The 71,897-nt window shown below is 44.9% G+C and overlaps 2 protein-coding genes across 2 annotated transcripts; both read left to right on the top strand.

The window, feature by feature from the left end:
* Positions 1-3,364: 3,364 nt before the first annotated feature.
* On the top strand, positions 3,365-9,692 carry LOC309410118 (uncharacterized protein C5orf47; the record flags this gene model as incomplete). The annotated part of the gene is made up of 6 exons (XM_082006457.1): positions 3,365-3,620; positions 5,266-5,354; positions 6,824-6,926; positions 8,217-8,276; positions 9,238-9,287; positions 9,666-9,692. 6 exons carry the CDS (start codon positions 3,365-3,367, stop codon positions 9,690-9,692), a joined length of 585 nt encoding a protein of 194 aa, XP_081862583.1.
* An 11,304-nt stretch (positions 9,693-20,996) lies between these two features.
* NSG2 (neuronal vesicle trafficking associated 2) lies at positions 20,997-57,439 on the top strand (the record flags this gene model as incomplete). Its single annotated transcript, XM_082006178.1, has 4 exons — positions 20,997-21,125; positions 35,001-35,120; positions 55,600-55,710; positions 57,248-57,439. The coding sequence occupies 4 exons, from the start codon at positions 20,997-20,999 to the stop codon at positions 57,437-57,439; spliced, it is 552 nt and encodes a 183-aa protein (XP_081862304.1).
* Positions 57,440-71,897: the final 14,458 nt, after the last annotated feature.

Raw genomic sequence — 71,897 nt, forward strand, 5'->3', positions numbered from 1 at the left:
TCAGTCTCATTGATTTGGGTTTTGATTATAAAGTCTATGGATCTCGGTGATTTGAAAATCTCTAAAGGGGAGGCTCAGGCTTTTATGGAACAAACTTAGTTTATAGGCTGCTAAATATTTTTATGTGCAACATGGAGAAATGGGAAAATATGCCTTTCCTTATGACTGGTGTGGATGAAGTGATTCCCACGTGTATGGTTTGTAAAGCAATCTGAGATATGCAGGTTCATTAATATGAAATGCAGGTGTGTTAAAATGGCAGCTGGCCATTTTATATCTCTCTGCTGCACTGTGTTGTTACTTACATAATTAATTGTGGGATGCATTGTAAATTATGAAACTTCACAAGTAAGCAAAAGCTGAAGGTATAGTACTTTGCTTCGATTTACCAGAAGTGGTGAGTTTCATTTTTATAATGATTCCTAGTTATACTAATAAATGGTCCCCAGCATATTCTCTATAGTAACCACATTCTAATAAAATACCTCACGCCAGCGACTCTTATTAAATATTCTGTGAAAATGAAGGAGATACAGTAATTGTTTGTGCTACTGCTGAGGGTATAATTAACAAGGTTTGACTGTAGCTGTTGTCAAAATTAGCATACTTTCCATGTAAAAATCCCTGTTAACAGTGTTAGGATTGTTATTTCAGATATATTCACAATTTGCAGTTGATCAAGATAATGTAATACTTAATAAGCAATCTGCCTTGTTTGAATGCTGTTGAATCATGTGAGTACTTTAACTCCATTGCAAAGAGTCCTCATAGAAAAAGAAACCTCCAACAGCAGCAGGAGTTTCCATTTTGCAGGGAATCACGAGGGAATTGGGGTATCACTAAATGTGCATGTAGCAATGTCGTGTCGGCTCCTTCCTTCTCTTTGGTATAAGCTGTAGGCTTGCTACCACCGAAACCCATATTATTTTAAAATGCTAGTCAAGGTGAATAGAAGATGATGCATGCTTGGCCAAAGTGAAACTGAAACAAAAGAATTCAGGAAACAATGGAAGTTCTGAGCTGGAGAAGCCGACATTTGAATACAAAACAAATGGCATGATGAGGTGCAGACTGAAAGCTAGAATCTGGTCTATTTTTAACTAGACAGTTGAAGATGTGCTGAAAAACTGAGATGTCTGAGATAGTGGCTAGCTGGTAGTCAATTCACACATGTGGAAGGAGGATGACGAACAGTGTGCAACTAAAGTAGATGAATTTTCCAGTTCTGCAGATCGCTCATAGATTTTAGGTGGCATTGATTTTTGTCAGTTGCAATAGATCCTAGAAGGGATCTGAGCTGAATTTGCATTTGAAATCAAAGTCCTGGCAATGTGCTGTTGGGAAAAGTGGTCAAAGTGTGCTACACAAGGCATTGTGTGTTTGTATTAGTAGGGTGGAAGCATATTCCATAAGTACAGATGCTGAGAAAACCACTGATTTGGCAGCCCTGGTGCCCTGACAGGGCCATAGGAAGGCAGCAGCCTGCCAGCTGGCAAAGGGAACTCCTGGTCAGGAAGACACAGCCCCAAGTGTTCACGCACAGTGCGAAGGCCGTTGTGTAACGAAAACGGGTGCTCTTCGGGGCTGTGTTCAGGGTTATTTTGTGGTGTGGACTGAGACCCATGTATTTCAGCAAAAGGAGCATTTTCTTCTTTACCAGGGCTTTGTGATTAATGGACGTCACAAAGCTTGTGCTCCAGGGTCAGTTTTTAATGAAGCTGTTCGGTTGCCTCTCTCTGGGCTCAATAACCCCAAATTGGACTCGCTGGATGCTACCTCACTAGACCAATTTGTTAGCGCAGGAGGAGGGAGTCCATGGTGTTTGGGGGGTTCTTTTTGAGATCACAGCTGATCTTAAGGCTGCTGACTTGGTGGTTGTCATACCTGTGACCTCCTCCTTGGCCCGTACACTTTGGAGCCTGCAGTAGATGCCCCTTTACCATTGGGAAATAACAATTTACTCTGTCAAACTGTCCGGCTGTGCCTCGGGAAGTTTTTTTCCTCTCTTCCAACTGCACATACAAAATGCCCCTTTTCTGAGAGCGTATAAAATAGCTGGAAATCCCGGGATACTCCGCGGAGGAGCGCTGCGGGGTTTTCCCCTGCCCCGGGCGGCCGGTCGGGCCGCGGCGGGAGCGGGGACAGCACCTTGTTCGGCGGGGAAGGCTGCCACCTCGTGGGGCCCGCCCGCACAGCACCCTGCCCTGCCCGGGGGACAAGGGGACCGCAGCCCCGGCGGCCTTGAGGACTTCCAGCCGCCTCCGAAGGGCTGAGGAAAGACTCCAGTTTGCTTCGTGGTCTTTTCAGAGCCATTCGCAAGGGCGACAAGTTGTCAGCGCCATTCATACTGCTCGTGTTACTAAAACAATAAAAAAAATAAAAGAGTCTTTCTGTAGGATTAATTCTTTCTAATTCGTGATGCTTTCCCTCCTCTAAGCAGCTAAGTGTGCTGAAAGTCTGGGAAATAATTCCGAGCAGTCTTGCAGCGCCAAAGCAAAAATCCATGGGACTTGTGCTCTTGAGTGGTTTGAGAGCTTGTCACCGGCCATATCTCATAAACCCACTGCTGCAGCGGGACACGTGTCTTTAGAGCGACTTCATGGGAAGGGCTCCCGACTGCGATGGGCGTCCTCTCGGTGTCACACGCCCTGCTGCTGCTTGAGGGACAACATGACAGCAGGTATTTAAACTAATGTTTCACAAATGTTGCTCACCAGGTGGCTGGAGCCACCCACGCATGCGCGAGCAGGTGAGTGGCTTGGAGTACGCCGGAGTGAACATTCACTGTATCAACCCAGGAACTGCGTCAAAGAGATGTCACTTGTTCCTTGTCTGTAAATTGCAGCAGAGACAGACAACACATGACTGCCTTCAGACTGGAGTCCCCTATATCACTTTATCAATAACTTGCATGATATGTATCAATATATGACGTCAGGCTGCATACTTTGTGCTAAACCCTAATGCTGGCCAAAGGCAGCCTTGTGGCGCAGGTCACTACCGTGTGTGTGTCTGTGTGTGGCAGAGAGAGAGAGGCTGGGGTGCTACAAGGCCTGCTCCCATTCTGCACTAAGCTCATTCTTCCTTCCTCCTCTGAAAACAGTTACTTCTCTCTTTTTTACCATCCAGCCGGGACGCTGACATGGGACGACGGCGATCAGACAGGACGAGGCAGGAGGGGTGCTCTGCAGGTCCCCCCGCGCCATGCCTGCCCAGAGGAAGGGGCCGCTGGCGCTGTGCACCGCTGAGCGCTGCGCCTGCCCCCCGAGCCCCCGTCTCTCCTCAGCGCCCTGCCTCAGCGGGGCCTCACCGCCCTCCTGCCCCACCGCAGACGGAGCCTGGCCGCAGCCAGGCGAGGCCGCGCATGCGACTCGTTTATGTCAACAGCTTCGGTTCCCACCGCTGCGGCTCCGTCATCCGCTACGGCAGGGGCTGCCGGCAGGCTGAGGCGGGCCGGGCTGGGCCCCCGCTTTCCCAGCCGAGCCCCACGGGGGAGGCTGGGGGGCTGAGGGCTGCCCCGGTGCCCCGGGAGAAGGCCGGCCCTGGGCTGCCCGCCGCTGGTGGCAAGGCGCAGGTGGTGGGGAGCTGTGGCGTGGCAAAGCCTGTCAGCCGCTGCTGCGGTATGTGTCGTGGAGCCCTGGGGACCTCTGTGTGCCTGGGCATGGGAGAGCACAGGGCTGAGCGCCCGCCATGTTCTCCTCTTCTGGCGGGAAACCGTGTCCCTGCGCTGCATTGTTGGGTCTTCCCCCTCAGTCAGACTGTGCACACTGAGGGGTGAATGCAGCACAAATTTTTTTTTTGTTAATGTGCCCAGTGCAGTTGGACTGGGAACGTAGGCAGGAGGTAGAACACGGTCTTAAATTTCCATGATTGAAAAATTTAGGGTTTTTTGCCCAAACTCTTACACTGTGAGCTACAGCGTCTCTGTCCTGAAAGGTGAGGTAGCTGCCTGCAGCGTAGCCTTCCCTGTCCCTTCCTGTGATAGCTGTAAGGCCAAAAACAAGCTGTGTCCAACAGGGCTGCCCTGTTACACGCTGAACTTCTGGGTCCTTTCTGCCTCTTCTCAGGAGATTCCTGCCTAACCAGAGAGCCACCATGCTGCTGGCTCCCTCGCTGCTGCAACAGCCTGAAGATGTTTCTTAATTTTCTTTCTTTGTGGCTGGGACCAAAGAAAATTGGGATGGGCATGGGTGTGGGTGCCTTGTTTTATAAAAGCAAACAAAAAAGATTAGGCAGTTTTCCACTGGTTGTCATCTGTTCTGAAACATAGCTCTGCTGCACAAGATGAAATGGAGTGAAAATGGAGAACATGACCTGGCTTCTGGAGGAGCAGCTGAGTGTGAGTTGGAAATGATGGGTGACAAAGACAGGGTGGTCCTGAATTTTACGAACTCGTTGCTCTTGAGATGTTTTCATTTTCTTGTGTTTTTCCTCTTTCTAAAAGCATTTTTCTGAAGACGTCAAAGTGAAATGTTACATTAGTCTGTAAAGTCTGTAATTAAAAGCACTGGTTCTGCTGGGTTATTATCTAAGTGATGCCAACCTGTGGCTCGGAAGCAGGCTGTGACTATCGGTAGCCCGAAGCCTTGCTCCTGCGATGTGGCTGCCCTGGGCATCTCGTGCTGGGGCTGTGGTGGCCTGGAGGATGCTGGTTTGCCTGAAGTCCTGCTGTGGCAGGGGATGAGCCTGCAGCTGTGACCACGTTCAGCATCCCCACATGGGTCACCCTTTCGCTCAGCTGCACGCCATGCCCTGCCTGTCCACCAGCTCCTTGAAAAGCCACCGTCCTCACCCTGCTGGGAACTCACCCAAGCCCTTCCTCTTGCGGCTATGTGTGTCTTGAGTCCACAAGATCAACCTTCCCTTCTTGCTTCTGTTTTTTAGTGCTAGCAGATGTGATTTGTCTGGTTTCTTGCCTCAGTCTACTCACCATTTCCTCTCTGAGCTCAGGCAGAATTCTAGTAGCTGCCATAGCGAGGGGAAAAAAGAGGGAATTAAAAATTAGTTGGATTGCCCAGAAGCCTGTTGTTTTTATTTTTGGTTACTGTACAGTTTTGAAATCTGTTTTGTGGAGTTTGAGAGACACCCATGTGCCCCATGGTTATAATGGAGAAAATACGCAAGGTGATAGCACAATCTGAGGACCGATATTGTGTAACCTGCTGGGACCAGAAATAAGTATCCCTCTGGAAGATGGGGAATCTACAGCTTCCTCAGGAATATATCGTAAACACTTAGAATCTGCTCTCTAAACTCTCTTCCTAGGTGACCTTCGAGAGGCTAAGGCTGACCCTTTTGACTTTCCCTTCCGTTCAAGAAATGTTGAGAAAGTAATTAAACGAAAGAAGCAAAAGGTATAAAATGTGGGAGCTGAATTAGCTGCCTTTGCATTTGAGAAAATCGCTTCCTGCCTGTTCTCCATATGCCTATGTGAGAGCATGAGGGTTATTAAAAGATCGAACTGGTAGTCTGTTACTGAAAACCTTACTCACAGAAAAGAAAAATGGTATTATTTTCCCTCCCTGGGGGTTTTAAAATTCTGGCTCCCATTCAACAAAGCACTTAAGTGTGTGCTTACCTTGAAAAATGAGAGTATGCTGTTGACTTAAAGCCTGTACTGAAATGCTTTGCTGGATTGGGGCCAGGGTGCTGCACACCTTGCTGGGTGAAACCTGGCAGGGAAAAGCTCTGCAGCTCCTCTTCCTCTTCTGTTTTAAGCAAAGCAATCTCACAGGTTACAAATAAGCTAGGGCAAGAATCAGAGGTATTAACACCATACTAGTAGCTATGCGAAATTACTTTCTGTTTCACGAATGTATTTCTGTTCCTGTTCGGTAGTTCAACAAATGGCTGAAATTCTAAAAGGCACATTTATTAAAACAGTAACTCATTATGAGATTTTGTAACGTGTGAAGTACAAGTAATCAGCTAAACTATAATATAGTAATGTCACAGATACTTGATTTAAAACCAGCAAAATACTACCGACTTCAGAACAGCTAATAACATACTATAATATCCCTCTTCTAGTACATTAAATAGTCTTCAAAAAGAATGAGGAGTATGTATTATGTTTTAGCAATAAATGTCCATGAGAAAGGAATTATCTTTAGATTTAAACTAGTTTCACGGATGGGGTCCAGAAAAAGTCACAACGTTAGCATGTTAACAGCCTTTTATATTTGTTAGGCTGCCTCTCTGTCTGAATGCCTTTATCAACAATGCCAATTTAATATTTTCAATGCACAAGTTTGAAATATGCTCACTACAGACAGAATTTTATGCCTGTAAAATAAAGGTCATCAACATCTATAAAACAGATTAATATGGATTTGATATGAAATAGGCAAGGCTGTTGCTAGTCTAGAATCTGAGCATGGGGTCTGAATTATGCTGCTGTTGAGGGATTATACAGGGAAGTTCTTGCTCCTGGAAAAATAAGCAATCTTGTACCATTCTCATTTTTTGCCCCATTTTGGATGACTTTGAAGAGACTTTAATGGTTCTACACAAGTTTTCATAAGCTCTTCTTATCTAGAAGGGCACTTCACAAGTCTTGGGTAAACAAGAGTTCTAGGCCAGAAATAGTGGAAAATGGTGGAGTAATTAATGTTTTTTGATTTTGAAATAGAAGTGATTGATTGATTCTTCCAGTATATCCCACATATATATCCCTCCTCCACATCTCCCCCTTCCCAATCCTCAACAAAAACCAGTTGGACTTCATAGTCATGCTGGAGAATTCAAAGTTCTGCTGTATACGAGATGTTTTAATACAACCTTTTTATATGCTTCACTGACAAAGTTCCATTTTATCTTTCAGTCCAAAGTCTGGCTTAAGGTCCAGAAAGTAATTTCAAAAATGCTTGAAGAAAATGAAAAGTTCAGAAGTCGACTCCTGACTTGCAGTCAGTTTAATGGAGAAGGTAAGTAATGAACTGGTAATGTTTTATTTTAATAGAGAAAACAAATTATTAATGCAAGTACTTTAACTTAAGATCCCTAGGTTTAAGGTCCATTCAGCTGTTTGTTTTGGGTAATATGTTTTACAACTCACAAATTTTGGAATTCATTGCATACTTGAAACACTTCTAGCCGTATTTGAAAAACCCTTGTGTTTCGTTGAGGGTCTTACATGTATTAATTTGGAGGAAGTGTGGCAGAATGTTTGCTGCAGTCTTACATTAAAGACATGAACATAAAGTATCTGCAAGATTTTCTGAACATGTGAAATATGTAATTAAACTGTTATTCACAGATCGGTCACAAGGCAGTGCTTGTATGAGTAATAACTTATTTTTTCACATAGGAAAATAGTGGTTGGTTTCATACAGACAATAAATAACTTAGATGCTCCCAAAGGTAGCTGTAACACAATTTGACATAACCATCAAACATGTCCTCACACTGTGCCCTGAATACAGTTACTTCATTACTGGAAAATGACTTGGGAATTAAAACCGGTGCTCTGCATTGAGACAACTTCAATTAGAGACATTGCAGTTGCTGCACAATTTAAGATAATACAGTGTATGCTTACAAATGTAATTGGAATTTCTGGCCTCACAGTCTGATGAGTTTTTAAGAAAAAGAATTTACTAATCCATGAAGAGTTACCAGGCGAGTTAAAAAATGGCATATTCACCTGCAGTGCCTCTGCTTAGCTTATGTTTGTGTTGATGGAAGTTTTCCACATGTAGGCATCTTAGGGTATATACCAAAATGTATGTATGGTCATTGTTGACAGTATCTTATTTGTGTAAAACATTCTATGTTGCATACTGATTAGATTTCCACATATGTGACAAGAAAATACTCCCTCAAAAATTTTCTTCATGAGAACAAAAGAAGAGCAATTCCGGTGCAAACCAGAAATCTGTCTACCCCAATGTATATATCCCCTGAGACCTACAGTGGATGTTATTGGAAGAGTAGAAGAAATTCCACAATATTCTGCAACAACCTATTCTGCAAATATTCTGCATTATGTGGAAAAGCACTTCTTCTGTTTGCTTTAAAGCCAACTCCTGATTAATTCTGGTATGATGAGATGCTGATTATTAATCATGTGCTATTCATATTCTTTATACCAATCATGATTCCATTGGCTTCTGTCATATTTCCGTTTAGTTCCCTCTCTCTCAAGCTGAGAAGTTCCAGTTTACTAAATCTCTCCTCATGCGGTTTCCTGGCTCTGATAATCCTTATTTTCTTAGCTTTGTCATCAATTAAGAACTCACCCGTTCCTGCTAGCCAGAAGCGCTTTGGCAGAGGCGGTATGGGTCTTCTGCAGGACTTTTTCCTCTCTAACACCTGTTGCAGAAGCCATTGTAACACTGTGCTGCTCCACCTAATCTAAAGGTTTTGATCTAGCAGCTTCCATGTACTTTCTCCTGCAGCTTAGACGATTTGCAGAAGTTTCTGTGCACAGGTATTAATGTATATGTAGGACTGAAGAAAAAAATAAGTCTCCCAGGATTTTCCAAGAAAAAGGAAAACAAGAGACAAGGAAAAATCTTTAATATGTGATTGCCTCCAAAATGTCAAGTTATTGTAAAAAAGCCAAGAATTATGCTGATACAAAAGATCTCCTAGATAGATTTACCATCTCGACATAATGGCTGCTTAGTCTGCTTTTCTGTTGGTTACGGATATGCAACGTGCTGCTTTTTCAAGCTTGTATTTATGGACAGGGCCGATTGCCTTTTCAGATACTCATTTCTTTTTGTCATCGGGAAGGAGATCATTATGTATAATGTCCAGTGACTTAAAAAAACCAACCCAATCAACCAACCAACCCCCCCCCCAACACTTACATTATCCTTAATTATAATTGTACCTCATTTTTCAGTAGCTTTAACTGAGAATCTACTATCAAGCTCTACTTAGGTGAAAACCATCTACTCTAATACCTTCCTTCTAATTAGCAGATTTTACACAACATCAAATCAAGGAGATAAGTTTCCTATTGATCTGAATTTTTCATTAAACAAGAAGCAAATGGAATAATTCTAGCAGACATTTAGATATGGATCAACAATCTGAATAAACCAGGTTTTTAATCTTTTTTTTTTTTACTAGATTAATAAAGCTAGAAAATTTCTCTCTCTTTCTGGAGAGAACAAAAATCTACTTGAATTCTAAAGCTACCTATTTAATCCTTGTAATGTTGCAGTTAAGATTAGATTCGGTGTGACTGCAAATGATGATGTACCTCCACATAATATTGTCCCACAGGCAATGATATGAACCAAACTTCACAGAATGAGGCATCCTACCTGGACAGGGTATGTATGTAGCCCCTTAATTGCCAAGCAAGCTTAAATGCTAAAACAAACAAAATAACAACATTAAAAAGATGCACTGATCTGTTTAATGTTATTAATAAGTACCAGTCATATATTTCAGTATTACTGACATTGGGCTCAAAAGTTTTTGAGAATCCGGTCATGCTGGGGAAGCAGAATAGCTCTGTCCTCAGCAGGAAGGGCTGTGTGTATTGACAAATCTGAGAGGTGAATTTTGCCTTTTTATTAAGTTAGATCCTTCTGTGACAGTTTAAAGTAAAATCTGAAGAATCTGATTAGACTCTTTATTTGTCACACTTTATATCTGACTTTTTTTGTATTAAAGGGAATGCACTACTTGTAATCTTTTTTCCCTAGGAGGAGTCCATCTTTGGCTGGGTATAGCGAGGAAATAAAGGAAGATTCAATCAAAAAGAAAGTACAAAAGTAGTGAAAGTTTTTATTTTGCTCCAGTTCTTAGTGAAATCAGTGGCAAGACTGCAAGTAATTTCAGTGAACACAGGCTCTCTGTTGTTTGGTGTATGTGCTTCTACTGTTTAAGAGGTTTGTTTTCACAGTGGCTTAAACAGCTCTGTTGCGAGATATTTATTTCAAGTCATTAAGTAAGTCTAGTGTTTCACTTAGCTATTAGTTTTTGAAAGCTTTTTAATGAGCATAATATTGTGACAGTTTGCTTGCAAAAGAATAGATACACATTTAGCGTTGACTCTGTATTTATATCTATTTTTTGTAGCTTGTCAGAATCATAAACAAACAAATTCAGTAAGGCAGAACTCCACACAAGATGTAAAGAAACACATTTTTTTCTTACTGATTTGAATAAATTTGACTTTATTATATTAAAATAATACACAATTACCCTTCTGTTCATTCATCCATTTATACATGAATCTCAGCAAGTATTTTGAACATGAAACCAGGTGAATGTTTTCTGTCTTGCTGTTCATTGTGAAGCACATAATGATATCATCATAATCAGAAGGTATTGTTTATCTAGCTGACTTCAATAACAAGATATAATTTTCTTCTGTTATGGAGTTTCATACTTCAACTCTTGATTGACTGTTAAACCCTTTTAAAGTAGCAAAATTGTGTAAATGGAACATGAAGACTGCATGAAAATAGTATGTGTATGGATTTCATCTCTGTAGATAAAACATTCACCTGTCACAATTAGACATCCTTGGTTTCAATAAAAGGATTGTTTTCTCATGGCATAATGTCTTAGTGTTTGCAGATATGATGACTGGAATGTCAGAGTGTTGAACTTTAATAACATGCTAGTGATTGTGTCATTAAGCAGCAAAGCATTTGGAAAGGTTTAATCTCTCTTTTCTTAATAGTAAAACTGCAAGTATATAACTGGAATGTGCCTTTTTGGTGACAGCTCTGGCATCAAGGTTCTTTTCTGATTTGTGGTTGAGTAATACTCCGATTTTACTTAAAATAGTTGACATTTCAGCTTGGAAAACTAAGTGAGAAAGAAAAGTATTCAATCAAGATGTGATAATTTTTCTGGCAGAGCAAAAATGTCATAGTTCTCTGGTATTTTCAAAATACATGTTTCAAGTCATACGTGTATTTATTTTTTTCACTAAGGGAGATGATCTCCTTGTTCCCACAGCTCTAGCAATGAAATGTTTGCATGGAGAGTATTTCGTTTATGATCCTGGATTGCAAATTGTAGAGTTGTTGCTCTAATGCTTCTTCTTGTAAACTACAGCTGCAGTTGGTACCTTTACTGGCACAGACTTAAGGGGCCCTGGAAACAAAGCCTTTCTTCCAGGTGCATAATTGCTACTTTTACAGGATAGATGAGATGCATTAACCTAAATCTCTGAATGAAGTTCAGCCAACTCATTAAGATTCTTTGGATAAATATAGACCTTTGTCTGTGGGACTATGCTAAATCATTTTAAAAGGATGAGATTTTAAAAGATGAATATGGCCCTAGATCATCCCTATCCATTTACCTCTTACAATCTGAAAAGTCTGTACAGGTTGGTTGTCGGTAGCTGCCAGGGCTGTCTGACAGAGTTTCACCCACATGCTGCAGCCATTTCATGTGTGTAAATGACCAGAAGGTGCAGGGGAAGATTCAGGACCTAGAAAACAGACTTGATCTATTATTGGTACACACGTGGGAATGGAGGGATGCCAACTTTCCCTTTGTGTGTTCAGGGACCAGTGAGGTGTGATAGTCTGGTCCCAGCATTGCTCAGCTTCAGTGACTTTGCTAGGCTTTATGGGGACACAGAGTAGCCTGGACTTAGGTGATGTGCTGCTCCATTTTCATCCAGGTGTGATTTGAGGGGAGGGCCTATGCAGCATTGGCCTTCCCGTATGCCTTTATCCTTGTTAACATCCTGATCATCAAAAGAAAGAAGTAACTACTGCCTTCCTCATTAATTCCAACAAGTCTGTCTTCTCGTTTTAGCTCTTGTCCAACATGCCCTCACCTCACTTCCAGCTCACTCTGGAATGCAGTTCGTGTCCCAGAGCAGAGGCCAGTGAGCAGCAGTGCTTCTCAGCCTGTGAGGTGTGTGGAACCCCAAGTAGCAGAAAAACCAGCAGCTCCTTCCCCAGAAACCCTGTGGTGCTGATGATATAATCAATTCGTTGCAATCTACTGATAGCAAAGAACTTTCAGTTGGCAGTAGTTTGAAAGGGATCTTGCATTTCAGATCACTTTGGGCCACAACAACTAATGCAGTGGGGTAAAAATATGCTGATTTAGGTTCAATTTCTAACTCTTTGGGTGGTGAAATCTAGCTTATTAATATAGTGACCAGATTTCAAAGGTACTGTTGTGAACAAGGGTAGTCAGAGCAGTTCAACTGCTGAAAAAAGGGTCTGAAGAAGAACTTAGCTCAAGATATACAGACCAGACCATATCACACATACGTCATGACCATCTGCTCAGACCCCTGTAGTAATGCATTCTTTTTTTCTTCATATGACCATTTAAGTATAAACTGCAAAAAAGACAGGAATTGTAGTGTTGCATTAAAATACGCTGATATGATGCAAGTAAGTAACATATTCCACAAGAAAAAAAAGTGTTGGTTTATACAGGAAAAACTTTATTTAAACCCTCTTTGTTAAAAGGAGTCAGAAATAAATAAGGGAACCTCAGGGCACTAGTTTATATACTTGAGATTCAGCAAACAAGTGATCCTCTTCTGAACTCCTTAATCATCACTGCAGAACCAAAAGCAACTGTCATGCCATCCTGCTGTGGTTCCTGGGAAGCAGTGTTGTTCTTTCACATTCTTCAAAATGCCTATCAGTTACCTGAAGTTTTTAATAACAAATCTCACTTGGAGTGTGAACAGAAGCAGATGTGCAAATATAGAGGTCACGCTTTGTCTTTGCTTTGCCTTATTCTCAGCACATAATTTACCTTTCTACACAGAACAAAAACTCTAGCTTATTCTTAAAGTTTGAAATTTTTTCATCTCAACGCTGTGAACAGTTGCCAGGAGATCTGAGGAGGTACCTTGCGGTACAGAGGTGGGAGGGAGCAGCCGGGGCACACAGAGTAGCTGAAGGCATTGCTGCTGACTTGTTGTCCGTAAATAATAGTGTCAGCCACTTGTCTCAAGATCTTAAAGTTGGTCTGAATAAGTGTGCTTTTGTGCCGTGTTTTCATAAATACAAATGATTCTACATGAAGGTAAGCAACGGAAAGTAAGGCCTTTGGTTTTTATATTGCTATTCCATGCTAGTTAGAGATTTATTGGTAAAACAAACTTTAGCTGGAAATAGCACATCTGCTGGGCCTGAAATGTTTTGATCGAAGTTATCCTGTTCAGTGAGTTCTTGCCAAACTGAGCTCCCCTGGCTCCTGGAGCACTTCTTGGCAGGTCAGCCCAGGCAATGCAGCCTTCTCTGTCTTGGAGTAGTCTGTCCCGTGGCACTGGGGACTGTCCAGGGCTTGGGGGCTTGAAGCTCCAGCCAGTGGTCTTGGGCTACCACTTCCAACCTGCTGTAAAGCTAAAAGCAGGAAAATCCTGGGAGCTTGAACTCCACTTTGATTTCCATGTCTGGAAGCACTAAGGGGCTTGGCTGAAGCGGGACTGCTGGAGCTCCTGCGCTCCCTGACATGGAGCTGTGACTTCGGGCAGGCTTCCCGGGGCAGTCCTCAGCATCAAGGCTGCACTGGAGCCAGAGGGTCTGGGGAGCTGCCACAGCTACTGTGTGGAGCTGGCGTTCGCAGATGCTGCTGCTGCTATTGCCAGAGACTATGTCACTGATCAGCCGCAGGCTTGGGAACTTGGGAACTGTGTTTTGGAAGTGTTTTGATGTTTCTGAAGTGACCTTTCTGTGAATTTCCAGTTTGTGGGCATTTTCAAAAGAGTTTGTTTCCTGCTTGATTTGGACCAAAGCCACAGATTCAGATAAAACCCCATTTCCTGCAAACTGGAGGCTTGGCTTGCCAGGCAGCTCTTCTGCTCGTGCCCCATCTGCTCTGGTGTCGTGATGAATCAGATTCCTCTGCCCTAACAGCAGAGATTCTGCAGTCCCATGGCCTGTGAGGTTATCGTAACTTGGCCATTACAACGTAATCAATCACCGAGGTTAATAATGTTTCGTTGCTGATCCCTTCCATGAAAAGATTTCAGCTCTTAAGCAAAACTTGAGAACAGGATGTGGAGCTTCTAACACGGTCAGGTTTCAGGAAAGTATAAGGTGACCTTTGTCTTCACTGAACGTTTACATCCAGTAAATGTCTTTGTTTTTAGGGCCCTCTCTGGTAGTCAACGTTCATGTTTTAACTTCAAAGCTTCTAATGCAATTTTGCATGGAATCTGGCTAAAGAATAGCCTTCAGCAGGCAGTCCAGTTCTGGGTTTTTTTGGGGGGGGAAGTGACTGAAAGCAAATTTAGGGCATATGTGACATTTTATGTGTGCAGTAGGTCCTTAACTATAAAACAAAACAAGATGCAACTTTGATTTATAGCTCTTGTAAATAATTCTCAGTGACATGGGCAGGTTTGTGTTATGTGTATTTTCATTGCATAAGCACTTATATAACTGTGATGATAGGAATTTGCATAAAAAACAAAGCAGCCATACTTTGAGTTTAACATTATCGACTTTCCAGAAAATTGAAATAACAGGAGAACCTAATGCTTAAGTGGAAGCTTACTTTACGAGGAAAAGAGCAAAATTTATTGAAGCATATTAAGGCCACAGTGAATTTTTAATAAATATTCACAGGAGGTTGCTCACTTGTTAGTGACAGCATCGCGGCCATCTGATCTGATGCAGAAAAATTAATGTTTGGAAGTTTCTGCCTGTCTTGTAGCGAGCGAAAATCAATGTATGTAGCTGCAGTTTTATTTTTTTAGAAGCAGAACAAATGGAGGCCCTTAAGGAAAAAGGAGTATGCCCTGATCCAGAGAGAGGCTGAATACCTCCTGGAAGATGTGAATACTTTCACCTCTCATTGACTGTGGCACCTCTTAGAATGGGCTATATTGCATCTTCTGAGCTGTGTGTATGGGGCATATTAATGAGAGGGTCTCTTCTTCTCCCTCTAAATTGTGAATCCATATGTGTGTCTCATCCGAGTGGTTCAGTTGAACCACGGATATTGCTGGGCTGCTTGTGACCATGTCTGATTTGTGTAGTCTCCCAGAGATCATGACAAGAATACATTCGTGCTGTGAAAGTGTGAAATTTATTGCACGCCTGGCATTCCTGCATAGCCAAGTAATGGAAGCAGATTACAAGAGCTGTGCAGGAAGGTTCACTAAGGTGCTGACAAATGCTCCCTTTCTTCCAGAGTCTTTGTAATCTCTTGTATTTTTAAATGAATTCTAAATTAACACATTTTTTTTCCTGTTCTGCTGTATGCTTATTTTCTTGTTCCTAATGTGTGTGGGACAGGAAGTCAGTGTTGCCAATGTAATTTTGTATAATGGATGAGCTCCTCCACAGCAATGACTACAAGTAGTTAACCCCAACTTAAAATGTACATGATCACTTTTTACATCCCTTGGTATTTGAAATTTCTTTAACTACATATAGAGTAAAAATTCTTGACTGTATTTCTTATTGGTGGAGTGATCTCCCAAGGAAAAGAACAGAAATGCCCTTCTTGCTTGACTCTACCGTCCTAGACCGAGCAAATCAACAGAGGGTGAGCAGTGAGGAGCAGTTTGGAGCATGAGCAGGGAACAAAGACTTGTCCTTTTATAACCTCTACAGGTCTGCCGTTCACTTAGGCAAGAATTTTAGTGGTAATAGTCCCGTATTTTGGCTTTAGGTTGAGGTTGTGGTGAGATTCCTTCCTGTGTTCATGTGCTCTGTCTAAATGTTACTTTCCATCCACATCATGGTGTTTTCTCCAGGAAAACACAAATCTGAATTCAGACTGTATATATTTGTTCAATCGCAGGACTCAAATCAGGGCTGAGTTTGGCTTAAACTGTCTCCTGAACGTCTGTACTCCTTACTGGTTTTCATTGTTGTATTAGACTAATTTTGAAAGGAATTAATTAACATGAATGTTTTGGTAGAAGAGTCTGAGGTGGCTGATGTTCCTGCTAGGATTGCCCTACCTTGCCTGGTCTGACTTCCTGAGACTTTGTCCTCACTTTGTGCCTTCAAGTTTTGTAGTTTCTCTTCTTAGTAATTTCTACTGCCTGTTGACATGTTTTCAAATACTTTCATTAAAAGCCTGATCCCAGTTTTTCAATATATGAAGACAGATAAAAATAACGTTCCTTATGATAATGAGCAAGAACACTATATGGGAAAATGCATGGTGTGCAGGAAATGTATTTTATGAAGAGAGACAATGAGCAAAAGGATTTCATAGATCAAGGAACAAGTAAGAAAGATAATATTCATTAACATTGAAGAGAAGTTGCTTTATATGTTCAGGCTTGACGTGGGTAGAGGTTGAAGTATTTTGTGACTGACATTTTGTTTACAAGTTGCAGAATTTACAATACAGTGAAAAGTTACACCCAAGCCCTATTACAAGTGTTGTGCCTCTTCATGACAGCCAATAATCTTCAGTGTAAGCTGATAATGAAAACAGTAATTCTGCTCTGATTTGTTTAATTGGAAATAGAAAATATATATCATGGGGGTCTTATTAAAAGAATAAAGAGAAGCATACATTTTTGTTGACAGAAGAAATATATTGTTTATACCTCGGGAGTCTCATGTTTCTCATGGTGCTGCTTTGTCTTATTGCCAGTCACTGATCCACTCTGTGTGGGTGGAGATGTCAGACTGTATTTACTCCATAAGAAAATCTTTATGTTACTCTTTGGTTTGCCCTGTTCAGTTGGGTTTGTTTTAATGTCATCCCTAAAGGATGTTCTCTTTCAGGATCTTGCTGGCAACTTTAGGCATCTTCCCCCCCCCTCCCAAACCATCCTGCTCCATAAATTTACTCCTGGTAGTTTGTCTGTTTGTGAAACAAGCATTTTGCAAAGGCTATTTTCAAAGTGAAATAGGTCATGCTGACCCTAACTAGTTACCGGGCGAGTTCATTCAGTCTCATAGAGGAAATGGAAGTTATTGGGTGAAATGCCAAGGAGGGCTTTGAGAGATTCAATACCTGTCTGCACATCTCTCTCCGCCTCACTGCCAAAATTCTCAGATGGTGTCACTGAAAGATGTTGCTTAAAATGTGCTTCTACCCTGAAAAAGTCATAAGGTAAAAGCAGCATCTGCTCACTTATCAGAGGTTCTTGCTGCTACTACTCACAACTAAAAGTCTTCTAGTGAAAAAGTGGGTCTAACTGCCAGTGCTGGAATGCTGGCAATGTTGAGCTGCATTCTCTGGGTTATATGGAATATTTCCAGCAGAGCTTAGTTGTCTTTAGTTATCAGTAGATTTGCAGCTACATGAAAGGTATTTTACAGTGGTAGTAATGCACAAGAAGGAATGGGATTCACCTCATTGCCCGTTTAGCTCTCTTACTCTGAGGAAGTACAACCAAGAAAAGTTAATATATTAAACTCTGCGAGCATATCAGTGTGTTCAAGTGAGTAGACGTGCTGAGCAAACAGATAACCTTATTTGCAACCTTATTTTTCATTGTGTAACCACACTTTCCATGGGTTTGCGCAATTGATTCTGGCGATTTAACATCAGTGTGCTTGTGAACTGTTGCTTAAGACATCTCTTAAGTCAGAGGATCTGCCTAGGTTTCATTAAAGTAGTATTTTGGCTAGCAGGATATTTGTTACTAATGTTGATGTGCATGAAAATGGTTTGGTTTTCAGCTCACAGAATGCATTTGCAAGCTATGAAAGACATCACTGCTTTTCTACAAAGAGCTCTCATGTCCCTTGGTAATTACCAGATGAAGGTGGAAAACCATAATGTCCTTTCTGTGAAATTACAATGCAATGTTTCCTTTGCATTTTTTAATAATATTTCCTAGTCCCTCAGTTGAAAATAGTCATTTTGCTGACAGCGGAGCTAGAGTAGTTCAAATGTATGCATTCAGTGGAAGATGACTGCAGAGTCTGTGAATCAATTTGGATGGTCAAATCACTTTGGATGATACGATCTGTAATATATTGAAAGTTGAGGAGAGAGTTGCTGCGATTGTACTTTCTTGCTTGGAGCATCTGCCATACGGGGAGAGGCTGAGAGAGGTGGGATTGTTCAGCCTGGTGAAGGCTCAGGGGGCTCAGAGCCGGCGTCTTCTCAGTTGTTCCCAGTGACAGGACAAGGGACAACGGACCCAAACTGAAACACAGGAAATTTCATTTAAACATAAGAAAAATTATTTTACCATGAGGGTAGCTGAACACTGAAACAGGTTTACCAAAGCATTTGTGGTGTCTCCATCCTTGGAGATATTCAAAACCCAATTGGACACAGCCCTGAGCAACCTGCTCTTGCTCTCCCTGCTTTAAGCAGGGGGGTTGGACTGGATGGTGTCCTGAAGTTCCTGCCAGCCTGAGTGATGCTGTATCACTCGTATGATATGAAATGCTCTTATAAGAGCCTGGTCCAGTGCCCCTCTATGACCAGAGGGCTTTGGCTCAGGATCTGAAGAGCAGGCAATGTCTGCGACAAGACTGGTCTTTTGTCATCATTTGCATAGTGTGTGCTTTTGGATATTCTTACAACCTCCACGTTTTGAAGGTCCTAATTATCATCCTGAGCCAAACTATCACAGTGACATTCATCTCTGTGCAGAGCATGAGCAAAGAACTTCGCAAGGTTTATAACTTGCTATATATTTGCACAGATCCTAGCCCAGATGGGCATTAATGGTTGATTTCTGGTATTCCTACAATATTAAATCATTATATTGTAGTAATTTCATGCATAACCTTTAGTGAGTGGTTTTATGTGCTTCTTCAGACCTATAGAGTGTATATTTTCCCTTATCTACAGGATGCAACGTGCTGGCTTTCTCTGTAGGTATCTATTCCTGGTCCACAGCCTGGAGTTGTAGTTGCTGTGAAAATCTTGTTGAGTCTTGAGCTGAACATGCCTCTAATGGATGGGATCTGAGGGGAATTCTCCTACTGAGCCTAAGAAATCTTTCCTGAATTTCCTGAATGTGAACTCCCAAAACCTTATGACATGATCAATATTTTGCAGATGAATCTGAGAATATCAAAAAATCTACCTGCTGACAAATTTTAACACTCTGAGAAAAATTTATTCAAAGTTAAGTTTTATATAAGGCAGAACCTTATTCTCAAAACCAGAAAAACTCTCTTGGATGAAATTTCCCATAAGAGTTTGGCCTTATGCAGAAATGTGATAGAGAAAATTCCAACCCAAGCATTAAAAGCTGGCAAAGTTACCAAAAACGGGCTTTTTAATGGACCGTGTAAGGTGATGTTAGTAGAAGGTAGTTTTAGTAGTTTTAGCTGCCCCAACTCTCCTGACGGCTTCTCAGTACTTCTTGCTCTAGCCATTGGACTGCCGTACTGGAACAAGCTCATACCAATGCTTAAGTGCTTTCCCTTGATCTGCCAAAGGCAGGCTTTAAATGAATTTTCACAAGTTGAGTTCTAAAAGGCTTTATTATGGAAACAGTTCACGCCTTTGAGGAGTATATTTAGGTCTTGTAAAAGATGCCAAGTTGCAAGCTCTGGAGGCAAGTTCTATATTTATAAACAAATCAGGCTAAAGTCATCCCAGAGTATCCCCTGTCTCCAAGCAAAGTGCGTCAGCCTCATCCTGGGGGCCGGTGATTTCAGCGGTGCTGGCAGGTGGGACCGTCTTTGCTGGCAGCCCGGCCTGGCCCTTCGCAGCGGTAGCGCCGGTGGTGGTGATGTGTTACGGTCTCGCTTCTGGAAATAGGATGAGAGTCCCGTGCAAAGCCGAGCAGGGCCAGTGGCTTGTCCCTGGCCTGCGGTTCCAGCATTTGGGCGGGCGCCAGGGAGCAGTGACCGCCCGTGCGCGAGGCCCTGCTGCTGGCACCGTGGGCCAAAGAGCGGGGAAAGAGGTGCCCGCTGGAGCCAGCAGCAGCACCAGTCCTGCCTCCTTGCAGCACCACTGCCGCTGGGCCCCGCCCCAGTCCCCAGCCCTCTCTGTGGCTGCATTTGCGCCTGTGCCAGCGTCACAGCTTGCGTGTGGCCCCCTCTGGCCTTCGTGCAGCTGCATTTCTGCATGCACGACACGCTCCTGCAGCGCCGCCGCCGCCGCGGCGCCCTCTCCAGCCCGCGCCCCCCGTGCGGCCGCACGCGCGCCCGTGCAGCGCCTTCCCGCGGCGCCTCCGCAGCCGCACCCACGCCCCGCCCACCCCCCTCCACGGCCGGCCCCAGGCGGGGCCTGCAGGGGGCGCCACCGCCCGCCGGGGCGCGCGGCCGTGCGCGGCGGGGACGCCAGGGGGTGCCCGAGGCCGCGCGGCGGCGCGCGGGGGCGCGGGGCGGGCGCGCGCGCGGCGGGCGGGCGGTGGAGGGGCGGGGGGGGGAGAGCTGCCGCCCGCGCCCGCCCTCAGTCGCGCTTGCGGAGCCGCAGCCGAGCGCAGGGCGCAGCGCTGTCCCTTCAGCACCGCTCCCGCGCGCGCCGTTACCGCGGCCGCAAATTAACGGGAACCTCCCCCCGCCCCGGCCGCCGCCTTCCCCCGCCCCCCCGCCGCAGCGCCCGGGCCGAGCCGCCGCCAGTGACCGCCTGCTTTGCAGTAAGTAGGGGCGCGGGGGCGGCGGGAGGGGCGCGGGGGGGTGCCCCCGGCATCCCCCTCCCCTGCTTCCCCTCTCCCTGCGGCGCGACCCCCAGCCCCGCCGCCTCCGGGGGAGCTGGGAGGAGGGGACCCCCGAGTCCCCCAGGGTGTGTGGGGTTTGCGAGGGCTTCTGTACCCTCACAGCGGCTGCAAAAAACCCCCGCAACACCGGGGGCGGGGGGCAGGCAAAGGCACCCCTGGGGCCAGCGGGAGACGCGCCCCATGCCTGTGAGCGCCTGGGGCCGTTGCGGTGGTCCCGCTGTTCGTGGAGCAGCTGTGTTGGGGTCACGGCGGGGATTCTTGAGGGGTGTTTGTGGGGTGTCTGCGTAAGGCGCGGCGAAATGCGTGCGCCAAGTCAAGTCGTGGCGAGGTGCGCGGCGTGCCTGGAAACCCGGGGGTAAAGCCCAGGTAGCCGATACGCTACGTCAAATGGAGCAGGGTACGGCAAAAATCCTCCCCTTCCCGCTACCCTTGTGACGTTGGTCATCTTGCTGGTTTTAGGTCTGGAAAGCAAGGTCCAAGAATGGTGAAGCTGGGGAGTAATTTGAACGACAAGAACAACAAACAACCATCCAACGAAGATGGGTTTCAGACAGTTCCTTTGATCACACCTTTGGAAGTAAATCACCTGCAGTTCCCAGCTCCGGAAAAGGTAAAACAAAATCAGACGGTGCTCCCGCATGATTGCGCACGCATACGCGCCCCTTGGTTTTCACTGCTCTGGTGACTTAGCTGGTCTCTGATGATACGAACAGTGGCGTGGCGTTTATTCAATGAATAAAGAGGGGTCACCTTTTGTAGTGTGTTTATCTGTTTTAACACGGCAAATAAGCACACCGACTCCTTCCCTCCTCAAAAAAGCCCCAAATACTCCTTCATAAATGCAATTGAAAAAGGCTTAGTGTGTCCTTCTTGCAAGTGCTGGAGAAATTGAGGAGCAGTTTACAATGTATTATTATCAGTAAGATTAATTGCCTGCCTTGAAAGTAATGTGGTAACTCTTCCAAAAGAAGCAGCTATTTTAATTATCTCTATTCATTTTTTTCTCCATGGCTTTGCAAAGCTTATTTGGGCATCGAGGATGCCGATTGCTCTGAAGAGAGAGGCTGAGATCCCCCATGCCTGGGAGGTGATGGAGCAATCCAGGGATTCGTGTCCCCGATTGGCTCCGGCCCGGGGACAGCTTTCTCCCCTGCCCACTCAACGCTCTCAGAACCGAATGCAGCACTAAAATGTCCAGAAATGTGCATCGGCGATTGGCTGCGGTTTGGTGGTTGGGGTTTTTCAGGTGCAGTGTGTGCTAGGAAACCTTTTTTCTAGATCGGTGCGGTGACGCTGCATACCAATCTAACCTGGTGAGGACATGATGAGACCGTAAAAATTTGAATGCCCCAACAGTCCTTACAAAAACAAAGCCTGTCTGCAGTGTAGTTCCCAGATACCACAGAGATGGAGCCAGCTCACCCAAAAGCACAGACAGAATGATTAGATCTCGCAGGGTAATGGAATAATAGTAAAATTAACACTGATGATTATTGAACATATATCCTGTTTTTACTGTAGTACAAAATGAATTTTCTCTGAATACATTAGGAGAACATGATGATAGATGTGATAAAACTGTCTAGATAGATAGGCAAACTGTGTTTATTTTGTGATAGAACTGAGTCAACCGCCTTGACATCCTGGGAACCAGAGCCGTGCCAGGCAAAGGAGCTAGTTTCATTCTCCATGTGCCTCATGGCAATCAAGAGCAACTTTGCTGCATTCAGGAGAGTTACACTTCCAAGAATTGTTGTGAATGAGAGACTAAACCGGCCCTTATCTATGACTCTGATAAATACGATTAAGGAAAATAATTCAGGCAAAGCCGTATGATTTATCATAAACATCTGAAAAGTTCAGAGGAAACTGTGGATGTGTAAAAGTAACTCATCTGATGCTAGTACGAATGGCTCAGTGGGATCACACAGTGTCACACGACGTAAAATGTAAATGACTCTTGTGTCAGTTGAGACATGGATAACCTAACAAAAAGTCCTTTCAAGCTAATAAAGTGGTAATGAGTGTTCTCACGACCACCACGTTCCAATTGCCTGTTGGTGAACAAACATTGGAGTGTATTGGTCTGGTGTGATTCCTTGCTGATTTTTCTGTTTAAACATGCCTACATCAATAATTCACATGTGGTTAGGTTACATTACCTTCATTAGCATACATTACTGTCAATGCATCTACTGACATCCATATTTTTCTTTGCTGGAAGAGTGGGACGTATCTCCAGGAGCGCTGAGCATGATTCAGAACTCATTAGAGTCAATGGTATTGATTTCTGCAGGCTGTGGTTCAGCTCCTATGTGCAGTGGGCCTGGAGTTAACGGCAACTGGAGATCCTTTCAGAAGAAGGAGAGGTTATTTATGCTAAAAGCAAAATAACTCACAATCTGTTTCCTTTGCTCTTTATAGAAGAGATTCTGTTTGGGTGAATTCACCCTAGGGCAGAGGGTCTGTTTAAAGATCTGCTAATAAGGAGTAGAGCCTCAGGTGAAAAGCTTGGGCAAAGGTTAAGTAATCAAGGGGGAAACTTCAGCTTTGTACTTAGGAGAGCAAAGCTGCTGCTGAATTCAGCCAGACTGTGAGCCTGAGGAAGAGTAGACGTGGATTTCAAGTCTTTCAGAGTGTATTCTTGTTTGGACTTGCCTTACAGTCAGGAGGCAGGATTAAAAAAAAACCAAACACCTAAAATCAGTTTGACTTTTTTTCCTATCTATTCCTAAAACCTGCCAGTGGTTGATTTTTAGGTGTGAGAGTGAGAACACAAGCCAAGGCACTTTCTGTGCCTCTTGCATGGGATGCTGCATAAATGACCAGAGCCAAGCCAGGTTTGGTGTCAGGGTCTGCGTGCAGCAGATCAGAAGGGCTTTGCTCGCTGGTTTTCTGAACTGCAAACCCATTGCCACTGACTTCACCCACAAGGAGGCAATGCTCCCGGCTCCCTGCCTGCCCACCACCCATTGCCGCTGCAACAGAGGGCTGGTGTGCCCTGGCATGTTCCTGTAAGTGAAGTCTAGAAAAAAAAAAAAAAAAAGAAAAAAAAACCCCATGCTAAATACTCCCCTTTCTGGGGTTCTCTTGGCCATTAGAGGGTATCTTCATTTAAGATACTGCAAGCTCTCAACCTGGACCTGACCTTGGGTCCGGGGCAATCCAGGGTGCATGAAATGCAAAGCAAGGAGATTTGACTGCGGCGTGGGGCTGTGTACTTCGGTCTGGCTGGTAAAGGAAGAGTCGTACCAGCTTTGGCTAGCGACCCAGGAGTATACCAGGCCTGTGCAGGGCAACCCAGCTGCTGTTACTACCAGTGTGCAAGAATGCCTTCACCTGGTGTATGTACATGGGAAGGGTTTGCAAGCTCTGTTAATTTACAGGCACCAATGTTTTTTCCAGTTGAGTCAGACACCTGCATGCAAGTCGAAGAATAACAAGCCTGTTGTCTGTCAGTATACTTACCTTGCAGATCCTTAAACACACCCTACAATGCCCACAGAATTTGACCGAACAGACTGAAAATCTTTTTTAAGGGCTTTAAATACCTGATTTTTCTTAATTTTGAAGGATATTTTTGTAACTGGATCACTTGCGAGTCACTCTAAGTGACTCTTAGCATTAACCTCTGTAGGTGTTTCACCATAGCTTCATCTCTTTCAAAGTATTTGCTGTGTCTGGCTCCACTTTCAGAGAAAGGATACAGAGAACGAATATAAAAATGAGGCTTTTGCTCAAGCAATGTAATCCCTGAAGGCAATGTCTTTTCAGATAGTTCCTTGATTATAAGAAATCATGGGGGGTGAATAAGGGGTAACACTTTCTTAAAGCTATGCTTAAGCTTATTGTCTATCCTTTTGGGGATGCGATGTGAGTTTAGCAGCTCCCTCTGATTTCCACCTTCATGCTGTTGGAAAAATCCAGGCACTTGTGTGCATGCTGAAGCAGGAATTCAGGAGGCTTGACTTTGGCACCCTTTTTTAAAAATTATTGGCCACTGGGCTGACTATTTCTTTTTCCACCGAACGAGGATGTCTCCTACCAAGGCTTGTGCTATTCCTCCTGCAGCATCAGCATTCTCGTCGTGCGGTCAGCAGTTGTATGGCTGCAAGGGGAGAAGTGTACCCGGGACAGTAATTTCTCCCCGAGGGTGCTAAGCCTGCTGTGTATTTATATTTATTGACTATCTTCAAGAATTTCCGTTGCCCCCTGTTCTCATGCTGGGGCGGCATTTGCAAAAGGCAGAGACAGATGCTCTTAAATCATTTTTGCATGGCCTTTTTGCTGAAATCCATCCATGTAACAGGAATAATAGCCATCACCAGTGACAAGCCCTTGACCTGGCTTCTTATGTCTCTGAATTTCATTTCTTCTGTATTCAAAAAGCAAAAAAAAGAAGTCTCTTTTCTTTTAGGGCCAAAGGGGAAAAGGCTAGCTGTTCACTTGTTTTCCTAGGCGTAGACCAAGTACTTTGGCTGTAATTGCTACGTGTCTCTGCAATGATAACGCTAAAAGATATGCAGCTTTTCAGGGACCGTATGGTTTCACTGAAATTTTAAATGAGACCAACAACTGGGGAGCCCATAGTGTCATAGACTTGCTTCAGTATAATCCAGCAGGAAATGCCTCTGTTCTGGCAGCAAAAATCCTAATTTTACATAACACAAAAGTGCACGAAAGCTATTGTCAGGGCTGAAAAAAACATCCGGCATCTCTTTTGTGGGGAAAGCTGCAGAAAGCTTATCATGTGGTCCATTGTTCTTTATTTTGAATGCATCTGGATGCTTGAGAAATAATTTCTCTGGTGACAAATTCCTGCCATCCAACCCAAGAAAGAAAAAAATAGATGTAACTGCTCTCTTCAAATGCTTTTCCCATCCCGTGCTCCTGCCTCTTGCCCTCCCTGGCCGCACCCCTCTCTGAGTGGCCGAGGCCATGCGTTTACAAGTCAAGAGTTCCTGAAAATCCACAGGGTCCCTTGTGTTCACAGCCTGTCCCTATTGGTTTAACAGAAAATAATGTTTTGTCCTGGCCAGCCGAGCAGGCATCATTAATAGCGCGCTGGACGAGCGCTTTTGTCCCTCGGGGGCCGCCTGCAGCGCTGTGCCGGAGCCCCGCCGCCAGCCCGCCCGCCGCGGAGCCCCGCCGCCAGCCCGCCCGCCGCGGAGCCCCGCGCCGCTCCAGCCGGCCCGGGGGCCGGCGCCGCCGGGGCAGCGTGGAGCTGGTGTCGGGGTGCCGCGGCCCGTGGTGGGGCCGGAGGCAGCTCAGCCTTCCCCGCCGCGGGCTGGGCGGGCTCCCGGTGCAGCCGGAGGCAGGAGGTGCGTGCCTCCCGCCCCCGCGCTCCTGGGGTCGGTGGGATGGAGCAAATGGCGCAAGGAGAGGTGGGGCCGGGCTGGTAATTGTCGCGGCTGGAGGAAGGAAGAGTAAAAGGGAGGAGGAGGATGCGAAGGGAAAGGACACGTGAATAAAGGAAAGGAAGAGGATAAAGAGAGCATTGCAAATAGGAAGGAATGGGCAGGCTGTCTTGCCTTTCCCCGACCTTTCCTTTCTCCACTCTGGATACGCTGCCTAATACCCACAAATACCAAAGTCTGAGCCTTCCTCTCATGTGACATTTGTCCCCCTTCTGCACTGTGCAAATCCGTTTGTCCTCTAAATGTGTATTTGAATGTAAACACTGCCTCTGCTCATTAAGCGGTAATCAGTATTTGCAGCAGCGCTCGCTCTGGCCCTGCAGTGTTTCTGGGGTAACCTTTTTGATTTTGTCTGCACGTCTTGGACAGCCCTACTTGAGGCTCTCGGCAGTTCGCGCTCCTCCTCTTCGGCTACAGCTGCTGCTGGGCGAGCCTTCGCTGCGCCGAGCAGCTCTGTGCGCGGCCGGCCCGCCCGCGGCAGCGCTCCGCTGCAAGCCACGCGCGCGCTCGCAGCCTCCGCAGGCGCCTGGGGGAGCGTTCAGCTGCCTCGCCTGCGCACGGGTAGCGTGTTGCTGCTGCAGCTCCTGAGCATGGGAAGCCTCGGGACTTCGGTAGCTTGCGCAGAAATTTCTCTTCTTAACTGCACTGAACGAGGTGGTTTAAATCTAGCTCCTGTCTGTCTTTGTGAGCGCCATTGCCTCTCTTAAAACCAGTTACGTCTGCACTGCAATCCCCAGAGCTGCATTCTGCAGGAACGGCAGAAATGGACCCCGGAGAAGGGTGTGAGGGTGCGGCTGTTTGGCTCGGCCTGTTGCGATGTATTCTTTGTGCTAACATGAAAGCCCATTGCTGCAGGTGGATTATTTCAGCAAGATTGTGAAGTGAACCCCACGTGCCTGTTACTTACTGGACTGGAGGGTAAGGCTGGGCAGGATTCTTGACTAGTGTAAATCAGCGTAGTTTAGATAAAATCAGTGGAGCTCTGCTAATTTACCCTGGCCAATTTACCATCACTACAGCTGAGTGATTGATTCTTTTGTCTGCTTTGCTATGCCCTCTCCTGGCTGAACCTACTGAAATCAATTTTTGTCACCCCTTCACAGCCTCCTGTGGGTTCCTGATGGTTATGGTCACCTAGGGATTTGTAGGGAGACTTAGATGAATAATTTCCAGGCTCCCTTTGCGCTTGTGAGCTATGCCTTTCCCTTCTCACTGGCTCTCAGCTCCCAGTGCAGCCTTCGCATTCTGTGCTGCCTTTCATCGGTGATGCCAGGGCTGATTACATTTGCTGTCTTTGTCCTTTTGTGATGTTCCTTATGCCTGGAATATCCTCCTGGCACTGATTCAGGAGACCACTTTTTTCTACCACCCTCTGTGAAACTCATTTCCAGCACAACATCCATTAGATGAGCTGATACAGGAGAAAAAAGCAGATTGTTTCTACTGACTGTGGCTTTCTCCATTGACTATGGATCTGATCCTCAGGCATCCTTTTTTTTTTTTTTAACCTTCTTTTTGCTGCTTGATATTTCAGGCATTCCATGTATCCAGATAGTGATTAGGATGCCATGGGCACTACAGTTATATACATCCCAAATGCCAGTTTTAATACTAATCTCTGGGAAGTCTGCCTGCTGAGGTGTGTTCATCCTGTAGATTTGGAAGCATAGCTGCTTCTTCCGCAGGATGGAACATAGTCATAATTATTTGGGAAAGTTTTTAAAGACCTAATTGTCTAAAAATCTGGGAATTTGCAGCATGGTAGTTGCCAGGTAGTCTCAGATTAGTAGCCCACTCAGTCCAGCATGTTCTGTTTCTAGCAGCAGCCAGTGCAAGAGTCAGAAGGAGGTGCAAGGCATGAAGCTGCTCATGTCTGTGAATGTTTCATCCTAAGCCTGCGAAGAAAGAGAGTGTTTTAAGCCCTGAAACATGATTTTTCCATCTCTTTTCCTGTACTCTTTTACTGCTTTAACTTCTGCTACTGTTAGCAATGTGCACATCTCATTTGCTCCTTGAAGCTGGCTGCATGTGAGGATTAGAGCTAGTAGGTCACTGGAGAATTTTGTGTGTGAGCAGGTGGTGAGTTCTAGCCATCCCGTGGCTTGTAGCATGTAAGCACAGAAACCAACTCATTCACAGCAGATTTAATGCCAAGACTGTGGGTGACCATTCTGCTACCGTCAGTAACCTGGACAGCATGCTACAGCTGGGACTCAGTCTAAGGTCTTTCTCAGCTATTGATGCTCAGTTGGGTAACGAAGGCAAAGGAAACCACGATGTTGGTGCCGGTGATAAGTTTCTATCTTCTCTTCTCTCTCTGCAAGGAATAAAGAAAGGCATGTCTTTGGAAGCCGAGAGTCTCCTTTTCATTTAAAAGTGAGCATGAGTAATCGGCATGGAAACCGACGGGTGTGCTACAACCATTTTGTGGGACTACAAAGTCCAGCTTTGAATCTGGAGGAAACCTTTCTCCTTGGTAGGAGAAACACATTTTGTTTATCTCTCCTGTCAATCTGAAAGCCACTCTGAGTGAGAGACTCTTCATTATTAATAATCCCGGGAAGTAGTATTTTAAATTTTTATGGTTTGCACTTTGCAGCACCTGAACCACAATATATTACATACGCCGTGGCAGTGAAGTGGGAATTACAGCAGGGCTGCATGTCCTTTTCCAAATGAATAATTTAAAGTTTTCACAATGCCAGTTATGTTAAATATTATTACTCATTTCTTCAGGGAAGCCCATAGAGCTCAAATGCAAATATAAAGTGGCAATAAATGATGTTACATTTAGCCAGTCTGAGACAAGGCTCAGAATTCATATCAGTTCATTTTCTGAAACAGTTACTTCATCCCATTGCAGAAAAATCCTTTTTAAGGTTCCATGCTTAATGTGATATCTTTCCATTTGTCACGTTTCACGTCTGCTCTGCTCCTTCCTCCTGAAAACAAATGCTTTCAATATGCTTTCAAAAATGCTTCACTTGGTAAGAAGCTTGCTTCCTTTTTTTTCAGCATACAAAATCTCTAGATTTCCCAGCACTCTCCTACTGTTTACTTTCTCAAGGTTGTCAATGATAGATTTCCTGCTGGTGTACGCAGACCCTCATCTGTTGTTTCTCACCTCAGCACACCTATAATTTTCCGAAGCATCACTACAAAGATGCCTGGTCCTGCATTCATTAAAGCTGAGGAAAGGTTTCCTATTGATTCCAGTGGTGTCACTAGCATTAAGCCTAGAATAATAAGTGCATTTAGGTTTAGGACTCAATAAATGTATTAGCAAACAGCATCATTAGAAAAATCTTGCTTGTGTGGAGCAGCATGATAGATATTTGGGGTTTTATAACTCTTAGGGGCCATTCTCTATAGACTGCTGCTGAGCTCTTGCAGAAGAGCGTTTGAGGGATTGGAATGAGGAACCAGAAGATGCAAGAAAGAGAACAGAAAGTAAAAACCTTTCAAGACACGCAGAGCGTTATTACATCTGCTAACCTAGGATGATTGAGGACAACAGTTCTGCAGGGAGCTGCCATTTTCCATAGAGTGTCTGACTTCTACCCACCCCAGCCATATCTCTTGCTAGCCCCTAATCCCAAGAATGTTCTATTTATATGGAGAATGTGCTGGAGCTACTATTGTCACTCAGTTAATGAAAACCTGAGAAAACACAGAGCGCTGTAAGTAGCAGTGAGCCGTGGTCGGTGCTCCTGACTCAACCACCACTTGCTGGTGTAACTCAGCACATTACTCAGCTGCTTTTTTTTCCCCTACTCCTCCATCAGTAATATGGGGATACTGGGGTCATGCTGGTATGTAAAGCGCTTCGAGCAGTCTTGCTGGAGAATGCCACCGGAGCCCTGAGCGTCGTTACTATAACTGGCTGTGGGAAGGTGACTGGAGCCAGCTTAAGCCCTGATCTGGCCAAAGCGCTTAACTTTAAGTATCTGACTAATCCTGATGATGTTAATAGGACTACTTGCATGCTCAAGTGCTTCGCTGAACTGGGAGTTAATGGGTTCAAATGCTAGATAAACTTAGTTTTGGAGGAAGCTGCAAGGACTGGCGGTGTGGATTCCCGTCATTAGATGTGTCTTTGCTGCTCTGTGGAAGCCCTTTTCTCTTTTCTTGTATTCTTACGGTCGGTCTGCAAACTTCAGCTAGGAAGCAACTTTCAAAGAACAGTTTTATTTTGGATGTAAAATGAAGAAAGCCCCAGGAAATTTATCTGTGTCCCCTTTATTGCATCTGTCATGAACAGCACAGTCTCTCTGCAGTTTAAATGCGGAGGGTCTCTGGGAAATAATGTGAAAACTTTAAGAACACATTTCAGCAGCAATATAATTTGCAGGGAGATCCCCTGAGCTAGTATTCTTCTAGACTCCATCCGTAGTACTGGCTTTAAAGTGCTATAGATAGGCTGGACTGAGCTGGCAGGGAGGCGGCTCTCTTTCTTTGGTGGACGATCACAAAGCACAAAGTGAGGCACAGGCATACGCTGGTGCTGGTCAGGGCATAGGTGACAGAACACAAAGGCTGACAAGTGTCCAAAAAAGCTCGAAGGGTATTTATTGCAAAGGCTCAGACAATCCAGAAATCTGATGCATCTGATCTTGCTTTTTAATATTAATTTGCAGGTGTGCAGGTTGCTTCATGGGGTTGATAATACTAATAAATGCTAATACTAATACTAATTCCCTGCCCCAGTAAGCTCATGATTAGGGATGCCAACTGAACCAGCCAGGTTTCCCGTCTCACCGTGAGGAGTATGAGTTAAGACAAGCCTTAGGGAGCGTGCAGGAGGAGGCGAGAGCTCAAGGAGGCAAGTGCAGAGAACGGGCAGAATGGTGCTGCTGCAGTGGGGGAGGAGAGGGGGCTAATTGTCTTTTTTGGGAGTGTTCAAGAGACTACCTGTCCAATTTAAGCACTGATTTGATTGTTTGCATTTATTGTCTGCGCTCACGAGGCCAGAGCTCAGCCGAGCAGCGCTGCCAGCTCTGGAAGTTGCCCCTTACAGCAGTTCATTCCCGCCGTGACAGCGTTGCGGAGAAGGGAATGAGGAGACGGGTGTTTCTTTCACATCAGTTTGCTTTGAATTGCAACCTACACAGGACCCCGGTTTTGTGCTCCCTTTCACCGGTTTCAACCAAGAATAACTGCTGAAGTCAGCAAAGCTGCAAAATGGCCCAGAAGAGGGAACGGGGGTCGTTTCGTTTGCTGTGGTTTGTAATAAACGCCAGCAGCTCTCCCAGGAAAGCTGTCGCGGTGTGAGATGAATGTACCTTGTTTGCATTGGAACAGTGGGATCCCGGGCTCGGATGGAACTGCTCTGGGCAGCCGGTGATAAATGAATGCTGATCACTGCTCTGACTGTGGAGTCAGTGGGGTTTTTATTACTGTACACCCAACAGCAATTTGGTTAGAATTTCTGGAAGACTTTACTGCCAGGAATTTTTTCTCGGTGACAAAATGGAAAGAAAAGCTGAAAAAGGAGTGATGGCAGGGAATGGGGGAAGGCAAATCTTTCCCACCCAACCCAAATCAGAAAACTGGAAAATGAAAACTGAACAAAAAACCAAAATAACAAAACCCAATAATGCTAAAAATATAGAAAAAAAAATCTTTATAAGATTAATTATTCCCTTTATAAATTTACACTTAGATTAACACTTGGTGCTTTAGAAAAGTTCTTTTGGGTTTTGACCAGCTCTCATTTAGGCTTGTTTCAGAGACACTCACAACTGACACATGCACGGGAGGCTGTCAGTGTAGCAAAAGCTCCGCTAAAGACTATGTGTGGGGTGTGGGGATGTGTGTCACCATCTGACAGTGTTCGCTGCTGTCTCGGTGCCGCTGAGGTAGCCCTGGCCGGGGTGGCCTCCCTGCGCAGGAGGCTGGAGGAGGGTGAGGACCACAACTCCATTTCCAGCAGCCTTGGCACGGGCTTCCTGATGGCAGCTTGTTGGATGGAGGGGGGCGAATGTCGCTGCAAAAGTGGGGTCCGTGCTCAGGCTTATTTATTGTAGAGTGTAGGCGACTGAACAAGAGGTAGTTCTTTTCTTGTAAATGTGCACCCGGTGCCCTCAGAAAAATTGCATTTTTATCGTTACTGCCACAATATTGAATGCTACTCCCACACTATAGGTTTTCAGTTTTCTGTTTGACCTTTGTCATATTATTTCTGTGCTCTCCTCTAAGGAGGAGACGTTACTGACTGCCCCGTCTGTCTTCTGCTGAGCAATTCCACCACGTGTCTGACACAGATACTTCTGGAGAGCAGATACTTAGCTTTTGCAATGCCAAAAAGGTATTTAGCGAAGGTACTTCTTAGCTCCTTTGCTAAAGCTTTTCGATACCTCTGCAAATTTCGCTGCAAAACACCGACCAGCAGGATGACTGTGGCTCTGCGCGCGCTCACACGTTTCACCGCTGGTACAGTCAGCAGATTGGGTTTCAAGTAGCTTCTGATCTGGCTGGGGACTGAGCTTACTTATTTATTCGTAGACGTGATAGACATTGCTGCTGGACTTGAATCTGATGCCTTGTGAAGGGCTGTGTGGGTTTGTTTTCAGTCTCATGCTGTACCCCTGGAGGCAGCATAATTCAAAGTTTCTTGCTTATAGGATATTGGTTGAATGTAACAACAGATAAAAAATGCCTGCAAGAAAACTGGCATTAATGACAAAGAGAGGAAGAAAATTAAATTATGTCTAGAAAGAAGTAAGGCTTTTTTTTTTCTTGTATTCTGGCTTCATGGTCCTTCGTTAAGACCTAACGTTAGAGTTTGTGGAAAAGCCCTCATGTATATTTAAAAATTTTGCCTGCAACTAAGATTTATACCAAGCAGGAAGCATGGATTTGGGAGACTTGGATATTGTGACTGGTAGGTTTGAAAACAGAATGAGTGCCATTTCTGAACACTGGTTTGCAGGTGTTGATGGCTGACATTCTGTAATTTACTGTACTGGGTTTACAAAAGGCCGGCGAGGAGACTGGAAACCCAGGGGCCAGCTCCAGTCCTGAGTGCACTTGCCTCTTTTTTAGTGAAAAAATGAGCTTATTGCTTGTTCGTAACTCAGAGCTAACCTGGGCCAGTTCGTTGGAGAGGGAGTTTTGCTTTATTTGGTCCACAGTGTGCTGGGCTGCATTTTAGAGTGTAATGGGGTTTGATTCAGTAGGAGGTTCAGAGTAGGGTTAGGGTTCGTCCCAAACCTGCTGAATCAAGCTTGTCCCCATGTGTCATTTCCCATCATCTGTTGTGTCATCAGAAATCCTGAGTTCCAAAATGCTAATATCGGTGGTTTTTTGTCCCCTCTTCTTACCAAGTCTTAATGTTGCAAATGCTACCATAATAAAGATTACTGAGAGGGATTCACTGAAGGATGTAAATATTCATCAGTCTTTAATGATTTGCATTTGAATCCAGAAAATTGGCTTATGACGCTGTGCTGATTTTCTCTCACTCTGATTTTCACATGGCATTAAATGCAGGAGGATTAAATACCTGGGGTTTTCTCTGGTCCAAACCAGACTTTGCTATCTTTATTTGGAAGTAAGTTCTTCATTAGCTGGTAACTCAGCCTTGTGCATCACTTAATCTTTTTCAATCCTTCAAGACTTTTTGTTTCTAACAAAAAGCTTTAGGATCACTCTTGTCACTCTCATATGAACCATTCACCACTCCTGGAGTATTTAATTTTTGCCTTGGCAAGGCTGACTGCTGCTTAGTCCTGCAATCCAGAATGGGAGGCCAAAAAGAGGAAGTGTTGGCCTTGGGATTGAGAGCTTTGATGTTCTTTCTATCCTTTTGTGTTTAACCTAGACGAACCTTGCAAACCACACCAAATGGTTGTATGCTTTGTGGACCTGGGTACAGAATCACAGAATCATTAAGGTTGGAAAAGACCTTGAAGATCATCAAGTCCAACCATCAACCCAACACCACCATGCCCACTAGACCATATCCTGAAGTGCCACATCTACACGTTTTTTGAACACTTCCAGTGATGGTGACTCCACCACCTCCCTGGGCAGCCTGTTCCAATGCTTGGCCGCTCTCTCCGTAAAGAATTTTTTCCTAATATCTAGTCTAAACCTTCTCTGGTTAGGAATCCTGTGCTGACAACCACAGCCCCGCTCTCCAGGGACGAGCTCCAGCTCTTGGCCAGTGCTGAAGACAGGGCCATTTTGTCTTCTCTTGCATTCTCCGTCTAGAGTAAGATCGTGTGGCTGTGCTGGCGTGCTCTCATGACGCTGTTTAGCTGCATAGGCTCATGGATGAGTAGTCTGATTCTCGTGTATAATGGGATGGATACGCTCACCCCTCTGAAGGGCTGTTAGCTTCAGAGTACAGCCCCGACGCTCGTCCCCTCTGGGAGCAGTTGGCATTAGGTTTTTTCTGTGTTTGCAGTGGGTGCATTTTACCCAAAATGTTTAGGGTCATTCTAGATTAGAAATAAATTCAGATGTAGATTGACAATGCAATTTTGGTAATTTGACCGTACCCTTTTAAAAGCCACTTACGGTTTCTCCATTGGCATAAGACGCCTCATTTTTATAAGATTAGGAGGACCTGGATTAGTCAGCAAATGACACTGAGATCTTCTGGGGAAAACCCAAGGTGACAGTATGAGATTAATATTGATAATCTGGAGCCTGAATAAATGAGACACCAAATGGCCTAAATTTAAATTGGCGTCAGTGGAACTTGTTAGGATGGAGCTTTTAATAAGTGAGGCTCTTCTTTAGGATGGGCTGTTATTCTGTGTGTTCTGCCTGCTGAATACGATATAAAAATTACATGCCTAGTCCTAAGGAAAAGTGGGTGTGAAACATTTTGCTGTCAGCTATTTTAAGACTCACTGTGATAAACTCACTGTCCTAGGTCTGCGTATCTGCCCGACTACTTATCTGTCTCTCTTCGTTCCTACGGGTATGATGAGTTTGTGTTAATTTATGGCTACAAGATACTTGTGTAGGTCCCGGGGATGGTTTCTATAGGAAAGCTTAGATAACGATAAAAAATGTATGCTGTGTGCAGAAACCTTAAAAGTGTTGCTATTTTCCAGGTAATTGTGAAAACAAGAACAGAATATCAGCCTGACCAGAAGAACAAAGGGAAACTCAGAGTGCCCAAAATTGCTGAATTCACAGTCAGTTTCACTGATGGTGTAACAGAAAGACTAAAGGTAAGAAATGGTTATTCTGCTGCCGTCTGATGCAAATACCATTCATTTTAAAATAACTGCATTAAAGTGACAGTAAAGACATAACGAATTTAGCACTCCACTAGGGTCAAAGAGAGGTTTATCTGCATGAGTACAAAGCTTTTTTTTTTTTTAGGATAGGCATGAAAATACTTCATAACTAGATCTAAAGTAGGAAATATGTTTTCCTTTTTCCAGGAAAAGTTATAAAAATATTTTCCAGCCCAAACTGAAAGTAAAACCAGTTTGAATCCTTTTTCTTCTCAAATGTTTCTGTTTAAAAATAATTTAAAAATCACAGTGGAGATTGATTGAAACAGTTTGTTTCACCTTTTAAAATTCTTTTGTCTTGTAGTCAAACAATCCTTTTCATATTTAAGATACTTTATTATTATATAAGTGTATTATTTTTTATTAAAAGCCATTTTGAACTGGATAAAAAAAGAGATATGAGACAAGTATCCAAGCATATCCTGTCCTGTAAGCAGTTTTGGTTCACAGGAATTGGAATTTTCTGATGAAAAATGTTTCCTTGAGAAATTTTCAACAGGCGCTACTCAAACATGGAAAGAAACTCATGAATTATTGAGTGCCCTCAGTTCCTGTTGACTGCAGCATATTAGAATGACTCAGTTCCTCCTAAAATTAGGCTTCAAGCATGTAGCTGCTAGTATTTTCTCCCTTTTCATTGAGAAGATATGGTGCTTTTCCTAAACAACGGAGCATGGGAGTGATAAAAATGTGAGATCTGATTTCACATTTCCAAAGTCAGAGGAAATATCAATGATTTGAGTAGAAAAGAGAGAGAGTAGGCAGTGCCTAGCTATAGTCCTGCTCCTTGGAAAGTTAGGATTGGGGTTATAAATTTTTGTGAAAGGGTATCATCCTCGACAGTTAGCAAGAATTGACTCAAGGACCTGAATAGTCTTTCATTTGGCCCAGTTGTTAGATTTGCAAGAATTAAAAAAGTTTATTATAATTATTTTCTGTAATTTAGAAGAAAACTATAATTTTAAAAATTGGAATGTAATCCAGGAAAAATTGTTACCATTCATCCTTGATAAACTTCAAGATAAGGCTTGTTCAACTTACTGAAAGGGCAAATGTTTAACTGCTCTCTTTTGAAGCGCTAAGAAGGGTACTGTTTCTGTTTTTTCCAGAAGCTCAGTAACATATATTTCACAAGGACAATTCTGTTGCTTTCATCCAGGATATTTAAAGCCACAATTTATTTTTCAGAGGTCTGTGAATAAATGTTTATAATTTCTTGTGTTTGGTTTTTTTAGTGGACTTCACATGTTTTGATCTAAATTACTTACCAGGGGCTTACATGCTGTTGGTTTTGACCGAGTTCCTCACTGATCGTATTGCATGCGTAGTACTTATTTACCACCAATAGTGAAGTACCACTAGTAAACAGCGAATTACCCACAGTTAAATCCCCAGCCTTGGAAACCGCAGCAGGCGTTTTCCAGTGTGAGCAACGTACAAATCAGAACCAGACACAATGTGCCTGAGAGACAACAGTAAACGTAGAGTCTTCTGGAAGTGATGTGTTGGCTTGTGACCCACAATAAGTGGCATTATTGTTGATATTGTAAGTAACAGTGCTTCACTGCGTATTTAGAACTTAATCCTGCAGCCCTGAACAGTGTTAAGGTCAGTGTAAGACCCAAGTTCTAATCCCGTCAAAAGATCTGTCTCTGTTATTCAAAAAGGCAATCAAGAACATCTCATCCTTACCCGCGGTGCATACTGGAGGCCCATAAGGTAGATATATAGCTCATCCACTGCTGGGGATAAATCTCATTTCACCTACTCCTTCTGTAGAGAGTGTCTTTCCCATTCTTCGAACCCCCAACTTGCTGTTGCATTCAAACCTCTCCTTTTGATGTCTCTTTCCCTCTCCCCTTCCTACTTCGGAGCACTTCTCCCATCGCTCTCACTGGTGCGTGCGTGAGGACCGCACGGCAGCAGGCGCGGGCGCGGGGGGCTCCAGCGGCGTGCCCGGCACTGGCAGGGGGTTAAGCTGCCTTCCCCTCTGCTGCACGCTGGGGTGTTTCTGGGAGCTGTGCCTCTTCCTGTGCAGCCTGGCAGCATGACAGTTTCATTTTTAAGCTATTTCCTTTCCCTAAAGTGCATATGATTTCCATTCTCTGCTCTTCAATGTCAACTTATTAATCACTCAGCCTCTCGTCTAATACTGGATAAGACTATAAGCCTTTCCCTGCCTGCTTTTCATAAGGCTTCCATGTACCGTATTAAGTTTGTAGTATTATTTCCTGACAAAAATGAGCTGAGATAATAGGTAATATTTCATTACCTTTTGTACTTTTTTTTTTATTGCACCGCATTTTTGTACCAGTGCATATTTTTAGTGAAGTTATTAAAAATCCTGCCCTCTGGTTATAAGTAGGCCTATTATCTGGCACTGATGAAATCATTTTACAATTGTTTTTTGTAAGAGGAAATCATAGTAAATACTTAACTTTTATTATCTCAGTTTGGCTACACTTTTAAAAGCTTAAAAAAAGATAAAATACATGAGATCATCATATTTTCTTGTGCTGGCTGATTGCTTTGTATAGCCTTCCAGTATGTGGTGCGTTGGAAATACCATCCACAACTTCTTGGTAATACTCTGATTAAAATTATTCATCTATGCTTGAGCTGGGCTGTTGGTAGCTCTACAGTGGCAAGTCAACCATCCCATTGATTTCTGCAAGAGAAATGATGGAGGGAAAGGCCAGTAGTCCATCCACATGTAGATCGTCCATTGGTTTAGGGCACTCCAAATGTGTGAGCGCCATATGGGAAGTGCACGTACAACTGGTGTGAGTCCACAGCAATGCTTGAATTCAAGGGTTTTCACAGGGAGCCATTTTGCTACTACAGCTCTACTACTTTGTGTATGAGGAGCAATACGTTTCAGCACGTCCTACCTCTATGTTGTGGAAAGAGACAGGACAGTAAGAGGATGCAAAGAAATAGCCAAGAGGTCCTCTCCTATCTGCTGCTGCACTACTTTGGCATCCTGGAGAATACAAAGTGAGATGTCTTGTATTTCGTTTTTCACCCAAATGGTAGAATTACCATAAACAGAAATATAGCAAAGTGAGTATCATTCACAAGAGCATGTGGAAAAATGCTGCTGGACTACATATTTATGACTCAGCTCCCCACCCGCTAATAACCTCTCTGGAGGGGTTTTTAACATTTCTGTTTCAGTCTGTGAAGTGCTTTTCTTTCCTCTCTACTGCTGGTCACTTGGTATGGGATTGTTCTCAGGGAAGAAGGAAACTCTTCCCAAGTTCTTGATTTTTTTCTGAGTCATGTAGCTGCTTTATACAGAAGAGCAAGTACATTTCCCCCTCTGGGGGGAATTTTGGGACCATATGAACATGGCAGTCAAATTCACAGATGCCCTTTATTCTGCCTTTTGGGTATCTTTTATTGAAGAGGCTAATGAATTATTAGACAACTTTCTCACATGAGCAAGCCAAAGCCAGAATTTAAGCTTATGCATGCATATTTTTCATCCATCCAGAATGGCACAGCTCTGAGCTTTTTAATTATCGTAAAGAAGAGACTGTCCCTAGGCAACGGTTCTTATTTCACACTACCTCTTCCAGGAATTTTAGATAGCTTCTGCAACTTGTCACATCTCCTAATAGATGAGATTATGATTCTCTATAGCTCAGCACACAGTGTCCTGGAAGTTTGACCAATTAGGCTTATTCTTCAGCTGGATGAGTCACCCCATACATACTTTATAACAAATGTTTAAATAGTTATGAGTAGATGGATTACAACAAAATTGTGTTAAAATAGCATTATGGTTGAGCCATCCATACATAAAAGAAATTTCTTTTATCGTTGTAGTCCTCCACAGAGAAGCAATGACAAAATTTTTTCTAAGCTGACTGGCAGTGATTTATAGACCTTGCCTCCTTCAGACTGTTTATTCCTTTGGAGTGTGTCCCCTCTAGGAAGTTGTTGAACTGCAAAGGTCTTATTTTCCCGTAACGATGTATACTAAGGTTTCTCAGTCTGGAGGGGAATGATGTCCGGTGTTTGCCTACCATTTTGCATGCTTTGAAAGTAGCTCATCTTACCATGTTTTGCCACCCAGTGATGACACCGAGGTGCATTACAGAAGATCTGCAAATGTGATGACTCTCTCTATCCTGTTCCTTTGTGGGACAACAGATCTAACCCTTTGCATTTGAGGTAGGGCTTACTGCTTCTTTTTGCCGGTGATATCCTATGTTACAGCTTTTAAGAACAATCTCTCATATGTGAGTATCATCATTCCCGTGAGTTTCTGCCCTTATTTCTTTCTATCAGTACTGAAATGAGATCAAATGGTCTTTTGCTTTTTAAGCAGATTATCCATTGAATGAGGTCTTGCTTCTGGAGGACAGGGTTTTCAGTGACTCCTTTTGTCTTCCAACCAGTCCAGATAGCACAGAAACCAACCAGAACCATTTGTAAGGTGAAGAGTGGATTTTTACCCACTTTCTTGACTGTCACTTAGCTGAAGCTTGTGTTCAAGACATCAGCACCCTGCTTAAGAAGAAACAAGCTGGAGAATAGCTGCTGATGGATTTTCTGCTTGATCCAGTCAGACTCAGTGAGTGTAGGTCGTCCTGTGCTAGCTCTGACTTTGCCCAGTTTTTTTCTAGCTCCAAATAGCACCGGAAAAGGTACTGGAATGGTATTTCAGCGTAGGCTTACAACACAGAGCATCGTCTTGACACACGTAACTGCCTGTCGGTTACTGGTTGTGCGCGAATTGCTCTCTGTATTACATAAGTAAGTTCACATGCAACCACTTTGACCTCTGCTGTCACTACATGCCATAGAGCTATTCACTACTGCCTTGTCAGGGAGACAATGACTCTTAGCTGGGTGATAGTTACCTACCCTAGTTATCTGACTTCTCAAGTCTTCTACAGTTCTTTTGTTTTCATGGATCATTTTCTTAAGAAAGTTGAAGTTATCAGTCTTTCAGAGTTGGAATAATTAAAATATGTACTTGTCTTTAACAGAACAAGTTGGGAGTGGGTGTACGGGGGAGACGCTGAGGTATTTAAGATGTTTTCTTATGAACAATTTATCTACCTGGAAAAATCATCTGCAAGTATTGATCATTACTTCACTGAAGAAGACTGGGAACTTCACTCTTTTTGCTACAAGTTGGCAAGATGCATTTTCAGAGTCACTGGCTGTGTAATCCATTTCTGTTGAGGTATGCAATGACAATACATTTCTTATCGTTATATCAACCCTCTCCTCCCTCCACCCTGAAACTGCCCTGATACATGCAGATCCAGTAACCAGTGGATGTAATTATTCACCACACTTTTCATCAGGTTCTTAAAATATAGTGGAACCCATTCAAATGTTTCTGTTATTGAAACGCTCATACTGAAACAATTCTTTTCCTCTTACCTAATGTGAAAGACTTAGAACAAAATCGGTCTGTCTCCAGCCACACCCTACACAAAAGACATTGATGCAATAATTGTTCATTATCAAAAACAAGCCAGTTTCTGAAACACTTGGCTCCTAATTAAGAAAGATTTTTCTGGGCCAGGGCCAGGGCTTGAATTCCTGTTGGCAACAGCTTTGCTGAAATGGAAGATGCTTGCACCACTAGAATCTGACCCATCAAATCCCCAGGGCATTCGGCTAAATCTTGTAGTGGAGGGATCCTCATGTGACAGGCATTGCAATTCAGAGGAAAGGAAAGTCCCGGGCTTGTGTGCTTGTGGAGGAGGGCAGGGAGCAGGTCTTGACCACTTTCTTTCTGTAGGTAACATCCTCCGAGATGTGAGCACAAGGTGTCCTACGGTGTGGTGCAGAGAATTGCTGCGTGGCCTCTGGGCTGCCGAATGACTGCACCGTGAGCATAGCTTTGAGAAACGCCCGCTGAATCTCCGAGTGCCTACATTTATCTACCTGCCCACCCTGCCCTTGTTTTTAAAGCGCACATCAGCATTGCAGCTGTGTAGGTGGCAACTCTCCCTTGCTCTGCTGCACACATCCCCAGCCCCAAATGTGGCATTCCTCTCTTTCTGTTCCCCCTGCTTCCCCTTCCCAAAATCCCCTCTGTGCCATGGTTCCTGCAAACTTCTCCATAGGACGTTCTGCTTTCACCTGTAGGCTGTTGGTTTATGCCGATAGTTTTTTCTCTCACCTGCAAAGGAATGAATCCCAGAAGAATGGCATGGGGCTTTTCATCGTGCCCGTTCAATAGCTAAATAAACTTAAATATTCCTTTAATTGTTAAGTTACCACAGGGCAGGAGTCACTCACAGAGGAAGGACTCCTCTGAGTGTGAGCAGGACAATTTTCCTTACTGCTTTTTAATACTAACAGTAACAATGTTACCATGGCGACTGCCGCATCGCCTCGGTTATCTGGAAGATGCAGAGCGGCTGCTGAAAGATCCCATTACACTGACTAATGCCAGTGGTGCTCGAGGGAGGGAACACGCTCTAATACACAGAGATTTTTCTCACTGGTGATAATTGCTATCGTGGCTGAGACGTCGCTCCCAGGCTGCGCCGCGCTCAGACGAGCCGTGTGATCCCGGACAACTCGGGACAAAGCGGGGGAAAACCAGAAAGGCGGCAGGCGCGGGGGGGCCGTGGCAGGAGCACCCAGGAGTCTTGCGCTGGCGCCAGCATCAGGCGTGGTGTAGTGGCTTCCTGCTGAGCCTTGCATTTAAAGAGGGGCTTGGAGAGGTGTCGGTAGGAAGGGGCTGGTTTCGGTCTCCAGGGACCGGTTTGGAGCCTTATTCACACCTCAATCTTCTCAATCTTTGCCTGATGCAAACCAGCACCTGCACGGATCCAGGCTCTCGCTTATGGTGTGTATGAAAGGAAGTCCGAAATGTTGCTTGCCATCTTTCTGCCTGAGCCCAGAAATCATTCTTCTCCTCTGGCTGTAATGGGAAGGGAAGGGGATGGGTCATACCTGTCCTAGCCGGTCTCACAGCTTCGTGGGGGTAGATTGATGGAACCATTTGTGACCATCAGTGACAATTCGGAGCTGAGAGGATGAACCGAATGTGGATTTGTGGCTCAGCTGCCAGAAAACAGGTATTTCTCATCACATCCCTAGGTATGGTACTACCCTGCAAGGTTTCTTCTGGCTGGGTAAAAGTCTGTGGTTTTTGTAAGAGTTCCCAGCCAATATCTGGCTTTCTGGTACAGTCTAGGTCCCAAAAAGGTAAAGCCAGGAAGTTTCCATGTCTAAAACACCCACAAGAAAAGTATATTTTGATTTAAGTAGAACGTTCTATACGATTGGCTTAGGGACCACCTAGAAAAGCAAAGAAAAAAAGAAAAAAGAAGGCTCTTATATGAAATGGGTCATTCCTTAAAGTGTATCCTTGGTTTACATTCTTTTTTACAGACACACACACACATACATACTCTTTTGCAAAGTCAGAAAAATGACCTCAAATATATTTTATTTTTGCCATCTGCAAGCACTGAGTAATCAGCTGAAGAGATTTGTTCAGGGTTATTTTTTTCTTTTAACTGATTTTTGGAGAGGAGAAGAAAGTTAATTGCTATGCAGAAATTGTCTAAAAATGGAAGTCACAGAGAATACTCACATGACTAAGGGTTTGCGGGCTAGACCTACTGAATCCAAATTCTCCAAACCATGGTATATTGGAGAAAGAAGGGAATTACAGAGCAGAAACCTCAACTGACCCTTTGCTTTGGAACAAAATGCTTGAAAAACGATTTTCATAAGCGACTGCATGGCCATACCCATTCTGCTAATTACAAAATGTAATTGCAGTTTCCATTTAGTCTGAATGATTTCTTACACTGCATCTTTGTTTTCAACAACACAATGCCATGTGCCATTCTGGTACCTCTGCCACCCCACAGTAAACCCTATTTGTTGGGTAATTTTCTTGTCAGCTTTTGAGGTGGAATGAAACATGCTTAGTGCTAGTTTGGCTAATGTAGCAATAGGCACCAAATGGGATGGAGGAGGAAAGAGTTTTCAGCTGACTGAAGCCAAGGCAAAGTTTATTTTTGAGTCTTGTAGCCAAACCACAGAATGCTAAAAAAAAAAAATAATCAGGGAAATGAAATTCTTCACTCGTACATTTTTTTTTTCCGTGTAATGTTTCATTCTCTCTATTTATAAAGCAGCACAGGCTGCTGACTGAATGTTAAACAGACCTGAGCTCCCTCTTGTTAGTACTTGCAGATGTATTAAGCCTGTTGGGTCAGATGCACAGCTAATGGAACTGGCCTCATGCCTTTGAAGGCATCATAATCAGCTCGATTATTCATTTTTGTTGTTTGTTTTTAAAAGAGTAGCTTTTGTAAGTCATTTGCAGCAATAAAGCTCCACATTTCTGATTTAAAATGGAAAGGCTTTTAATTCTTAAGTTACCCAGGGAACACTTTGCTCACCAAGTCTTCACTTTGTCCTTGTATGAAGCACCCATGCACCCATGTAATAAGAATAAGTTTTTTAAGAGAAATGGGTGTACTGGACCATGAATGCTGACATATTATTAGCTTCATTTCCTGATCCATGGTGGCAGACATAGATGCTGAAATGCATGTGAATATGTTGACCTTCTTGAAGGAATGAACTTCCAATTGATTTCTTCTTTTTTCTTTCTGCACTGAACAAAGGTGTTTTAATTTGTGCAAGCTTGACCTTCAATTTTTTTTTAACTAAGAAGTCCCTGGGACTGGGGAGTGGTAGGGGCAAGTTATCTTGTGCCGTGGCATGTGAAGAGTTTAAATTGTTCTGGGCATTTTTAAATCCAGTCTTCTGTTGTTGATGGCTGATGAGGGAAATGGTAGTGTTACATGTAAAATCAAAATATAAGAAACTGATGTGGGAGGCAAATACACAAGAAAACATGCCTGGAGAAATACCATTTTGTGCCTTAGCCCAGTACATTGACACTCAAGTCTGAAAGGTTTGCTTTGAAGATTGCCCTGCCTGTGGAAGAAGGTAATTTCGTAAAGTAAACAGACCTCAGCTTTTCCCTAGAACCAACCTGATCCTTGGCTCTGGGATGGTGCTGGTGCTTGGGTGGTTTTGCACACACAGGCCCAGAAAAAGCCAAACTTTTGGGGACTTCTTAGGTGCTTGCAGCTTTGGGTGGATCTTGCTGGAGCATCTGTGAGTACCAGTGGGGAGCAAGGTGTGGAGCTGGACCTGAGTGTGTGTCAGGTGTCTAAGCAAGCCAGCAGCAGAGCAAGGAACCCAGCCTGCATTTCCCAAGTCTGTTGCCATGTGCTAATCCCTGGACCCGTTCTCGGGGCTCCTGATGCTTTTCCCACACCAAATCCAATGTGAGGGAAGCAGGGAGAGGGCATGATTTTGCATGTATGAGACTCTTCAGAGCTTGAGTATTGGCAGGCTAAGGTTAGGCAAGGAGACAATTTTATTGATGACTTGATTTATCTTGTATTCCTGTTGATGCATTTTAAAAGGGCCCTTGATGAGCTGAGGCATCCATTGTCACGTCTCGCGTGAAGTGACCGGAGGAACTGTCACAGCCGGGACTTTGCACGGTGCAATGGGAAATTGCAGCATGTCACTGATGAAAGGTTAGCTGTGGAGACGGTGTATCTGTCTGCTGCAATCCCACTAATTGAAAAACCATCTCAGATTAGTGATCTGGAAGGCAGCCCTCTTCCAGCATTGCTCAGCTCGTGAAATGGTATGTCGGGTGTTGTTAGCACCATGGGTTTGGGAAGAAAAGCGCCTTTATAAGAAGCGTTCCTGAGTCACCCTACTTTTTTAATTTTGTGGTTTTGCTTCTTTTCTTTGAAGGAAGCAGAGTTACAGAAATAAGGATGGAAGGCTTATGATAGTTGAAAAAGTTGGAAAAAAATTCTTGTAGGAGGAGAGGAAAAAGACCTTTAAAGACCTGTATAGCCTGCCAAAAAGGCCATGTATTTTTTTGGTGTTCCTAGAAACAGTATTATAGCATCTCAGTATACCAGCTTATTCTGATGAAGGATTTTTTTTTACGGCATTAAATGGCAGAAAAGAAAAAGCAAACCAAACAGAGCTTTTTATTTACTTAAGTGGAAATTCACTAATATTCAATGGTGGAAATATCCTTATTGAAAATGGCATTTTAGAACTTCCATAAGGAATGGGGGCTTGGAAACTGAGCCATGAATTTTCCGTTCAAGGGGTTTGACTTGGCACAGACAGACATCATGCAGACCGCAGCTGGCACCAGACACAGTTAAAAAGATCTGAGGCTATTAGTGCCTAAACAGCCACTAGCAATTATATTACATGATGGAGACTGGCTAATATAATTGAGCCAGCTAGTTATTGTGTGCATAATTTAATTATTTGACAAATTGCTTAGAAACACGGTGTTCTTGTTCCACATTCATGCTGCACTCACAGTATTACAAGGCACAGAGCAGAGGAATTGCTGGTGGGTATGTAGTCATCTTGGAAGATAGACACTTCTTTTTAAGATTTGCGAGCTTGGAGAGGTTCACTGGTATAGTTATGGTGGGGTGGTGTTTGCAGAGATGGGTAGAGCCAACGGGGACATGGCTGGGATAGCAAACTGGCTTAGAGACAGCTAGTGCTGTTTCAGACGGATACCTTTGAGGCTTTAGGGTAGTTGGAGAAATGACACTCTGTTTTCCTGTTTCACTCTGTGAGTCTTTTGGACTTTGATTGCTGGGCTGTGTGGGCTGAAAGGAACCCATAAAATAGTGGAGCAGATGTGAGATGTTTTTGGACCCCAAAATTATACCATCCTCATGGATGGTGTTCAGTGTTCTTAGGAGAAGTGGGGGCCAAATTGGTTATGTTTATGAATGCTAAGATAAAGGACCAAAAAAAAAAACCCCTTAAGCTTTGTGTAAGAAGCCATGCATCACTAAGGAGTATTTTCCCATAGCTCTGAAGATTTAGGTACATGACTAAGGACATTTCCCTCTTAGAAATGTGACAGATGCACTCAACCCCTTAACCAAACTAGCGGTGGTTTGGTACAGGCTCCAAAGGAGGTAAAGGCCTAAGCTGTAAATGGGCCACGAACTCCTCTAGTTTCAGTCTGTTCCCCGAAAACCCACAAAGGAGCAGAGTGACACAGCGAGCATCGACGTATATGAGCTTGGAACACTGGTCATGCAATTAACACATGAATAGTGGGTGGCTTTTCCAAGACTCATTTATCAAGGAACAAAGAAAGTTGTGGGTACAAGGAGTCTCATGCATACATTTCCCACTGCATGTAATTTGACTGAAAGCCAACCACTTTATTCCATGAATATGACAGCCTACGTGAGCCTTCTTTGAGCTCTCCCAGCTAAGCAGCCCGGCTGCACGGAGGTGATCTCCCCTTGAGCTGGGATGCCTCTCAGGGTTGCTCCTCAAGGCAGAGAGACCTTCTACCAGGGGCAGATCTTTGGTAAGTGACCGATATCGTGCATAACCTTGTAGTATGGTAACTTTGATTTGTGTCTTGGTAACTTTGATTTGTGCCATAGTAGTTTTGAATCATTGTTCACATGATTGTGCCGTACAGTAATAGAGTGAACCTTGCCATCTAACTTTGTTAAGTCACAGTTTTACAACATCCCATTAAAGCCACTTTTGCTAGTATCTTTGACAGTGATTCTTTAAGTGATCTAAATCACCCATTCACGACACGTGGCACTTAGGGACATGGTTTAGTGGTGGACTTGGCAAAGCTAAGTTAATAGCTGGACTTGATGATCTTCAAGGCCTTTTCCAATCTAAACGATTCTATGATTCTATGAACAAAGCATCTCCTAAGAAATTCTGCTTAAGAATCTGGGCACCATCTGGAATAAAGCTGTGCTGTAATAATAGAGGAAAAATCCTGTATCTTCTTGAACAGTACCCAGCAAATATGAGGACCCAATTGTGTCACTTTTTTCAGCTAGCCTTCCAAAATTTCCGAGGCTAAGCTCTTGGCCATAAAATCAGCAACTTATTACAAAAAGATTGTTAAAAATTAGGAGTGAAATGCCATTTTTGAAGAAGTGCATCCTAATAAATTTTATCTGCACAGCAGATCAGACTATATAACAGGGTGCTGGGTATTGCACTACACCATTTCTCTGTCTGAGTCTAAACAGTGGAGCAGCTCTTAGAATTGTGGAATTGTAGAAGGGACCTTTAAAGGTCATCTCACCCAACCCCCCTCCAATGAGCAGGGGCATCTTCAACTAGATCTTGTGGTGTATTTCAGAGTCCTTATCCCCTTGGTCAGTCCATCTGAGTGATCTGTCAGCCTCTGACTCCCTCCCTGCCTACACGCCTGGATTTTCTTACATTAGCAACCTGGATTCAAACGATGGGGTGGTTCACACTTGGATTTTATCCTGGCATAGAGGTGGGAGGCAGCCAGCGTAGACAGCTGATCTGGGAACTGGGAAGCGCTCCGAAGTCTTTCACTTTAACTGTAGGTTTCATGTCAAGATCTAATGTTGTCAATCTCACATCTAATTACCAGCTAGAAGTAGTTATGGGATGAAGGGGAAAAAATTATCTTCCTGAATTTTTCACTATCAAGCAGAAATCATTATAATGAGATGATGAGTGTATGAATGTATACTGAGATGCCCCTACAGCTGAAACCTTCCTACTGAACAGCAGGACCTCTGGGACTGGCCCTGTGGCAAATGTGTTGATGATTTTGTGATTTTTTTTTTCTTGCATGCAAGTTAACTAGGTTATCAATGGATTGGTAGGTTTCCAGGTGTAACGGCATTGCCATAAACTATGGAAAGAGCCTCGCTGCCTGTCCAAGCATAGCTTTTACGCCCTTCTGTGAAAATAACCTTTACAGAATTTCAAGGTTATAAACTTTGTTTATAACAAATTTTGCGTCATTCAGAGTCTTTCTTCTTCTACAAAGAGAAAAATTAAAAACAAGATAATTTCTTCAATGGAATTGCCTATTAAAAGTCACAAAATTTCACAATACCCAGTAACATTGAAGGCATCTTGGAAAACCAGACATGGCATTGGTGGTGGCATCCTTTCCTGACAAACCTGAATGTGAAGAGGGTGAGACTGCAGTGCAGGAAGGCGCAGAGACATCTGGCTTCTGAGGTCCCTTATTCCCATTACAGCTGCTAAGACTAGGAAAACTGCGCATAATTTTGTAGGGATTTTTCCACGGTAAATGATCTTTACCTGGGAATTAAACTGATCTCCTTCACAGTAACACAAAACTCTACACTCTGAGAGCATTAACTCTTCTCTGGGTGTTGCTTGTCTGGCTGTTTTTTCTATAGCCAGCAATGCTTTTGCTGGTTGTGGCATCTTATTGGCTGTACTCCTACTTTGAGTGTATATGTAACCACATATATTGTGTGCTCTGAGCAGTGGGAAAGCTGTCCAGAGACAAACATTTATTTGCCAGGTTTAGAAAAAAAACAATCATGCTTGATATCTAAGAAGTGCCACCCACGCTGATGAAAATCCCTGCTCGCTAGCCTCTCATAAGAGTTGCATGAGCACGGAAGAGAGATTCTACACTGTTTTCTACAGACAGATTGATGGAGATCACATCATCTGTTTGCATCCTGAGAATTGCTCCACTTAGGTGGGAAATGGAGGGTGGTTTCAAATGCCTGGGCACCTGGGGCTTGTGCCTCATTCACAAACAGCAGGCGGTTCCTGCTGAGTTCCTCCAAAGCTGGACTGAATGCAGGTTTTTTCCCCTCAAAGGGCAGGCAGCACGGTGATTTTCCAAGTGAATTTTAGACAGCAGATGATAAGTTTGCTGCTTGAGTATGAGCAATGATGGGTTTGAGCTTTAGTAGTGGAGTACGACTGCAGTGCTGTACCAGACTAGCTGACCATCTCATTTGGAAACCCATTTTAGTGACCAGAGGCAGATGTATCAGAGCGATATGTGAAAACCCAAAATGGACAATTTCTTACCCCTCTGAAGACATCTGAGCCTACAAAAGGTGCCTACTGATTTTAGCATCCTGTAGGAAACTAAAGGAGATTTATACACCTGACTGCCTTTGTGGATCTAGGTCTGACTGAGTGGTTCATGCCATCAAATACGAAAACTCAGTGGGGGAAGAGGTGTCTTCTGTTTTATTAAGCCCTACTTCAAGCCATGTGGAGGCTCTCCATATGAATGTCTAATTTTTTTTGAATCTTACTGAGCTCCTTCTGCCAACCATATTGTACAGAGTAATTTTGTTAGATTAATTGTGATTAATTTCACAGAATAATTGTGGTTTGGGTTAGAAAAAAATAACCCTTTACTTCTTCAGAAGGTGTTGCTTCACAGTTTTACAAAACTTCGACATCGTCTTCTGTGTTTCACTGTGGGGTGGCTTGCATCTGAATGCCCATGTTATTTTCTCTCCCTATCCAATTTTTTTATACCGAGTCTGCGCAGTGTGTGACACCATCAGTGGAGCCTGTGAACAAAACATAAAGGTGGAATGACAAGCCCTGACACCAGGGCCATGATCATAAGTTATATTCCTGCAGCTGCTAAATGCAAGTAATATGTGGCTTAAGTGGAAACAAAACCACCCCCCCCCCAACTCACCAGCACAGGTTGGATGCTGAATACTAATAGTGAGCTGTCTGCATCCAGTCCCCACTGGGAAAAAAAGTATTTGTCAACTCAGTTCAAACAGTGCATAAATTTGAGGGAACTGCCAACTGCTGACAGACCTTTCCACCACCTACACTGCCTGAAAATCCTTCCTTATGAATATCGCACACAGAATCACACACAGAATCATTAAGGTTGGAAAAGACCTTTAAGATCATCAAGGCCAACCATCAACCCAATGCCACCATGCCCACTAAACCATGTCCCGAAGTGCCACGTCCACTTGTTTTTTGAACACTTCCAGTGATGGGAGTGTCTGCCCACCTCCCTGGGCAGCCTGTTTCAATGCTTGGCCACTCCCTCCATAAAGAATTTTTTCCTAATATCCAATCTAAACCTCCCCTGGCACAAATATCTGCTCTGTGCAGTAGCATTCCCATCAACCCCTGTTCAGGATCCGCCTTTCTCCACTTCCTTTTTCCCCCCCAGGTATTTATTTCCAGAGAGTTCAGGTTTCCCAGGACTCTGAGGCACTGAAATACCTCACTGGTTTGTGTGACAGTCAGCACCAGCCCAACACTGGTGTGCAGCTACCTGCAGGCTCTGTAGCTCAGCAATTTATCAGTATTGCTGTCAAAGCCCCTAAGGCTTGATTTTTGGAGGGACCAGCAGCTCCCAGCTCTTGTTGACTTCCACAAGGAGTGAAGGGTGCATATCCTTTCTGAAAAATAAGGCCATAAACTGGAAAATCTTTGCAATAAGGAATAAAAATGTAGAAACTTTGCAATGGAAGTGGCTATTAAAAGAATGCCCTGCTGTTTGGATGTGGCATTGTTCTCTGGTTTGCTTTTAAATAAGGCTTTTCATTGTAGCTAGAGAGGGAAAAAGGGAATTTTTGATGAAAAAAGAACCCAACATGGGCAACTATTGAAATCAAAGACCGTAGAAAGGATACTTCGATGGACAGCATGAAAGCCAGGTTAGCTGGAACACCATTGCAATTAGATACCGTCTCACTGGAGCAAAACCTAGTGGCAACTTATGTCCTGTTGCCCGATGAGGATATATCTTTTTTTTATCCTTGCTCTCGTGAAAATGCAACATGTACTTCATCTATGGGAAAGGTCGGGAGGAGCCAAGCCATGTGCGCTGTTGCTGATGGGACGTTGACATCATCTTTCACGGCTTTTAAGGGCTTCTTTCCATGTTTTGTGGAGGCTGAGGAGTTTTTTTGTGTGGTAATGATGTTCTCTCTTCTCCATTCCAGCAGACACTCCCCTCGTAAGGGAACCTTTGGGAATCATATAAGACTTTGGGAGGGTACGGGCAAATCCCCCCCTGCTATTACCCACTCAAGCAAGTCACACGTGACAGATTCATGCCTGCGGCACTTCTAGGTTTTATCTGCTCACTAAATTTTATTTTCCCTCTGTGAGTGTTTATATTGCTTAGAGACTGCCAAGGTTCATGTTAATCATAAAAAAAAGTGGAGGTTTATTAGGTATTGAAGCTCTGTGATTCTTTGGTGTTTGAATGTTAATGCAGCTTTGTATGCTCTGGAATAGCTAGAGAGGTGGATCTTAGCTCTGGCGTGGCAAAATATCCAGGGAGTGGATTTTTCTCCCCTTTCCTCTGGGTTTTAACATCTTACATGACATTTCATCCCAGAGCAATTTTACACTGTATATCATCATGTGTAATATTGTGTCACGCTGTAATTTTGCAAGTGCATGAAACAGCAGGAGGGAGGTGAGAATGGGCTCAATTACACCCAGGAGGGAGGGGAGAGCGCAGCGGAGGGACCTGCTCCTGGGAGGTAATGAATTGGGTGTCAGCACTTTGCCAGAGCAGCACGACAGAGCAGGGGGAAGTTTATTCTTTTTAGGGGCTCAGTGGGCAGAGAAGAGGAAAGGCACCAGTCAAATCACATTACTAATGTTCATTTCCATAGGCTGTGTATGTATGTGGGACTTAACAAAAGAAGGGACATTCATTCTCGCTCCAAACGGCTCCATTCTTTCTTTTTCTGAAAGCTAAAGGAAGAACCTGGCTATTGTAACTGTCTCTGAATAACAAGTCTTCAAAGCAACTTTGGTGGCAACTCTTGGGGAAGGCAGACACAGAGTCATTCTAGGGGAGAGAGACATCCCATTGCTCAGGGATATTCCCCTTTCACAGTCTCTTCTCTGGGTGCCCTGAGGGATCCCTCTGGGATGGGGGAACTGTGATGCAGAAGGGGAGACAGGAACCGGGTAGGCATTAGGGCAGGAGGAATCGTGTGTGCAGGGTGTGTACATCCTGCTGGGGTGCAGCTCTTGCTAGCCCTGATGATGAAGACTGTATTTACGAAAGAAAGATAGAGGATGAGCAGCTTCTTATTGCTCAGGAACAAGAGGTACTTTTTCACGAAGTTATGCTGTATGCATTCCCAGGTGGCATTTAGTGTAATTTCATTGTTCTTTGTCTCTCTCTTTGCCCTGACCACAAGTTTGTTCCTTCAGGTTAACCTAAGCAAGACTTCTTTTTTTACAATGTACACTGTACATTGTATTTAGGACAGAGCAACAAAACTGGAGAGTCGAGTTTATTTTCTGAATTTCTAGCCAGGGTTGCTTTTTAAGCATTGGCTTTGGTAGAGCAAGATGTAGGTCTTGCTTTAGTGCCTTCAAACTAACCTCGAAGAGGACGTGTGTCTTTGTCGTCTTTGTGTTACTACGTAAATTGCCATCAGAGGAAGTAACAGGCCTAATATGCTCCTCTTTTAAATGATGAAAAGTTGATGGACATTTATTCTACAGGAGGAAATACTCTTCCACATTGGCCTGCCAAAGCAAGGTTGTGATGGGTCTTCTTGGAGAGGGTTCTTTTTCCTAGGTCTCCTATTGGAAACAGTAGATAGTGTTGGCATACTTAATCCAGGAAGTCTCTGCTTTTGACTATACTTTTTCAAAGTGACATTTTAACATTTTTTTCAGGTGTAATATGACTTTTCTTTGAGGCAGAAATCATGGCAAATTCCATTCCATCTCCCTTAAATCTAACTGAGACTTCTTCCTCTTCAGCACTATGAAAAGGGACATGGCTTCCCCAGATTGAGAATCCATGGGCTACCATAAAGCTGGTCTGAAATATATCCATGCAAACTTGCAGTCAAGTTTGCTTAGATGGAGAGGAGGTGGAGCCCATATTTGCTTGGTCAGACAAGTGCAATTCATACGACTGTACTCCTTTTCTACCAGCTATCTTTTCAGCACTCCAGGACTCTTACACATGTTCTCTGATGAGAGCCAGCAGCAAGTGCTACTCCCTCTGCAGCTACTTTTTGCTTAATTGACCCATTTTGCAGCAAATTAGGCCCCAAGGAGTAAACTAATATGAGTAGTTATTCTGAAAGGCGGGTTGGGGCTTCTGTGAACTGTTCATCGCTTCATATAGTCTCCATACCTCTGTCTTTCCTGACTTTTGAACTGGATGTGTTGAGTTAGATTTACCACCATACATGCAGGTTTACCTTCAGTCTTTTTGTCTTAAAACAGCCGCCAGAATTGTAGCTTTTGACCTTCCAGCCTTGCAGGTGGCATTGCCAGGGCTGCTTTAGCTTCTCTGAGTAATAGTCCCAATGTGTTGTGTGAGATGTAGGAATAATCTCACCAGGCAGTGCATCTTTCTGCAGGATTGATGAGGGTGAGAAGTCTTTTCCTGCGCTGCAAGCAATTGCAGTGGCCCCTTTGAGTCTGTGCAGGGATTGCTTGTCATACAGGTTCTCAGAGTTACAGCTGCTATAATGACCAAAGGCAAGAACTAGAGCAAAATTCAGTGTGAACCAATATTAAGCAATTTGTGTATCTTTATTGATATAATATTACTAATATTACATAACATTATTGTTATATAAATAATATATTGATGAATTGTGAGATGTGGCTAGCTTGCTCTTTATTGGCTACTGTTCCTGACAAGCCTGTCCTCTGTACTGTAGGAATGATCTCTGTATTTCACCACTTTCTACCATCACCAGTCTCCTATACATTAGTTAAGGAACAACTTCTGCCTATACCTACTATTCGATTTCCTTGAACACCCATGTAAGAATAAAGAGGGTTGTGACATAACTGTAACAACCAAAGGGTGGATGAACCCTGAATTACTAGATAGAGCTGAAAAATTTGTGGCTTTTCCTTGCTAGAGCAGTAAATGATAGTGATTGCCTTTAGAACTTGGTATGCACAGCCCTGACATTGGGGCAGGGCATGTTTTTGAGGATGAGCACATGCATGGTACGATGGTAGCATGCCTGCAGGCAGGGGCATTAGCCGCGGGCAGGCACACAGTCCCTGCCACCTCCTGCCATTGCAGTTCTCTCAGTGGATGGGTTTCGATGTGACCAGGGAAAATTTGCAGCCCTGGTCTTGACTTCTGGTGCCATAATGGCAAAGTGGGATTCTGAAGCCAATAGAGTGAGATTGTGTGTAGAAAAGAGCCTCACTGATTTCTATCCCTCCTGTAAACCTGTGCCTGCCTCAAACTTTTGCTGTAGGAACCTCCTCAGGGTGAGCTCTCACAGACTGACCCAGCACAGGAACATTGCAGCCCCTTCCCCATGCAGGCAAACAAAACGCGTGCTGCTGGTGCTCAGTCCCAGCAACCCGGAGCAAACTGGGGAGCTCCCAAGCTCCCTCCCCATGTTGCTGGCCGTGCAACAGCTTTAAATGTTTCCCCTACTGCTGTTCCCACCCTCATCATCTCTGTAAGTGAGTTCATTCGACTAGGAACTCTAGTTTGCATGGTAACACTGGAGCCCCAAGGATTATGATATTTTTTCATGTCAATCCAGATCAGTGTGAGACAGCAGCCTCGACAGGATGGGTTGCTGTAATTTAGGCAGTAGAAGTCCAGAGTCGTTTATGCCGCATTTGTGGAATTGCCAGCTGGGACCAAGAAAGCTTTAGGGAAGGGGAGAGTGAGAGTGCATTTGGGACCCTTGCTCAGTCCTTAGGGGAGGACACAGCTCAGCTGAAATCAGGGATCCAGTCCAGACATCTGAATGGGGCCAGGAAACTTGCTGCTGAATGAACTATTTAAGAAGGACCTGGAAGGGCTGGAGAGAAGGGAGCCACAGCAAAGAAAGGGAATGGTGCAGCAAAGTAACCTGCTTGGGAATGAGGAGAGGGGGAATATTTGAGCCCCAGAGAGGGTATTGTGTCTGGTGCCTCCAACACCGGCATCTGCTCTTGGACGTGCTGTGGGATTTAGATGCTGGGCTTTGTCGATGGTGGGGTAGTCTCCTTTTACAGCTTTGATAAATGGAGAAGGATCCTCTTTCTCCTGCCCTCCCTTCTGCAAGGTACTCAAGGCACAACTTACCCTTGTTGCATGGCCCAGAAGGCACAAAGGGATGTGTGCCACAAAGGCTTCGTTCTACCTGCTCACCTACCTCCGCTGTCAGAAAAGCAGGCTCTCGCCATGGTTGTAAGGCAGCTTCTCTGCAGATTGGATCCCGAATGTGGACTCCGGCTGCTGGTGGATCCTGCTGGGCCAGCAGATGATGCTGCTGGTCGAACAGCTGAGAACATGGGAACACAAAGCCACCGAGAGCACCACATGCCTCAGCAAACCCCATACATTTGCAAGGGGTTAAACACAGGAACGTGCACTCCTGAAGGTCTGGGGGCGGGGGGAATGATGAGGGAATTCAGGGCTATCGGGTCTAACATTCATTCAATTACCATGCTTAGTTAAGTGCTGCACAGTGGAGTGAAGACTGCAGTCTGTTGGGGTGGCTGTTACTATAAGTCATTTAATTATGAGGTTGCTCATATGCCTTTTTAACATATGTAGAGTAACATTATCCCTCTTTTGTAGGTCACTATTCTCATAAGTCTGGCTCTTGCATTCCTTGCTTGCATAGTGTTTCTTGTGGTATACAAAGCCTTTACTTACGACCACAGTTGCCCAGATGGATTTGTTTATAAGGTAAGAAACTTCAGATGGATGAATTGCCTGAGATAATGATAGGCTGTAATTGACTACATGGTTACAGTCTAGTCTGCTTTTTTGACCAGGCCAAACAGAACATTTGGCAAGAATGTGTTGAAATGGGAAAAGTGTTATGGGAAATGTGGACTTGCATCTGCCTCCATCAGCTACTGTTACACTGTAATTGTTTGGATTAGCATTTGGTGAACACTGCAGACAGATGTTCAGGAACAATCCCTCATATTTGTGAATAGATTTATTGCAGCTGGAATCCCACATTTGCTTCCCACACGTTCAAGTGACTGAGGTTTACTGGCATACATTTTAATGCAAAGCAAACTCCTAGAGTGCTGGCACATGTGTCCTTTGTGAAAGAAATTTGAATTTGCCTATGTAGTTCATTCTTAGGTGCTTTTGAGCCTCTATCAAGAACAAAACCACGTAACTTAATTGCTAAAACACGGCTGCCCAGTTGTTTTATACTGAATATTCACAGAAAACTATTTGCCCGGTCTATTGAGATGTAGGAAAAAAAAAAAAAGGTTTGCAAAATAGTTCACTGACTCCTTACTGTGAATAAACTCACAAACTCACAGGAGTCTTGACCACACTGGGTGTAGTCTGTGAGCTGGAAAATCGAGTAAGGATGTTGGTGCATTGGTCATTGTGAATTATTCTCTTAGCTTACATAAAAATGAAGTTAGGACAGAGTCATGAATTTCAGAATCAGATCCAAACCTGAACTTCTGAAAGGATTAAAGGTTTTGGACTCAGATTTCAGCTAGTCACACTGAACTGGGAGTTGAGGTATCTCATAATTTAATAATAATTGCACGTGGGACCCCTTGTGTCCTTGGTGCTACTTCGACTCCAGCGAATAGATTGCTCTTTTACAGCCGTTGCAAAGCAAATGGTTTTATCTGTGCAGTTCTTAGCGGACAAGTGTCCACGCTAGCGCAGCGGAGACGCACGGGCAGTGTCTGCACAGACAAGAAGCTCTGACAAGGGCTGGCCCGTTGGGCTGCACTTCCCGCCGTGCCCGACCAAGGTGGTCATCCTACAGGTCAGAGATAACACACCGCAACAGAGCAGCACGTAAGCAGCTTGCTCTGCCGCTGCCTGTCCTTTACGTGTCTGAGGATTAATTCTGGACTTTGCTCTACAGAGCTTTCAGTCCAGCACGTGGTAAGAGCTGCTCAGCCAGCCCTGCCAGGACTCCAGCAAGGGGCCTCGGTCTCTCTGCGTGCCAGGAACGTACCAAACCGGCCAGACCTTCATTTTACAGTCCCCATTTGCCATCCAGGGATGAAATCAGCCTGCAATCAGGGTTGCCAATAGCAACAGGTTTTGAAGGCTGCTGCCCGTCTCTAATCTTCGTGCGCTCCCAAGGCACTGGAAGGCAGTCGGGGCTGTGCAGCAGACGCTCCCGCTGCAGCAAGTCTGAGTGCCAACAGCTAACCCTGAGATTTTTAAAGCGAGAGCCTGAGGCGGATGGGACCTCTCTTTACCTCTCTTGCTTTCTCCCTGCTTCCAGCACAAGCGGTGCATCCCGGCCTCACTGGACGCGTACTACTCTGCACAGGATTCCAACTCCCGGGGCAGGTTCTATACCGTCATCAGCCACTACAGCATGGCCAAGCAGACCAGCTCCCGGGCCGTATCGCCCTGGCTGTCTTCAGGATCGGTAAACCACGAAGCCAAGGCTGCCAAGACAGAAGGTCATTAAAGTTAACGAGTCGTGATGGGCAAAGTGGGAGGGTGGGGGGACAACACCATGTCTATACTGCATTGCTGTAGCTGAGGGTGCTGTGCTAACAGCACGACAGGAATAAATAAAACGCGCGTGCAGGAGTCATCTTAATGGATATTTCTTTTTGTGCATTGTTCTTGTTGATTTGTAACCGCGTCGAGCTCTTGTACAAAGGCATGTTTGATGTTGACTGTACCTTACAATGTAAAAATATTTTTAAATCATTGCTTAACTATTTGTTAGAAAAAGAAATTAAAAAACAAAAAAAGCAAATTAGATAAACAGCCAGAGAGGATAAAAGCAGCAGAGTCCCGCAAAGTTTTAGTGTTCCTCAAAAGCTGTGACAGTGGCTTAACATGCAGTGAAGGAACAGCTGAAATCCTTTCGAGAGAGGGGGTAGAGAGAACCTGGTATAAAGACTTTGTGATGTTGTTTAGCTTGCCAAAGGGAGGATATTTTGCTGTCAAATTGAATCTAGCATCAGTGTTCATTTGCTGATAGAGAAATACAAGCATCCCCTCCTCCCTCTGACATGCACATGGGCAAACACACATGCACACACCCCCTGCGCAATGGCCTAAATAAATCCAGAAAGATCTACGCATTCGTAATGAGCCACCGCTGTGCTGGGCTCTGAGGCTGAAATCCTGGTTGGTGCTTGGATATGGAGCAGGATGGAAGCAGACAGAGGCTGCTATAGTGAAAGCATTAATATACTTCTGAGCACAGGACTAGGAGTCAGGAGATCAGGGCTTTATTTCTGCTGCAGAGTTCACAGAGTTCCTGCATAACCTTTGGCATGTTACGTGAGGCTTCATCCTTTGGGACTGCCCTCCGCAAGGTCACCAAGAGACAAAGAAATGCCGTTATAAATTGAGGAGCCTCTCAAGAGTGGTGATAGTAGAGAACAGTATTAAACCTCTAACGTTTCAGCCCCTAATTTTCCCTCGTCCATGAAATGGGATGCTCCTGCTTCCCTCCTCCAACTTCAAATACTTCAGTATTTAATGTCATTCTTGGTAATTAGAGAGGGATGGCCATAGCATGCTCTCAGAGTACAAGGGTCCCATCAAATCTGTGCTTGCAAACACAGACCAGATCCCAAGCTTAATCCAGTCCTGGCTAATGTAAAACATCCTTTCCCCACAAACGGCATGTGCAAGTAGTGCACACTGGTGGGATTTTTAAAAAAAAAAAAAATTCTCATTTTTCAGAGCTGCAAGCCATTGCTGCAAAGCAGCTCTGCTCCTCGGTAGCGCAGGCAGGGAGAGGCTGAGCAGCAGGAGCAGAGTGCGTGGGGAGGACAAGGTTTACGTTTGACTGAGGCTGCTTTTTCAGATTTGTGGCTAGACTGGGATGGAAATTAGGAACTGGCCCCTTCTTCCCTCACATTGGGCAGTTTTGTCCTCCATTTCGCATACATAGATACTAGAGGGTATAAATGAGGACAGAACTCCTCAGTCCAAACAGGCATCATGATAAATGACTGTATAGTATAGCTAAAAATGTAGTGCCAAATGCCATTGTCTGATTTCCTATCCTTCCTTCCCCTTCCACCTGTAAATTCATTTCTCACTCAAAATGTACAAACCACCCCCTCCACCCACAATCAAGACTCCAGCAAACCACTGAACAGTTTATAATTTTGTGGTGTATTTTTTGTCAGTAGGTAGCAGAGACTGAAGTATTTTTTGGTGTAATTCTTGAACTTTTCTGACGGGATTAAAATAAAGCTAGATGTGACTGAGTGTCTCTGTGGCTCTGGCAGGGGTTTTTTTTTGGCAAATCGTGCCGTGGGCTGGGTGGCGGATGGCGATGTGTGCGTGCCTCGTGCTGCCGAGTGCGGCTGCAGCGGGGACTGCATCTTTGCAGGGGACCCGAGGTGGCTGGCTTTCAGCAAGCATTTTCAGAGCTTGCTGTTTTCCCCTTTAATGGCTGGGGGTTTATTCCCCATGTTCCTGCCCATTTTTCAATTGCAAATAGACAGAAAAATGGCAATTAAACCTAAGGTGATCTTCAAAGCAAGCAGACCTTGCTTTCTAGTGGTGATTCTTGACTTTATGGAGAGACCTCCCCTCCCTTCTCATTTTAAGGCCAACGAATGATAGAAACTTTGGCTGGCAGCAATGTCTCCTTTGCCATCTACTCCCAGGTCAAATGTTCATCTATGCTGGAGCAGCCTCCCTAAGAAAGGCCGTTACAAAAAGAGCGCTGCAGGGAAATACTGCTGACAAACCAAGACCACAGCTGAACTTTGAAAAAGTTAAGCTCTGTGTCCAAACTCTGCAACTTGGTTTCTAATGAAACCACAACTATATTCATCTCACATTGTTCAGAAAGCAGATTATGTTTCCTCAAGTCCTTCAACTCTTTGAAATGAAATAATACCCTTGACATTAAATTGGCTCATTCCCAAAAGCTAAAGAACATTTTATAAAAAACCTTTGGATGGCTTTCCTCCCCCCGCAAAAAAAGTGTATTCAGAGCTGTGAAACTGAGCTACCATAGAAGAGAAACCACTCTGGTGTTAGAGGTCACCACCAAGTACTTGTGAAATGTATTAAAAGGGATTCAGTGCGCTTTGCAGAATTGAGTCACAGGATAATTTGACCATGGTATTTCTATTGCCACTCTCCCAGTAATACTCTAACCGTATGTTTACTTTAATCTAAAAAACCCAGGACTCAAATAATTTGAATTAAAAGGTTCTAGCTATTATTAGATAAGTGAGTCAGTGGGGATAACCATTCCGATTTAATAAAGGAAAGATCAAAATCTCTGTGGTGCAGAATGGAAAAAAAAGACCCAAGGAAAACTCATGGGAGAGCAAAAGAAACCAAACAACCCAACTCCAGCTGCAAGTTCCATTACTGTGAATGTTGTTATTATGGTTTTTGTACAAGCTGCAGTAGAGCTTCCAAGATCAATCACATATTTTAATCACAGTAACAGAGAGAGTAAATTGAATTGTAGTACATTGTCATCTTATTTCAGTCTTTAAAAGCCTCCTTCAAGGTTGATCATAGGTTCTCAATGCTGATTAAAGTAGCATATTGGTGATAGTGCAGTCTCATCCTTCCGTGAATTCTAAAGCTCCTGACTGGCTCCACAGACTAGTGTTTTTGTGATCTAGTGTCCGGGCAAGGGCTCAGCCTCAGCCCTGAATGCTAGCGATGAACAAGAGCCTTCCCTGTGCTTCTCCCAACATTTATGTGATGGCCAAGTCAAGTCAGCTCCAACCTCTTCATCTGTGACTGACCCTGCTAAAGCATGAGTCCCTTTGGGCTACCTTCTCTGTTATACTAGATTGCTTCAGTGGGCTCAAATTTTGAATTCTTCACCAAAATATGCTTTTGGGCCACTGGGACTGGAAGAGTTGAATTGTTTTCTGAGAGAGTCATGAAGGAGATGGGTGCCTGGACTGTTTATTTGTCCTATCTGAAGTGGTAGGAAGGGATGAACAAGAAGTGTCAGCACATGAATGAGCTCATATTGTGGGGACAAGGGCATGTGGAAGAGGCAGCAATCCTGTGGCATGACCGGCAGAACATGTGGGAAAAAATATCTTTACTAAAGGTGTGGTGATGTCATGACGGGAACTCAGCTGTCCTCAGCCTAGGCTTGGAAAGGGAAGGAAGAAATTGTGGCTGTTGCAGCCTGAGAAAGATGGAGAGCAAGAGGAAAAGAGATTGCTACCAGCCAAGACATGGAAGCAAGCGTTGCTTTTCTGTTGTAACCCAATGACCCCAAAGCACTATATCCTGCTTGACTAATACAGACTGTCTTGTTTTGGAAAAGCTGCCCATTGTTGCTACAAACATCTGCTGACTGCAGTGTGCCCCGAGGGGAATCGCTCCACCACTGATTCAAATCCTCTTGGACCGCCTGCAAAAACAGCGTGAGAAAAGGAGGTGCCGATGGCAGGGCCCCGTGGCTGGCAGGGTGCACCGTTGACGAAAACAGAGGTGTCTGTCCAGGGTCTTGGGGGTGACTTCATGCCTTGGATCCGCGTTAGAAAGACAGTTCAAGGTGCTGCCAGTGCCTCTGTTAAGAGGTCAGAAATGGAACAGTCCCCATCCCTTTGCATGGGATTTTTTTCCCCCCTTTATCCTCCTCCATGCTTGCCAGCTGTTTCTGGTTTGTAATAATACCTCAAGCGGTACGTGTAAGGGTCGTGCACTGAACTGTCTACAATCACATTTTATACGATTAGTCAGGGTTTTTTTAAAGCACCCTAATTATTACAGTCAAACCGGATTAAGCTATTCCTCTAATAGATTTTCAGTTCCTGTAAAATAGGCCAGAGAAAATGACTTACGGGAGGGGATGGGGGAAGGGAAGGGTCTTTCCTTCTGCCTCTTTTGCCTTTGCTTTTTTAAAATGCAGTGCAGTGGCAGGGGCTCTATGGGGATCCCACTGAGAGCACCGGATGAGTGCCCAGCAAAGTCAGGGGTCTCTGGTACTCAGGTCCCCTTCTCACCTGGACTGGTGCCCTTTGAAGGGCAAAAAAAAAGGTAAAATCCTTTTGATTGAGAACGTTACTTGACTCGGGAGGGTGGCTGGCAAGTCAGTTGATGGGTTGTGGGTTGCTGCATCATGGAAAAAATCCAGAGCAAATTGAAGTACAGGAAGGTGATAAATGCTTTGGCATTATGCCTGAACCGCCCATCACTGGGAAAGGCTGGGCAGGATTATTGCTGAAGAGGCTTTTGTCCTGCAGACTGTGAATGGTAAAAGCAGAGCAAGAAGAAATGGAAAAGCCTCTTAACAGCAGGTAACACAGTTCATCCTGGCATGACGGGATTGCCTGAGCCTGCTGCCGGTGCAGGAACCAGCCGGGGGGACGGGCATCGCCTCCCTCCGCCGAAGGCTCCTGCCTGCGCGGAGGGGCTGCTGCAGCCGCCGGCAGCCCCCGTTGGCGCAGGGGCGGGCGGTCGGAGACAAGACACCCCATGGCTTCCCTTGCTGATAATACAAAGCGTGAGCAGAACCGGCATGAGCAATAACGAAAACGCTGCAAACTGAGGCAGCCATTAATAAAACACACACGCCACTTGAGCAGCGGCGTTTTAGACAAATCCCGTGCCGAGGCTTCCCCGTGGCAATCGGTCATTGATGGTGACGTTGTTACTCGCCGCTCCCCTGCCCTCCTCCGTCGGCACAGCTTATTGAAGGTCCTGGGGGTTAAAAAGAGCCAGGCTCATGCCATGCGGGGCTGCGCAGGCACAGCGAGGCCAGCTCTCCATGGGAGTCAGTAGGTCCGTGCCCCCAGGTTGCCCTAAGCTCACGGCGCAGACCCAGGGAGGTGCTGTCTGCTGGGGCAAGAGGAGCGATGCCCAGCGGCCACGCCAGCCTCTGCCGGCAGCTTTCCAGCCGCTCCTGAACCCCGCGGTGGCACCGGCTCTCTGCAGGGACCCACGCTGGGGGCTCCACCAGTACCGCCTCCCAGCTGGGCAAGCGCGCAGCCACCGGCGGCCTTTCAACCACCCAAGAACCCAAGCTCCCAAGCCCTCGCAGCAGCTACGCATCTTCTCCACAAGCTGCTTCGCAGGCCCGCGGGTGACCCTGCTCGTCTGGACAACGGCCAGCGCAGGTAATTAGCTCGCCCTGTCACGCCAAAGGAAACGGCACTGCAGCATTGCCCAGGTTTCTGCTAAACAGTCGCTTAGTCTCAACCCCTCCAGTCGTGGCTACATTTCAATGGTGGGTAAATTGATTTCTGTGTATGTTTTGTATGCCAGGTTATTACAATTACTCTTCGGGATCCTTTGGGATGAAAGGCTGTTATAGAGATGAAAGCTCATTAACAATAAATATAAAGGGTCAAAACTCCCCATAAAAATGTATTAGAAACAGATTCTAGTTTGGTAATGTAAATATAGCGTTTGGCAGAGGTCTGGATTGACTAGTCTGGTGTGCAAGACAGCTTAATCCACTGGGAAGACGTGGCTATTTTTATAGCAGCCAGTAGAATTACTGTGTGAATTATGGAGCTTTGGCTCACTGGAAAAACAACTCCCCCCTGCCATCAAGAAAAAAGGAATTGTGGAGGGGGGTGGTGGAATAAGATCATTTCTTCTGCTGAAAATACAATTTTTGTAGTAGAGCTGGAGCATCTTTGAGAATTTACAAGTATAAATGTCAAAGAAAAAAAAACAAAAATAAAGGGGAAGGGAATTTCAAAATTATAGTGATAGCAATGAAAGTACCTAAACAGCGAAAAAAACCTCAACAATTTTTTCAGATATGTTTTCACAAATTCATTAATGAAAGGGAAGCTGAACCTGTCATTTTCCAAAAACATTTGACCCACCAACATTTCCAACACTTTCCCATACGAGTACCTTGAGCAAACTCCAGCTACCTCAGAGGCGCGGGGGTGTAAATGAGCCCTCATGATGCCAGTTTATGGGTCATCTCCCCAACACACAGCCTATGGGAGGTGCCATTTTGTTTTGCAGACTCTCAGCTGCTGTTGTAGAGGAGCCCGTGGTCGTTCCTGTACTCTCATAACAGGAGATGCTCCCTGGGGACTCCGCAAGGAGGCAAACACAGATGGCAATGATTCGGAGATACAGACTGCTCCACGCATTTAAGCAGGACCTGCATTTCGAGCGCGACCTCATTAGCTGTTGGGTGCTAATGGCTAAGAGCAGCTTACCGGTGGCACAAGCTCATTTGAATAGAGATTTGGTTTGATGCTGCAAGTAATGGGTGTTTCAGAGGAACCATTTTTCTCAGTCTGATCCTCAGGCTGAAGGTCTAGAAGAGAATAACAGAGAGAGAAGTGGGTTTATGATTTTTGCCGAGGAAGAGGCAGTGTCAGCAGGAGTGGGCTCCCGTGGGGCTCCGGCATCACTCTTCAGCGTGAGCTGACTCAGGCTCCAGTTCACAGAGGTGTCGCAGTCACTTAACCTTTAAAGATGTAGCATTCTCTCCTTGCTCCCTGTTATCCCTTGAGAAGGCATTTTTCTGATGGTTTTCATCAATTGGCATAATCACTGAGACCTTAAGATGAGTAATTAAGACGTTAAAGTCTTTGGCTCATACAAATGACATTAATCTGTGCACGCACCACATCTGTCCTGTCACCCCGTCTTGCAACATACCCCATTATCTGCTTACTCCTGTGTCCTGACCTTGCTTTAAAAAATGACAATGAAGTGTGGGCTTTGTTTTTTTTTTAAAAAAAGCAAAACATGCCACTTTAACCTCCTCAAACTAAATAAAGAAAGAAGGGGAGAAAAATCTGTTCTGTTCCTTATTTAGCACCAGGGTTTTGTTGCTTTTCCCTGCTGCACTCAATCTGCATGACACAGTGGTGACTGCCTATAATAAAGGGATGACTTGCCATCCCTTCAGCCAGTTTTTTTCCAGTAATATTTTAGCATGTACATAATGGAGAAGCTGTTGATTTTCGCACAGACGCATACTAATAACCTGCCTGATGGAGGGAGCGCGAGAAGGAGCAGGAGAGTATTAGAGGGAGGAGGAAATAAAACATTTGGATCTCTACAACAGCTGATATTTCATAGTTGCTCCTGTGAAAAGTTATTAGGAGGCCCATGAAAGCCACAGCGAGGGTTTGTGTGCACCATCAGAGTCGGAGAGACCGAAGCGGTGACGGGGCTGCTGCCTTTGGAGGGACCAGGGAAGGGCAGAGCCAGGCGGGTGGCTGGCACCTCTGCCGACACGCCTGCGCGGGCAGGCGCGGCACGCGTGTGCGCACCGTGTGCTCCCCACAGAAATCCTCGTGCAAGCAAAAAGAGGCAACTCCGCTAAACAGTAAGTATATTTTCAAGAAAACACCTCCTCCCATTATTATTATTATTACTATTGCTTTAAGGGACATACAGCTGTGATGCACCTGGTAGAACTAATTCTAATGCAGTGGGGATTTAATGCTATTAAAGAAATGGGCCTTATACTGCTTTTTGTGGGTCCAATTATGCTTTATTGCTGCATAGAGGAAAACCTGAAGGTCCGAAGTAAACTGGGGGTTTGCCGGTGCTACAGCCTCTGCAAACACACTGCAAAAAGTGCCTCAGAAAAATGTGATGGAAGAGGGCGGCCGAAGGAGGCAGGAGTGGTACCAGCACAGAGGTGAAGTGACTCGCCCAAGGGCTGAGCGATTCCTGAAGGCGGTGGGGCTGGGAGAAGTCAAAGCCCCAGCCTGAACCGGTCGCTGGGCATTAGGAGAGTCCTACTGGAGGTGAACTGGCTTTAAAGCGATTAGCTGGGAGGATTTGCAGCTGTACAAAGGTCCTCCCCGCTTGCCGTGGCTCGATGCCCCGGGGAGGGGTGCAGCCCGCAGCCCTGCACGTCCATGCTTCCCGGTTCAGCCAGGGAATCTCAGCAAGAGTTTATTTATTTCAGTCCTTTTCTCCAGCAAATGGCAGTCACTGTGGTGGTCAAATACTATAAGGAGAAAATAAACTCTGCAGGAACAATAAGCACCATGTACCCAAGCTCATGTTGTGTCTCTGGGCAAGCAGTGAATTGAAATGTCAGTTCAGAAAGCAAAGGGTATCCAGGACTATTTTTCTTGGTCATCACCCCGCCAGCACAGCTAATATTATGCCTGATTAAAATGTACAGAACACTGTTATCTGTAACAGTTTGCTCTTGTTTATTAGAATAAATAAATGAACGGCACTGGATGAGACAGAGCCGCCTGCTAATTGGGTTGGAGCTGCAGTGAATTTTTGTAGCCGGTTACAGCCCGACGACGCATTTTAAGCATCAGAATACAGGTACTTCAGCCCACAGGCCACCCTCGGTTTGATGTCATCTATGCAACGTAAGTAGTTAAAAAAGAACTGGGTTTTAAAAACATAAGTTAAAGAAATGACAAACATGTCTTCCTCCTTCTGCCAGGCCAAAGAGAGAGAGAGCGAGATGCTAAATGGAGCAATGAATTTATTATCCTTCACCTTTCTTTTTTGTCTGAGAAGGCAATGGGATCATGGTTCCGACCCCGGTGAGCAGGCTGCATGCCCGCCTTGCAGTCCTGCCCGTGGTGTGACAGCCCCACACCGCGGCACTGTGCACCGTTTCCCCATGCAAGGGACATCGATGAACCACGCTGGGCTGCGGAAGGCGGCTTAGCTCATGTCAGCAAACCATATGCAGAGGGCTGGAACACTAGCAGATGCTGTTGTGGGCTTTGTGTCATGTCACTGAATGTCTGTGTGAAGTAACGACAGATTAAGGAATCACGAGTTTGTAGGAAGCACCACGTAACTGATACAGAAACAGCAAAGCCCTGCAAAAGCTCAGATCTAACACCTTTTTTCTAAGTCTTTGCACAAACATAGGGTAGATCAGATAACATCTTTCCCTAAAACTGGCTTCTTTTCAATAGTAAATGTGTTCATCATGAAGTTTTCGCTTTCTTTCAAGCTGGTTCACCTACCTCCAAATAGTTTTGTCCCCACATCTGAGCATGAGCTCTTTTCAGCAGAGCACCGGCTGGGCAGAGAAAAGACCAAAGGGGAAACAACCTGCAGGGGAGCCGGGGGCACCCGGGGCGTGTCCGCAGGGACAACGGAGGCAGGACGGGCTGCGGGGTGTGGGCAGCCAAACCGGCACCCGCAAGGCCACACGTGTCGCCCCAAAGAGCATCAGCGGGAGGAGCCGTGCCTGAGCCCCCACGCTCTGTCTGCGCTGAGAACAGGTCTTCAAATCACAAACGATAATAATGTTTCGATAATAGATGCTCCTGGAGGAGAACGACAGCTTTTTGAGTATTTGGCAGCTCCTCTGCACTTCCAATACCTATTGTCTTCCCGTTTGTCCCTTGCATTATTTTCTCCTTTCTGTCCAAGCCTAAGTGGAAAAGTCTGTATGAGAGATGGGTCACCACCAGCTACAGCACGGTGTATGCAGGGTTTGCGAAGCTTCGCTGCCAGTTTCCGTGGTGCAGAGGGCCTGGAAGTGCTGCAGGTCCCACGGTATCCAGGGACCTGCATGGAAATGTGCGGGGCTGGGCACGCACTCCTGCGTCACCACCCAGGGCTGAACCGCGGCGCCGTGTTGGACAGCCATGCATGACCCGGCGGCTTAAATAGAGTTTCCCCTCCCTCCCAAAGTCTGCGTGTCTATGAAAAAAAGGCACTATATAATGCTCAGACAGCAGAGTCCTGTATTTCCTAGTTCTATCTCAAATCCCACCACTGGCTCTGCAATCAGGTACTCAGGGAGAGCTGTGTAAACAAAACCCACAGCCCCGTGGTGGAAGAAGGCTCTTCTGAGAGCTTGAACAACAGCTTCGGCTGAGTGTATTTAAATCTGCCTCTATCCTGCCACGGCTAATAAAATCGTTCCTGGGGGAACCCCTTAAAATTGACATAGGATGGCAAAATGCAGGAGAGTGGTGGGAAGGGGGAAGTTTATGGGACACAAAGAGAAGGAGAGTGGCTGGAGAACAACCAGGATGGTATTTAGAGCTTTACATTTCAGCAGTATATGATCGAGAGAGATACATATACATAAACCTATATATAAAAAATATATAAAAGCTATATATTATATATTATATATTATATATATCTCTATATATTATATATATAACTATATCTATAAAACTATTATTATATAATTATATATATAACTGGTCGATACAGTTTTAGCAATGATTACAGAGCAGCATGCATAGCCCTGCACCAAGATGAAGTCTGGAAGTGGTTGCTGCCAGCAAAACCCCCGTACCCAGAGCTGCGCTGCTCTGGAAGCGAGAGGATTAGGCGATCCCCAGTCAGGAAGAGATCTAACAATTGTTAAAGTCATAAAACAGAGCAGAAACTGTGTCCTACCCAACCGCTCGCCTTTATTTGGGTGCTGTTCAGGCTCTACTTTCCATATCCTCTAGGCTCAAATGTGAAGTCTGAGAACTTACACTGGCAGACCCAGTCGCACAGTGGGAGCATCAGATGCGGCACATGAAGCTCCCCATCGCCCAGCCCGTGCAAGCCCCTCCACGGTTTTATGCGGCAAAGAGACTCGCCCGGCCCTGAGTCACGGCGGTGGCACAGCCCAACCGGCCGCCAGGAGAAGACAGATCCTTGGGCTCAGGCACCGCATGGACCCGGTCACCCCTTCATATCTGTCGTGTTTGCATGTAATGGCAGGTCTGGGCTCAACCCTCTCTCCCCCTTCCCTGGATTCTGCCTTTAGGGGTTCTCCCTCTGCATTAACCTGGCACAAGTTCCTAAGTCCAGAGATGCGTATCAGAGATGGGAACAAAAAATGCCGATTTGTGCCATCTGTGAGCAAGGAAGCGGACGCCTGGGCATTGCCAGGAACGCTGGCAATCTGGCAGCCTCTGGCTATGTGGCTCTTTAAGTCAGATTTGCTGGGTCCCATGAGAATACAGATATTTAAATGATAGTGTGTTATTTTTTGGTGGGTTTTTCACTTTTTTATTACAGAACGACAGTTCTCTTCTGCTCACTGAGAGCTGCCAAAGCAGAGATGTTCCTGCCATGTGGACGGTGCAATACATTGACGTGACACGAGCCTCAGCTTTGGTGCGTATTTAAATCAAACAGCACAAATAAGCTCTCAAAATGCACTAAGGCCATAGTGAGGGTGCTTTTATCTGGGATGTATCTGTTGTGAGTAATTCTACCTCTCACAGGAGCGAGAGTCTCTCTGTAATCACTTGTTCAGGGACTAAACAAGACAACCTAATTACTTTCCGAGAGAGCATTTTACAGCACGTAATTGGGTAGAAAGATGAGAGAAAGTTAGTCGGTGTGGTTAGGCTGCTGGTCTGGGATCCCTGATTACCTCTCTCTGTGATGCATTTTGTGTCGGGGAGCTTCCTGCTGTGAGAAATAAAAACCATCACAGTCATTTTAGGGAAACAGCCCGGTGCCGCAGTCTTTCTTGATTGATGGAGAAACAACACCGCGAGCTTAAAGGGAAAGTAGAGGCTAGTGATGCCGTGAGGGACCGCTGCTCCTCGCTCTCGGGGGCTGTCAGACCCCTTTGCAATGTGCTCACACGACCGGTGGGAGCGGCACAGGCGGGAGCGGGAGCGGGAGGTCGGCAGAGCCTCGGGCTCAGCCCTCTCCGGCCGCAGCAGTGGGCTCTGCAGGGTGCGAGTGGGGAATACCAAATTTCAGCTTGAATTCTATTTCTATGGACTGTTTGAAGACCACTCAATTCAGCTTCCACTGGAAAGAAGAGCATTGTAATTGAGAAGAAATGTTCCTTTTGTTTGGGTTTTTTTCTTTTTTTTGTTGCAGTTTATTTTCCTCTCTAGCTACAGCACGGCTTCATTTGCTTCAGCAGAAATGACTTCCGGGCTGCCCCTCCCTTGTTTCTGAAGTCTGTTCTTTATTTCTTTTCCCTGTATCAGGACTTTATAACGGCACAAGGAACACGAGGCAAATACCATCTTTCAGATCCAAACAGAAGGCCTCCTGGTCACTGATTCCTTCAGACAGATGGAAATGAGAAAACACAAACTCAAAATCTGTGGCTGAAACAAAACCTCTTTCCTGCTGGGTTACCTGACCTGGAGAGGGGCTGGATGCCCTGATCAGGGTTTTCCTAAAGCCAGGCACAGGCATACCATTTTTTTCCCTGGTGGAGATCAGGGGTACCCTGCTGAAGGGTGTCACCTGAGGTGAGCAGGATCTCTCACTCGCCTTTCAGCCCACGATCCCATCCACTTGGACTGGGAATGCCAGCACAAGCCGCAAGAACAAGGCTTGGCTCCACAATTGGAAAATCACACTTAAAAAAACCCCACCTGGGCATAATCTCACGCTGCCTGTAAAGTCTGGCTGGAAGGAGAGTGAGTGAAGTTTAGGGAAGCTTTCATGGTCGCTGTAAGACAGCGAGCGGTGAGCGTGTTAGGCTCGCCGCTCAGGCCGCGCGTTCCTCAGAGATAACAGCAGACATATAGGCGTTATCGGATTAATTATCAATGTAATGAGCCTGTACTATGAAAAGGACCGGATACACTATAACCCAGAACGACTGCGAGCACCTGCTGACACACGGCTCTATGGAGAAATAAGAGGATGTTACTGTCTGAGCCCCCTGAATATAGAGCGTGCCAAGGCCATCAGCCGTATCCCAGACTAATCCTACCTCCAAACTGCTACGACGGCAAACGGGCGGCTGGTGACTGCCAAGGCACGTAGAAAGGAGAGGAGTGTTGGAGCCCAGGGATTTTTGGTGGCGGTCCTTACACACTCCATCAGCCGGCTCGGTGCTGCTTTCTAATTTGAGCTCCTGGGGAGCTCCCTTTCCTGCATTTGAAGGCGAAGCCGCCGAGAGCAGCAGCTCGCTGCCGCGTGCTTTGTGGGGAAGCGGCGGCCAGGCCCGCCGCCCTGCGCCCGGCCGGGTGGCTGCGCGCGCCCGCCTCTGCGGAGCGCCTCGGTCGGGGCAGTCCTGCTGGAGCGATAACGTGGGCGGGGAGGAATCAGCCCTTCACCAGGGAAGGCGTGAATCTTCTCCAAGAAACCCCGCTGCATTTCCAGGCAGTTACGGCATGGCCGTCCTCGGTTCTGAAGTGGGTGTTCGGGTCTTCAGAAAACCCGGGCAACCGCAACTAGGCCCGACACCACGGAGGGCTGAACCCTTGGGAAGGAGCATCCCTGCGGGGGGACTTCCCCGGCGGGAAGGGGAAGTCGCAGCTTCCCGAGGAGCTACTGTTCACCCGTACCAGCCCCCCGCAGTGGGGAACGTTACTTTAGGGCAGGTTCTTGGATGTGTTGAGATCAGCAGCAAATCTGCCGTTGACTGAGAAATCCCTCGATTTCCACTTAGGGAAAGTTCTGATATTGAATGACCATTTTAAGGAATTTTCAGGTGTTTCAAATGCTTTTCTCCGAATCCTGTATGATGTCAAGAAACCTTGCTTTAGGGTTTCGTAGTAAATAGCGCCAAGGATGTATTTTTAGCCTTCTAAAACATTTTTCAAACTCTTTTTGGTAATATGTTTATGACACACAATATATATGATGGAGCAGAGTGACTTAAGGGAATTTTCAGCTTATTCTTGTAATAGTCAGAATGATTTACTCCCAGCTTCACCACTAACAAATACTACCCTCATCCCAAATTACAATGAGAGAGTTTTTTGTCTCATCCTTGTATTGCCCTTCAAAATTGTCTTGCTAAACTCACTTGTAGTCTCTATATATCCTAGAGATGCTAAGGACCAAGCCGCTTCATATTAATGGAGGATCTGGCCCTCCGTTTTTTAATAATTCACACCATTGATTTTTTTACCCTGTCTGTATTCCGGCTATCACCTGCAGGTTTTGCAAATTACATTGTAAACCCAAACTGTTGCTTTTCACTGGGCTGCACTAAGATCTATTTTTCTATTACAGTCCTATCATTTCTCTCCTCGAAGGTCCGTTTATGCCAGCTATAACTCTCTTTAATAGTCTTGTCCATTTTCAGCAATTTT

The sequence above is a fragment of the Phaethon aethereus genome (assembly GCF_964289735.1).
Source record: "Phaethon aethereus genome assembly, chromosome: 14".
In the NCBI taxonomy this organism is placed as follows: domain Eukaryota; kingdom Metazoa; phylum Chordata; class Aves; order Phaethontiformes; family Phaethontidae; genus Phaethon; species Phaethon aethereus.